Source organism: Symsagittifera roscoffensis, chromosome 2 (assembly GCF_963678635.1).
Source record: "Symsagittifera roscoffensis chromosome 2, txSymRosc1.1, whole genome shotgun sequence".
NCBI classification, from domain to species: domain Eukaryota; kingdom Metazoa; phylum Xenacoelomorpha; order Acoela; family Convolutidae; genus Symsagittifera; species Symsagittifera roscoffensis.
In genome coordinates, this window is record NC_087063.1 from 30140784 (window position 1) to 30212872 (window position 72089).

Below are 72089 nucleotides of genomic sequence, written 5' to 3' on the forward strand. Positions count from 1 at the left end.
TTGAAACCTCGAAGTCCTTGCAATCTGAGGCAATCAACTAATGAAATTGTCCCAACTGCTCTCTCTACTCTACTAAAACACATTAATGATACTTTGTAATGACAGCTCTCTCTAGTCTAAAAAAAGACATTAATGGTACCGTGTAATAACATCCAGTCAAGCCCATTCAAAAAACTATGGCCTTAAAGCTCATAAAATTTCAAGAAAAATTCATGTTTGACATTTTTTTATTAATTCAACCCAATTTTAAAAAACTTGATCTATACGAAAATTTTCTATTCCGCTGAGAAATCTAAAAACTAAAACCCACCAGAAAACTTAAAATTGATCACGTTTTTCGTGACCTTTACACTTTTGCTGTCCGATGAACTGAACTTGAAAAAAAATCAAAGCCAAAACGCAAAAATCTTTATGTTGAACGTGAACAAATTTAAGACGGTTGTTGAAAAAAAAGATAGCCAACAGCAAGTTGGAAAATTGTCAAGGAACGTAAGAGAACAGAAACAAAAATTGCTATTTTTTTTCAAAACCTGATTTTTCGAATTTTGAAGAAAAACGTAGTTTAAGACTCTTATGCAGGTCATGATTTTTTCAGGAAGTTTCAAAATTGTTCACGATCTAGTTCATTTATTGGCGGTTTGACTTTGATTTCTTTTCAAGTTCAGTTCATTTCCATTGTTAAAAGGAAGGCAAACTCCACTATCAACTAGCTAGCGTGTTAAGGTCACAAAAAACGTCATGGACTTCTAATTTCGAATTTCTTTTTCTGTCCATTCAGATGCCCATACATTACTTGCAATGATACCCGTGTCTATAAAAACTAATTGAGTATAATTATTTATTTTTAGTTTCCAAGTGACTATGATGATGAAAATGGTTAATTTACTCTAACAATTCCGTGCAAATGTCTGACAATGTCATTTAAGTTTGAACTTATATTTCGCACCCAATTTTGTATCCTTTCGACCCAATTCCTGGAGACAGTTTGTTCCATTTGAAAGCTGGCTTGAATTCACTCTCATCTCCAATTTGCACTGCAGCGGAGTTTCCTTCAATGGTTTGTTCAAAAATAAGGTCTCTTATACAACCGTTGAAACCTTTCGACGACGGTAGTAAGTTCTTGTACTGGTCCAATGTTTGTGTGTCCGGGATACCTCCGACATTCATCACTTGTCCCGATATCTCTTCAATCGTATTCAAATCTTTTAACTGTACAACTGTGGTTTTCTCTCTGTCATCGTCTACCATTACAATCCACTGCCTGCTTGCCAAGTGCTTCATTACGGCCACTGAGTGCCATTGTTTGTCGTTGATAGGCTCTTCTGAGCTTATTGAGTAGATGTCATCGGGAGATTTGGATCGACGCTCCCGCACAGAAACTTTTCCGTTCACAAGCGAAACTGATACTCCTGACTTCTAAATACGATACAACATTAACATAAAGGCAGATCGAAGTATTAGAAAGCCTGTCAGTTTGCTGCGCTTAATTTAGTTTTCAGGGCTACGATTTAATGGGCTATCGACTTGTTTTTTTTTATTTCTTTTATTTAACTGCCTCATTAGATTACCAATTCAATGACCTTTTATATTATAACTTACACCAGAAATGAACAAATCTCTTCTTATAAAACTCAAATAAATAAGGACTAGCCGGTTGCTGCTTCAGAAAATTTTAATGCTCCGACTAGTTATGAATGCAAAAAAAAGAATCGAAACAATATACTTTTTTTTCTACGTTACATGAAAAACATGCAGATTATAGTACGCGGTTCACAATATTGGACAACCATTTACGTTTTAAGAAAAATCATTTCTCGTTAAAATTACCAGTCTCAGTATTCGAACATACCAAAATTTTGAAAATTTTATCCAGTTTGACAGTGGATCAAATGACCACGAGAGAAGAATTTTGTATGGTATAATCAAATGCTGACAATTTTGGAAGAACCACTTTTCTGACTAGCCCAAAGAGCTTTAAAAAACTCCTTAAATGTTCTATGAGCTTTAATTAATTCATGTTGGTGTATCTGGTTTCACCTTAGCTTGCATATGCGCTTTTCTCAACAACCAAATAAGCTAAGATCGGTTTTTGCAGGCCTTATCTGGTTTAGTACCAAACTGCCGGCCTGAAAAACTTTTGTTAGATTTTGAGCCAGCTGCTCTTCAGCCATTCCAAAAAAAGTCCCTGAAGCGCATTTATCGGATTGTTTTTTTCCCATCTCTTCTGGAGTAAATAAAAACATGAAAGAACTGGATCTCAAAGTTACCTACAAAACAAATCACAACTTAGTGTTGGCCTTAAAAATGCTGACTTTCCTTGTATTTGAAAAAAAGGGAGTCCTATGATATGATCGATAAGAAAATTCAGAAAGTATGCCACAGACACTGATAAGAACTCGAAAAAATTTCTCTACTTTGGCTCTTCCTATATGAAAAGCGGTACCGCGAAGTTTTATTCCCACCCTCCCTTTGGATCCAGCGAGATGCGGCCACGAGTGGGATTGCTATAACAACAAATACTGTCGAAGGATGACATTTTGGCGTCGAATCATATTTCAGCGGAGCCCAACCTGTATATGCAGAAAGTAATAGACAACTAGCAAAAAACGCCTCCGCGCAAAAACTTTTTCGACGCGTCGAGTGGCCATAAAGTCAGAAAGAAGACAAAGTACCGCGTTTTCAATGAAAGACTTCAAAAATTATATTTTCCACGAAGACAAAACTGGTCTGACCTTTTCAGAGCATTATCTAATTTGTGTTGAACCAGTGTAAATTTTGTCTCACTTTATTTGATTCAGTCGTATTTTAAGTCTAATTTTAATCATGCTACTTTTGTCAGATTTTTTTTTTGAAAAGACGTTTTCTTATAGACTCCTGGAAAACGTACTAAACGCAAGAACTTGACTCGTGCACTAGCAAATTAATCTCAGGACAACCTTTGCATTTATAAGCCAACAATTCGAAAAAGCGATCCTGTTTTAAATTTAATCTCGTGAATGATTCTAAAATTGAATGATTTTAGCTTTTTGGCATTAATTAACCTTTTTTTCAATTTCTGTACCGGCTAAAAATGTCTCGAAAATCACGCCATTTTTAGTCAGAACGTTTTATTAATTGAGGGCCTTTGAAGTTCGTTGTAAAAAGATCGAAATTGTCTGGCTTTAAATGGTCAAAACTTTCTCGCTTTATTCTTTGATGCTTACCGAAGTCCCCTTTGAAGTAAGTTTTCTCTTCATTTTGAATTAAAATGGAGTTAGTTAAATTATAGAAATGGCTTTGAAATGTAGTGATTTCAAATTGATAAGGTAACATAAAGTAGGTAGTGAAACTGTTTGGTGTTAAAAAGGTGGGAACTGTTATCTAGCTTGAGCTGAATAGTTTTTAGAAGGCGAATCACGACTAAAATGTTTTAAAATGATACCACACTAGCCGCATGGGATCTTTCTTTGAGGTATGCAAAAATGACTGGAAACATTCAACCCTAATGTTGAAATTTACCTCGTCAGGTGCCATCAAAAACATGAGCAATGCGCTATCTGCTTCTGTCTTGATTTGAAATGCGATCCTGTTTCCAACAGCTGGTGGGTTTACAACTGCAAAGAGTGATTCATCATTGCCATCTAGTTGCATTGTTGTATATACAGGTGTAGCAAGGGGGTACAAGTAAAGACCTGCGTGAACCCATTTTTCGTAGTCTAACCACTCACTGTGTGTTGTTGGCGATGCGAACAAATCGCGGAGCCGAAAGCATCCCATCATAGATTCCAAATTTTCAAACGCGTTACCGTTCTTTAATTTCTGAAGCAACTTAACCTCTCCGTTGACTCCGACGATGAAGAGATCCAAATCAAAACTCTGCAGCGCCTTCACTGTAAACGATTTGTCTTCAATTTTATTGCTGCGCCTGATTTTATTGATTTCTGAGGAGAAGACAATGTTATCATTATTGGTCATAAAATCTAACTTCATTTGTGAAAGGGGCTTTTTGTTGTTACGTTTATCTACTACATTATAAACATTGGAAACACTAGCGTCTGCGGCTTGAACTTCACACGTGTAGTTATCACGGCAAACGACTCGTAGAAAATCTTTACCAATTCCAGCTGCAGAATATTTATCGCGGATTACTGCATAAGCAATCAGTGAACCGTTTTTACTTTGCTCTAGCGTTTCGATTTTTGTCAGTTGAACCCTTTCTTGAGACGACACTCGACCACTGACTGCAAATGATTCGCTTAGAGGTAAGTTCCGCTTCACGTATGCATTAGACTCCCAAGAACATGCAAAACCGAAATCATCATTTCTATAGTAAGGACTCTGCTTTTTCTCAGGGTAACAAGCCGAAACTTGAGAAGCAAGCTCATAGTTCCACAAATTCATTACCACGTTATTCAGAACGAAGAGATGAATGCATCCTTTGAAGTGTACAACGTCGCCAATCAGACTTGCGAAGGTTGTCTCGGTAGTCGGGACTCCACCGAAGAAATAACGAGTCTTATCACTAAGCCGCATAACTAGCTTAGGATACTGTTCCAGTTCGCTGAAAGAAGCACTGGCTAGAAGCGTCCCGTCACTTTGTTCAGATGATATCTTCACGGAGACCAGGAAGACTTTCAGAGTAGTTTCGAATCCACTCCTGGTGGCACGAATCGTGTAGGACTCCGAGGGCTTGAATTCAACGTCTGCGGTAATAATATGTCGTTGACCAGGCGAAGTTGACCAGAAAAACTCCAACTTGCCTTCCTTCAATCTCAGTCCCATATAATCTGATTTGAGGTTTGTGGATGCGGTGGGATTTCCTATGAAGTAAAGCAAGCCATTGGGTTCGGCTACGGAGTCGGCGCCCGAGATGACTAGTCGTATGTCGTGTTGTAGATAGTCAGTTTCGACTATCTTCGGGGTTCGAAGTTTAGCGTAGCTCTTCTGAGTTTGATCAAACTTCATCGCCCACATGCCCTAAAAATTCGGAAGTTTTTTTGTTTGAAGAGGAACTGTCTCTAATTTCTTTCGCAACTGAAAGAACCGTTAAGATACTGAAATCGCAAATCAATTATAAGCCTAGATAGCGCGATTTGGTCAAAAACTAATTTTTATTTTTAATATTGAATGGTTTAAAAATCGAACGAACTAGTTTTTTTAACTTCTTTGCTTGATTTTTTTGTTAAATTCGTTCAAACTGACCATGTTGATGGCGGATCTGATCTCTCTTAGTTTGTCGTCTAGTCGGGCAAATTTCACATCAAGGTTGCTCTTCTCGTCCTGAGCTGCCTTCATCTCTGCTTCATTTCTCAACATGGAGTCCTTCGCCATCTTGGCCAATGATGGTAACCGAGACACTAAAAAATGGTCATTATGCTCTACGCGATATAATTGCAAGTTCGCCAGAAATTCTACCTAAGATAAAACGGAACATTTATGCTTCGTCGACGGCAAATTAAAACTCAAATAACAAGAATTTATGTAATTTCGGTAATATTTTCGATTTTACACGTTTTTGAGCCGAAAACCCCAGGTACATAATTTTTGTTAGATATTGTGAATGTATTGCATGCACTGTAAAATTTTCTTCGTTTTTAATTGTAAAAATGAGCGTATACCTAGATCATCAGCCTCATTCATATCTTCCCGTGTCTCCTTCAAGTCCCTTCTAAGATTGTCCAGCTTATCCAAGGACTCCTTGGCCTCCTCGCGCAGTCTTCCCACATCTCTGGATGTCTCAGCTGCATTATAGATCACTTGATTTGCAAGTGCAGAGATGTTTTGGGCCCACTTCTCGTACTCCTCTGAAAATTATAAAGACTCATTTTTTCAGCAAAAAGCGAAGCGCCTGTTTGCATGTTTTAAAGCACTGAATGCATTGTCTAACTATTTCGTATTAAAATTTTATTTTTTCGCAAGTGTTGGACAATTCTTAAAACTTTTCTCAAAAACAAAAACTTAAATAAGGAAAAACTGGATCGATATTATAATGAGCCGAAAACCCCAGGGTTTTGACTGTCTTTGAGTTTTGAATTTAACAATCAAAGAAAATAGCCGAACATTTTAAGTTAAAGAATGATTTCACTGTAGGAAAAATGATGATCAGAGCAAAAGAAGTCAATGAACGCCAAGTTGAAAAAACATTTGGAAAAAAGTCAATGAAAGCAAAGAACGAGAAAAAAAATTACCAGTTATTCGAAATTTCAACTTTCTAATTTCAAACAAACAATATATCGCCTTAAAACTCTTTGAATTTCACAAGCAATTTATAATTGACATTTTAAAGGAAAATACTAACCCAATTTGAGAGCACTGGATAATTAGGAAATTTTATTCCACTAGGAAAATTAAAATTCTATTCCACTTTCGAAACGGGAAATCGATCAAGTTTTTTTGCGCCATTTCAGCTTTCATAACAGGAGGGTGCATTTTGCCAACCTTCTAGCAAATGAACGTGAATTGAACTCAAAAAGTGCATATTCTACTAAGGGCATTCATATGTAGATTAATAAGTATGAAGGCACTTCTTTTGTTAAGGAGGCATTTTAAGACTTTTCCCAAAAAATCATCACGACCTATATAAGAGTCTGAACTACGTTCATCGATTCCTAAACACGGCAATTAATCTTCGAAATCGAAATTTTGATATGCGGTTGATGAAACTGGTTTTACATCTGAACTTGAAAAACTTGTTTTCAAAGCATTTGTCGACCATTCCTTCGAATATTAACTAGCGACGAGTTTGGAGCAAAAAAAAAGTCTTCATAAGCACAAGTTTGATATCTTGGAATCAACTTAACATCTGGGCCACCTCATTTTATAGAAAGAAAAGTAACTGATACTTTGTGAGTAGCACAAAATTTCCGAAAAGAATTGAAATAATATATGACACAGAGGCGAAGCGGAGCTTCGCAACTGGCGATACATCGCACATATAGTGTTGCAAGCTAACGGGTAGAAAATCAGACGGAAAAAACTTAACGTATACAAACGTATGTCTCGGATGATATTATCATTTTGGGGAAACAATGCTTGGGTAGACATCTGTTGAACAAAAAACATGACCCGAAAAAGCCTATAACACTTTTAAGACTCCGTGTTATTACGTTCTACGAAGCATAAAAACACATGAAAACAAAATTTCGCCCTCTAAACTAGCTGTTACGAGGAAAACTAGCCAATATAACATCGTCAGAATCATTTAACTCCAAGAGCGAAAAAATCATGTGAATGGAAATTAAACAAATCTTCAAACTCATTTACATGCATCTTACAAATGTTAGATAAGGCACTCTAAAACAAAGAAAACTCCATGAGCTTTCAAGCAAAGTCCAACCTTCGGAAAATTGGCAAAAAAATAATAAGCTGACAAATGATAGTTTGACAATTTAAAAAAAGTCTTGTTTTTGAAAATCAAGAACAATTAATTACCGACACTTTTTAAATAAAAATAACCCAATGTGAGAAAACTGGGTCAACTGATTAACTTTCTATACCCGGGAAAAAGTAAAAAAACAAATTTTACTTTCGAAACTGAAAGTCGAACACGTTTTTTGTGACCTTTACACTTTGTAGTTCAACAGTGGAGTTTGCCTTCCTTTTAACAAAACAAGAAACAAACCGTGAAAAATCAAAAGTGTGAATAAATATCAAGACTTTTTTCTAAACAAAAAACACGAAAATCACCAAGACCTATATAAGAGCACTCACTACAATCCTTGCACTGAAATAATCAATTTCCATAGATTTTGTAACTAAAAACTCGAGTGGGACCCGAACTTTAGCATTAGATCAAGCACTTTACCATTGGACGAAATAGGAAGAGCTTGGAAATTATGATGGTGTATTACGATGGTTTATGATGAAGCAAGATCAACTTCTTACAGGCTTGTAAAGTGTTTGTCGGGAGAAACCATGTTCCTGAATACAAGTACACTTGCTCTCACAAGTCAGAAAGGAACAAAAAGACTAAAAGCAAAAAAAATAGCAAAACACGACCCTGGGCAGCACTTTTTTTGCATCTCAAACTGCTCGGCTAAAAAATCGCTTTAGCCTGAAGCTTTTCCATACCTCACATTATCACAACAATTTCACACAGATTCGAAGCTACACTTCGCAAATACAAACGACTAAGAGACAACAAATTGGCTCCTAAAAAGGGACTCGGTCAGAAAAAAAATCTTGGAAAAAGCAAAACTTTCGCAAGGAGCGGGAATCGAACCTCTAGCCTGAAGATTACGAGTCTCACGTACTTGCATCTGCTCTACGCAATCTTGAAACTCTCAAAACACTAGCCATCAATAAGGCGATAGACACTGGTTACTTTGCTGAAAGTGTTGAGCCATTTATCACACCAGTCTGAACTATTTTGTATATGAGCACACACTTGCTTTTAAAGGTAGTCAAAACCTGCCGGAAAACACCCTACGCAATAGGTCCGATAAGTGTTCGGAGCAACATGCTTATGGAAAATACAACATAGCCAACACACAGTTGGAAAAAGCAACAAGGAACGCAGGTAAACTAACACAAAATAATGACTCCTTTTTTGGAAAAATCTTAACTTAAGAATTTCCAAGAAAAAATAGATGGCCTGAAAGCTCTTTGAATTTCTAGAACAATATATGCTTTATTGAAAAAAATTAACCCAATTTGAGAAACTGGACAATAAATTTTCATTTCGTTGGGAAATCTAATAATTAAATTCCGAAATTAGAAGTCAATCTCCTTTTTCGTGACCTTTAAAATTCCGCTGTTCGATAGTAGAGTTTGCCTTTCTTTTAACAAAGAAACTGAACAACGGAACTAAACTTGAAAAGGAATCATAAGTCAAATCGGGGAAAAAATTGAGCCTGAACAAATTTTAAGGTTTTTCCTAAAAAAAAAACAGAAAAAAACCATCGCGAATTTATAAGATTTTGAGGTGCATTCATCGACTCTTAAAAATAACCAAGCAACAGCTGCTAAATAGTTATGAACACAAGGAAACAGAAAAAACTGACTTGTTTTTTGAAAACTTCAATTTGCGAAATTTAATTACAGAGCTAAAGCTTCGCTTCGCAAACACTAGTGAGAACACAACAAAAAGTAGCTTTATAAAGTATAATAAGAAAATGTATAAGACTCGAATTAGCGAAAATTCGGCTTCGTCAGGAGATTCGAACCAGCTAACTTGAGATTAGGAGTCACACACACACACACACACACTAATCACTCAGCCACGGGATTTATTAGTCAATAGCATATAGAAGATTAAACTAGCCACAAAAAAGCAGACAAAAATGCTATGCAATTTCCTATGCTACAGTGAAATTTCCAAATAAGTGAACACTTTTAATGAAGTTTTAATTGCGAGTTAGGTTAGAAAAAAAGAAAGTTCGTAATAACACAGTAAGCTGACGCTAGCATAAAAATATATAAATGCCCTTAAAGCTCTTTGAATTTCACAAACAAATTGTGTTTGAACCTTTATTAATAAAAATTAACCCAATCAGAGAAAACTGGATCAATATGTAAAAATTTTCATTTTCGCTGGTTAATCTGATCATTAAATTCCATTTTGGAAACTAGAAACCGATTACGTTTTCCGTGTCTTTTACATTTTTGCTGTTCGATAGTGGAGTTTGCTTTCCTTTTAACAAAGGAAATAAAGTGAATTTAAAAAAAAAAAAAATCAAACCGCGAAAAATCAAAATTGAGCGAACAAATTTGAACACTTTCAGTAAGAAAATCAAAAAAAATACACGACCTATATAAAAGTTTTAACTACATTTATTACTCTTAATAAAAAAGCTTAACTCTAACGACATTTTGTCACTGTCATAAGCATGCTGATGATTCAGCATTTAGATTGTTACAAAAAAAATTCTGTATCTCGATTACAAGCTATTGTCTCAATTTCGGTTACCTTAATTTGTATACTTTTAAGATAGTTCACATGTTAATTCACTTACTATTCTTGAGTTGCTGCAGCGTGTCTGATATCAAGTTGATAGCAGCCAAAATCCTGTCTTTTTTGAATCCAATTTCTCCCAAATGATTGTTCAGATCATCAAGAGATTTTTTGCCTGAAACATCGAAGAAGTCTGAACTTTTTCTTAAAACTTATTTCAGACTTATTTTCAAACTGAAAGCATGCATATGAACACAGGACTGAGTTATCATGCTTTAGTGAATTACGTAATTTTTCAGCAATAGCATCTCGAAAATTTTCGATAGGTGAAAAATTAAGGAACTTCCAAGTAGTTTCTATCAACAGTTTCATTGTCGTTTTAATTCAGAGGGAAATTTTTTGAGAAATTAGAATTCTGCTTAGCATTCTCTGTTTATACGAGCTCACTATCATTGGTTATGGTTAATGACCTCTCACAAACCGAAGTTTGAGCAACCTTCTATTTGATGGTACGAGACAGGTCTATCAATCATTCAAAAGACACTATTGATCTTCGACACACAACAGTTTTAATTATAGAACAAAAACTATATCCAACCAACTGTCCCAGAAGCAAATCCTTATTTGGATCTTGTGATTTTGCTCATTTAGAATTCCTAGGTTTAAAATATTTTCTGAAACCTCCAATTAAATTGAACCTTTCATAAAAGGCACTGTCTTTAGTTTTACAAATTTAAATTATTACCAGCCGCCAGTTCTTTTCCTATCTACCACTCTCAAAACTAATTGCCGTAATCGGACTCAATTAATTTGAGACTTTCAGGTCCAAACTCTTATAGTAATAAACAACAATCAAAACAGACGCTTTTGTAGTCCACACCCGTCTAGTTGAAACTATTGACAATAACATAGAAAAACGACTTGTAAAGATATCAAATTCAGTCAACTTTCATTCAAACATACGTCACACTTCAATACATTCAACTTCATACCGCCACAAAAACAACTCGAGAGTATAAGACATCGTGTATTAACTACTTTTTAACTAAATTTAAATGATTCAACGTAGTTGAACATCTAAACGATCAACAACAGCTAGTTCCAATATCCTCTTAGCTGCATTTTGACTCAAGTATCTGTAGTATCACCAAGAACCATGTCCAAATTTTTAGCTCTTTCCTCTGCAATTCTGCTTGTTATTTACTTCACCTTACCACTCTTTCTTCATCAAGCCAATAGGCTACTAATTAGCCTAGCAACAGACAACAATCCAGACTACTTAGCAACTACTTGCGAACTAGCCAAAAGCAGAGGCTACGACTGTGAAACTCACTCCATAACAACAGAAGACGGTTACATAATCGACACCCAACGAGTAAGTAACAAAACAGTTACAGCCACACACCAAACCAGCCAAGGAGTAGCTCTACTTATGCATGGATTCGAATGCGATTCAACAATCTGGGTACAAAATTTCCAGAACCAATCGCTGGCTTACATATTAGCGGACGAAAATATCGATGTTTGGCTAGGGAATATCCGCGGAAATTTCTATGGCGAACGTCATGTAAAGTTTAGCAGCGCTTCCGATCCGGATTTCTGGGACTTTTCATTCCAAGAAATGGCCCAGTTTGACCTTCCCGCGACCGTTAACTACATCCTCGAAACAACCGGATACGAAAAAATATACTACGTGGGACATTCTCAAGGAACCCTAATGGCTTTTCTTCAAATGTCCGAAGACGAAACTCTTCAGGATAAAATCGAATTCGCTTTCATGCTCACTCCGGTCTACACACTAACAAGCATGATAACTCCAATTCGATATGCCTTAGACTTAGTGTACCAACTCGGTTTCTACATTGGTCCTTACGTTCCCTCCATGCGATTAGGCCCTGCGCCTCCATTGGATTTTGTAATCTGGTCCTATATGTACCCCTTACCCAGCTATTACGTCACAGAGTTTATCTGGCAAGCGTTTTCCGGGGACAGTGACCACGCTTTACACAGAAACCATTCTCAAATGGTTGCTTACTTTGCGCATGGATTAGCAGGAACATCAGTACACAACGTTCGCCACTTTGCTCAAATTTACAAAGAGCAGAAACTTGCTAAATTCAATTACCAAAATGACAAACTAAACTTGCTACACTATAACTCTACACAGCCACCTGAGTACAACATTGGGAAAATAAACAGAAAAGTCACTAAAGAAAACAGTCATATAGATAGAAACAGAACCAAGTTTGCTTTGTTTTGGGGTGACAGGGATTGGATGGTCACGAAACACGATAGAATGAAGCTTCAGTCAATTTTGGGCGATGTTATTGTCTACAGTAAGATATGTGAAAACTTTTCTCACCTGGATTTCATCTGGGGTTTGCGTGCTAATGAGTGTGCCTACTTCAAAATAAGCGATATGGTTAGATCACACCGCAGACAGAAAATAACCTCACAATCAAAACCGGATATTAGTGCTACTAACTAGCAACTTTTAGTATAAGAAATTTAACCCATTTTTTAGTGTTTAATATTTTATTAAATGATGATTACTATGCAGTATTTTTGTGTCTGATTGTCCATTATATTTTCAAGTATATTACTTCATTTAATTTGATTTTGTCTCTCTGGCTGAGGTAATTAACGAGCTTCAGAACCGCTATTACTAACCTAGATCGGTGAAATTATTTCTGGCTGAAAGATTGAGCGTCCTTTCATTTATTTCTCCAATTCGAGGCTCAACTTCGCCAGTCAACAGTAAAAGTTTGTCCGCGATTTGATTCGCTTCGGAGGTGTTTGTGTGCGCGTATTCGACACTTAGGAATAGTTCGTCCTTGAGCATGAAAAATGTCTCTATGTCCTGAGCCATTGCGCTGACATTTCCAAAGGTTCTGAAATAAATCCCGTAAAAGTACAATATTTACTAATATAACACAGACAAAATAATCAAAATGAAGGCAAACAAAACTTAGTTCCAGTTATTTACAGTCCGGAAAAGTATGAAAAAGAACGAAAAAACAGTCCCAATTAATTATTGTTTTAACAAGCCGGCAGGCCGAGAATTGTCCTTTGTTCAACAAATATAATGAACAAAATAGTGACCGCCGCAGCCGCGCCAACGTGTTGCGAGCTTGCCATCAGAGGCTAGGACTTCATACGAAATTTAGAGCCGGTTATCGCCGCCAAGCGGCGACGCGCGCCCACCGCCGACCTTAAGCCGGACTGTTTTGTAACGGACTGTTTTTTCCCTCCATTACATGATTTTTCGGACTATTCTGTCTTGGACTGTTTTCTATGGGACTGTTTTGTATATGCACCTTCAGTACCAGAAATATTTCAGTGATGTCAGAAATGGGTACTAATAATATATTTTTAAATATAGAAAGCAGCGAACAAAAAAGTCGAAAAAGATATATCGAAAAGACTGCCATAATTTTTTATAAAACATACCAATTTTTGCAAACATAGCCAACTGACAGCCAAAAAAAAAGCAATGGACGCAAAGAAACGGAAAAAAAACTGACTTATTTTTGAAAAATTTTAACTTCCAATTTTTAAAGAAAAAAAATATATGCCCTTAAAGCTCTTTGAATTTCACAAACAATTTATGATTGGTGCTTTTTTGATAGACTTTAATTTAAGACTTTTCCTGGAAAAAAAACACCAAGACCAATGTGAGAGTACTCACTACGATTATTACCACATAAGGCAACTAGCAGCATTGAAATAGCTTTGAAACAGAACTTCAAGGTCTAGGCAGTGGCAAGTGAGCCGAAACCTTTTGTATCGAATAAAGCAAAAAACAAAGAAAAATTGAAAAAACTGAAAGACCAAATCGGAGGTGGTAAATTTACAACCAGTACAAAAAACAAATTCAGAAGATACGCCTTAATTTAATACAAAGGCAGAGCGAAAATTCGAAACTCGCAATTCATCACACAGATAGCAATTCACGGAAGCCACTGAGTGGGAAAAAACTATTCAAAATATGTCGAAAAACATCAACAAACGTATGTCTCGAATGATGTTGAATAGAAAAACAAGTCGAGACACATGTGCACAGAGTCAAATTAGCACTGAGATAAAATTCATCACGCGGTAACCTAGGCAAACAATATTGGTTGACGACTGGTGAGCCGAAAAAGTCATTGAAAAAAGGCACAATAAAAAGTACCGAGAATCCAAATTGTTTTCAATCTTTAAACGATCGCCCTTTTAGCAACTTTAACAGAAATCATTAAAACTAAGACTCTTTAGAACAAAACAAATAAACACACACAGTTGGAAAAGTCAATGAACGCAAGGGAACAGAAAAAAAACTGACTCAAAATTCCTCACACTCAGTTTCTTCGGTTGAAACCTTCATCCCAGATTTGGAAGAGCAGTGTCCAAGAAAAGTCAAAAATTGTAAAAAAAAAAACAAAAAAACAGGCGTAGCCGCTTACGCAGGCGAGATCTCCATAAAATGTTCTCCCGATTAAACCCTCAATTTGTTAAACCCTCAACTTCAGATTTGGCAGTGTAGTTTGTTCAGAAAATTAAAAAATCTGAACCAAAAGTCGAAGCACAGCTTCGCATAACTTGCGATACAATTCACGCACAGCAAGTCAAGCTAGCGCATAAAAAATGAGACGAAAACAACAAAATCACAAAAAATGAAAACTTCAGAAAAACAGTCAAAAAACACAAACCAGCTAAATAAGCTTTTAATTTATACCGAGCGGCTTCTAAGCCGATAACAATTTGGTAGACGCCCATTAAGCGGAAAACAAAAAATAATGCCACGAAAAACTTCCGTCATAAAAAAATTTATAAGCGATTACGTTTTGAAAATCTTACAACAGAAACTACCTGAAAGTTTCCATATTTTTGCCTTCCAAGCGACACAATATAAGGTAACTGAGCCGATAAAACATAAGCCGAAACTATTAAAGCCAAAAAAAAACTTGAACGAAAAAAATCAAAGGAAAACCAACGAAAATATATGTCTGGGTTATAATTTTACACATTAAAGAAGTAAAGCAAAAACACTTGCTTCTTCAATGAAAAATGCTGCCAGCACAAGATAAAGCCCCGATTTGCCAACTAATCCGAAAAAATATAAGCAGACAAACAAAAATCCGACACTTCTATCCCCCCCCCCCCCAAAAAAAATTGTTACATTTTATGCATACTGAAAAAAAAAACAAGTTCCGACCGGGAGTCTAACCCCCAAACCTTAGGGTAAAAAGGCAATTCTATTACCTCTAGACCAAGTGGAAAGGAATCTCTAAGTTACTAGGATTCACTAATAAAGCAACTTTAAAATTTCTTTACTCTGTTACTTACTGTCTTACCAGTAAGAAAAGTTGTTTATGGAAAAAAGTATTTCCCGATTACAAGACACTTAACAAGATACAAGGCCGTATAACATGGAGTAGGGTAAAAAGAGAAAAGCGGAAAGTGCAAGTACCTAGGTGAGTAATTGCTCTGTCCATTGATACTACTTTTTCGTAAATCGATGAAGCATTTTGAGAAAAACTAAGACTACTAAAAGCAAAGTTTTCCAGAACACTAGCCACCTAAAAAGCAGCAACAGTTCGAAAAAAAAATGCTTCGTAGCATTACACTGCGATGTAAATACAAGATTCAAGAGAAACGCTAACAGCAGACCAAACTGCTACAAACTTTCTGATAGATCATATCAGATAATAGAAAGATTACAATTAAGAAAGTGGGAATTGTTTTGAAAAAATAATTCAAATCGGACAATCATCAATAACTAAGACTTTCACGTTTCATATTTTTCAAGACTTCGAGGTTGAAAAAAACTGAAGTATCTCGAAGGCTGAGTGGAGGTACAATACCGCTCAAACTTAAGCAAAAAAAGTTAACAATACAGATTTTTTATGTTCATCATTCATAGACAATCTTACAAAAAATCTATTTCAGTAGTTAATTTTGAGTTGTCGAAGAAAGACAAAAGCGAACGAATTGGACTAAGTATATTAGCAAAAAAAAAGCTTGATTTGCAAGAGTAGTGTCCAAGAAAAGTCAAAAATTGTATAAAAAAAACAAATTAAACTAGCAAAAAAAACTTGATGCAGCCAAAATCCATTTATAAACCATAATCCAGTCGACCAAAAAACCTGTCAAAGGCAAAGAACTGTAGATGATTTGAAAAAAAAAAAACAGTTTTTTAGAAACCTAATTTGTTCTAAAAAAAAACAGTTTTAAGTTTAAACCAGCAGTCTTTTCTTCAGATTCTACAAATCGGCAGAAATTTCAAAAATAAGCTTTACACCAATTTCAAATTTTACCAATTGCAAAAAACTAAGATGAAAAAAATTTAACAAAGACCCTTCAATCCAAAATCTGAATAGTTAAAGTAAAAGAACTTGCCAAAAACAATTATTATGCAAATTATAGTATCCGATTAAAATCTAATAGAAACTATTGTTCACAAAAAGTCTGGTTACCGGATCTATTGCAAGTTTCAATAGAGGAAAAAATTAGCTGTCAAAATCAAGTAAGAAAGAAATGTAAGAATATGCCTTGAAAATTTTTGCTGTGGCGGATAAGAACCTACGACCAGGAAATTTGGAGTCGCACATCATTGCATCTGAGCCACGGGCCCTTGAAAAATTAAACACACCAATCCACAAGGAAGCTACATATGGTAAAAAATTCACAGTGCTATGCAGCAAAAGTCGCACTAAGTTGCAAAAGTTTGTCCGCGATTTGGTTCGCTTCGGAGGTGTTTGTGTGCGCGTATTCGACACTTAGGAATAGTTCGTCCTTGAGCATGAAAAATGTCTCTATGTCCTGAGCCATTGCGCTGACATTTCCAAAGGTTCTGAAATAAATCACGTAAAAGTACAATATTTACTAATATAACACAGACAAAATAATCAAAATGAAGGCAAATAAAACTTAGTTCCAGTTATTTACAGTCCGGAAAAGTATGAAAAAGAACGAAAAAACAGTCCGAAAAACAGTCCCAATTAATTATTGTTTTAACAAGCCGGCAGGCCGAGAATTGTCCTTCGTTCAACAAATATAATGAGCAAAATAGTGACCGCCGCAGTCGCGCCAACGTGTTGCGAGCTTGCCATCAGAGGCTAGGACTTCATACGAAATTTAGAGCCGGTTGTCGCCGCCAAGCGGCGACGCGCGCCCACCGCCGACCTTAAGCCGGACTGTTTTGTAACGGACTGTTTTTTCCCTCCATTACATGATTTTTCGGACTATTCTGTCTTGGACTGTTTTCTATGGGACTGTTTTGTATATGCACCTTCAGTACCAGATATATTTCAGTGATGTCAGAAATGGGTACTAATAATATATTTTTAAATATAGAAAGCAGCGAACAAAAAAGACGAAAAAGATATATCGAAAAGACTGCCATAATTTTTTATAAAACATACCAATTTTGCAAACATAGCCAACTGACAGCCGAAAAAAAAGCAATGGAGAAACAGAAAAAAAACTGACTTATTTTTGAAAAATTTAAACTTTCAAATTTTAAAGAAAAAAAATATATGCCCTTAAAGCTCTTTGAATTTCACAAGCAATTTATGATTGGTGCTTTTTTGATAGACTTTAATTTAAGACTTTTCCTGGAAAAAAAAACACCAAGACCAATGTGAGAGTACTCACTACGATTATTACCACATAAGGCAACTAGCAGCATTGAAATAGCTTTGAAACAGAACTTCAAGGTTTAGGCAGTGGCAAGTGAGCCGAAACCTTTTGTATCGAATAAAGCAAAAAACGAAGAAAAAATGAAAAAACTGAAAGACCAAATCGGAGGTGGTAAATTTACAACCAGTACAAAAAAAATTCAGAAGATACGCGTTAATTTAATACAAAGGCAGAGCGAAAATTCGAAACACTTGCAATTCATCACACAGATAGCAATTAACGGAAGCCACTGAGTGGGAAAAAAACTATTCAAAATATGTCGAAAAACATCAACAAACGTATGTCTCGAATGATGTTGAATAGAAAAACAAGTCGAGACACATGTGCACAGAGTCAAATTAGCACTGAGATAAAATTCATCACGCGGTAAACTAGGCAGACAATATTGGTTGACGACTGGTGAGCCGAAAAAGTCATTGAAAAAAGGCACAATAAAAAGTACCGAGAATCCAAATTGTTTTCAATCTTTAAACGATCGCCCTTTTAGCAACTTTTTCGATTAAATATACGCCGAAATCATTAAAACTAAGACTCTTTAGAACAAAACAAATAAACACACAGAGTTGGAAAAGTCAATGAACGCAAGGGAACAGAAAAAAAACTGACTCAAAATTCCTCACGTTCACTTTCTTCGGTTGAAACCTTCATCCCAGATTTGGAAGAGTAGTGTTCAAGAAAAGCCAAAAATTTAAAAAAAAAAACAGGCGTAGCTGCTTACGCAGGCGAGATCTCCATAAAATGTTCTCCCGTTAAACCCTCAACTTCAGATTTGGCAGTGTAGTTTGTTCAGAAAATTAAAAAATCTGAACCAAAAGTCGAAGCACAGCTTCGCATAACTTGCGATACAATTCACGCACAGCAAGTCAAGCTAGCGCATAAAAAATGAGACGAAAACAACAAAATCACAAAAAATGAAAACTTCAGAAAAACAGTCAAAAAACACAAACCAGCTAAATAAGCTTTTAATTTATACCGAGCGGCTTCTAAGCCGATAACAATTTGGTAGACGCCCATTAAGCGGAAAACAAAAAATAATGCCACGAAAAACTTCCGTCATAAAAAAATTTATAAGCGATTACGTTTTGAAAATCTTACAACAGAAACTACCTGAAAGTTTCCATATTTTTGCCTTCCAAGCGACACAATATAAGGTAACTGAGCCGATAAAACATAAGCCGAAACTATTAAAGCCAAAAAAAAACTTGAACGAAAAAAATCAAAGGAAAACCAAGGAAAATATATGTCTGGGTTATAATTTTACACATTAAAGAAGTAAAGCAAAAACACTTGCTTCTTCAATGAAAAATGCTGCCAGCACAAGATAAAGCCCCGATTTGCCAACTTATCCGAAAAAATATAAGCAGACAAACAAAAATCCGACACTTCTATCCCCCCCCCCCCCCCAAAAAAATTGTTACATTTTATGCATACTGAAAAAAAAAACAAGTTCCGACCGGGAGTCTAACCCCCAAACCTTAGGGTAAAAAGGCAATTCTATTACCTCTAGACCAAGTGGAAAGGAATCTCTAAGTTACTAGGATTCACTAATAAAGCAACTTTAAAATTTCTTTACTCTGTTACTTACTGTCTTACCAGTAAGAAAAGTTGTTTATGGAAAAAAGTATTTCCCGATTACAAGACACTTAACAAGATACAAGGCCGTATAACATGGAGTAGGGTAAAAAGAGAAAAGCGGAAAGTGCAAGTACCTAGGTGAGTAATTGCTCTGTCCATTGATACTACTTTTTCGTAAATCGATGAAGCATTTTGAGAAAAACTAAGACTACTAAAAGCAAAGTTTTCCAGAACACTAGCCACCTAAAAAGCAGCAACAGTTCGAAAAAAAAATGCTTCGTAGCATTACACTGCGATGTAAATACAAGATTCAAGAGAAACGCTAACAGCAGACCAAACTGCTACAAACTTTCTGATAGATCATATCAGATAATAGAAAGATTACAATTAAGAAAGTGGGAATTGTTTTGAAAAAATAATTCAAATCGGACAATCATCAATAACTAAGACTTTCACGTTTCATATTTTTCAAGACTTCGAGGTTGAAAAAAACTGAAGTATCTCGAAGGCTGAGTGGAGGTACAATACCGCTCAAACTTAAGCAAAAAAAGTTAACAATACAGATTTTTTATGTTCATCATTCATAGACAATCTTACAAAAAATCTATTTCAGTAGTTAATTTTGAGTTGTCGAAGAAAGACAAAAGCGAACGAATTGGACTAAGTATATTAGCAAAAAAAAAGCTTGATTTGCAAGAGTAGTGTCCAAGAAAAGTCAAAAATTGTATAAAAAAAACAAATTAAACTAGCAAAAAAAACTTGATGCAGCCAAAATCCATTTATAAACCATAATCCAGTCGACCAAAAAACCTGTCAAAGGCAAAGAACTGTAGATGATTTGAAAAAAAAAAACAGTTTTTTAGAAACCTAATTTGTTCTAAAAAAAAACAGTTTTAAGTTTAAACCAGCAGTCTTTTCTTCAGATTCTACAAATCGGCAGAAATTTCAAAAATAAGCTTTACACCAATTTCAAATTTTACCAATTGCAAAAAACTAAGATGAAAAAAATTTAACAAAGACCCTTCAATCCAAAATCTAAATAGTTAAAGTAAAAGAACTTGCCAAAAACAATTATTATGCAAATTATAGTATCCGATTAAAATCTAATAGAAACTATTGTTCACAAAAAGTCTGGTTACCGGATCTATTGCAAGTTTCAATAGAGGAAAAAATTAGCTGTCAAAATCAAGTAAGAAAGAAATGTAAGAATATGCCTTGAAAATTTTTGCTGTGGCGGATAAGAACCTACGACCAGGAAATTTGGAGTCGCACATCATTGCATCTGAGCCACGGGCCCTTGAAAAATTAAACACACCAATCCACAAGGAAGCTACATATGGTAAAAAATTCACAGTGCTATGCAGCAAAAGTCGCACTAAATATATATATATATATATATATATATACAAACTTTGCAATATTTAGGAATATCATTACCTAAAAACTGAAAAGCAAAAAGTCAAATTATGCATTGCAAAAAAGCGAGATATTTTGACTTTGAAAATTTCTGAAACTTTTATCATTGTAATGATGATTGAATTAGCTTTTTTCGGTTCACTTGATGAATTAGACAAGCATCAATTGTGTAAACTTATTGCTTATAGAATGTCAAAGCACGATATCAAACAACCATTAAGGTTCCTCCTGAAGTGGTACAATATTTTCGACTTGTTGGAAAAAAAGAAAACTCGTACTATTACACTACGCTCGCTAAAGCTCGCTTATCTAATCATTACAGATATACATGCAACAACTTCTAGTCTCGCAAACTCCATTCGAGAGGCATTTTACAAAAATTATGACGGAAAAATCTAACTTCTAAAATGGACATGGAGCGCTTTCGCTCTTCCCATATTAAGCTAGTGAATTTACTCACAAGTTAGCGTTGATATCCCTCAGAATACTATTGATTGTTTTGTTAGCCAGCTCGACCTGTTTAGTCACATTGGCGACATTTATCTTCAGCTGCGCCACCCAGCCCCCAAACTGCGACTTATTTCCCTGCAGTTCAAAAGCAGACTCCTTTCCCAGTATATTCAACTGAGCAATTTCCTTTGTTATGTTCCCTATCACTTCTGCATCGTGTTTAGCTTGATCGATCCTCAGAGCGATTTGCTTGAAAAGTCGCTCCGCGTCAGGGACATCTCGTTCGTATTGTTTATTTTTCGTGGCCAGCACAAAGTTAAGACTTTGGTATGTTCTGGCGGCAGAATCATTCGCTTCCAAGCCAAGTCGCCGAAGTTTAACTAAATCGTTAAGGAGGCTTCCACTTTCCGTCTTAAGAGCATCGCCTTTTTTCTCGATTTCCACAACAGGTCTCAACTGGTTCACAACTTTGTTGTAGACTAAAAAAAATCAAACCAACTTTTCTAAATTGTGATTGATTATTTAACTGCGCATTATGCGCCGGCAGCAAAAAAGACATTTGCATTCGGCTATGAGTAAAGCTGACTTGTTTTTATTTTTTCAGGAAATTTTAAGTTTCCGAAAAAAAAATCTTTTTATTGAACTTTTTATTTTCAAAAAGCTTTAGAACACATGAACTCACTTAGCAATTATATGTTCATCGAAACGTCTGTGGCACAAAGGCAAAAAAACTCAGAAGTACATACTAATATCGACTCGTTTTTGAGTGGCATTTGCTTGCTTCATGACATCATCAAGAGTATCGTTGGCGCCTCCTGTTGAAGCAAGTTTGTTGGACAACTCTAGCGAAAGCTGTCGGATCAGATCAGTCTGTTCCTTCTGTCCTCTTTTCTGCAGGTCAATCAAATCCTTCTTTATCACTTAAACACAATACTCTCAAAATCCACAAAATTGCTTCATCTTTTGAAACAACTTGCGATGCAAAAATATGTCCATGTTGAGGCGTAAATAAAATTGACTATGGGGAAAATAGCGTCCTATAAGCGCTGCCAATTTCATGAATCTTTCGTGATTGACAATTTTAGACACAGAAGCGAAGTTGCACTTCGCATATACAAGCAGCAAAAATAGGCTCGTTATCCTCCTCCCCCCGTCCCCCCCCCCCACCACCACCTCACATAAGCATCAATTTTATGGTGTAACGAGGAGTTTTACAAGGTTAAACATGAGGACCAAATATGTTTATCATGGCCTAATTAGTTCGCATGCCAATTTTTGTAACATTCGTACGATGTGAACAAAATTTCACTTGTAAAAATTTGCAGGTGGGGGAGAAGGAAAAAGAGCCCAAAAATATGACCGATAACGCTTCTGGGAAAAACTGAATGAGTAAAACTTCGAGTCTACAAAACTTCTTAAGTGACGCACGCCAATTATGACGCATCAGCAGTACCAGTCAATTTGAAAAAAAAGAAATCTACCAATTAACATGCTTCAATTTATAGAGCGGACGCATTTTAACTAGTATACCCAGGTTCGAAATCTCTTATTTTGTTGCTGATCTCTTTTCCTACCTCTACGCTACAGATCCATGATGCCTTGTCGCTAAAGTACTATTTGTAGTATAATAGTCTGTGTTAATATCCTTAGCATTGGCTGTACTTAAAAGCTGGATCAAAATAAACACTTCCAAAATGAACATTTTATCGCAACAATTGCATCGCAACAATATTTGCGACTTAGGTTGGAAAAAAGAAAGTTCATACTCTAACACAAGCTATGCTTGTGTAAAAAAAAAACAATTCAATTTGAGCAAACTGGATCAATATATAATTATTTTGAGAGCATAAATAAGTTGCCGTTCTTTGATCAAATGAAATTGAGTTGAAAAGAAATTAAAGTCAAACCGCAAAAAAGCTAGAAAATTTCAAACCCTTTGAGCGAGGAAAATACAACACGTGAAAAAATTCAGCACGCGTTTATAGACATTTAAAAAGCAGACCAACGATAGTCCGACAGATAATTTTATAACCCGAAAATTCTCAATTTTAAAACAACAGGCCAAGACTGGATTCAATCCCTGGACCTTTTTTTTTTTTTTTTATTTGCCCCCGGCCTGCTCAGTGCAGGACCAACCGTGGGGGAGGGGGAGATGTCATCCATTTTGCCGCAGCCGGTCCCACCTTGAGGAGGCGGATGACACTGGGACCCCTCCAGCCTGGACCTTTGTCGTCTAAAGCAAAGACATTACCTTTACGCCAAACGGGCGCACGTGATATACTAATAAAATTAACTCCAGAAGAGTCTTGAAAAGAGTCTGTGAACAAGGTGAAAAAAGAGTAGTGAAAAAGAGTAAAAAAGGCTAACAGGAAGGGGTTTAAGAATTTTCGATCTTACATTCAAATTCAATAGTCAAATTGTACTTCACGAAGTCTTTGCTCTCCTCGGTCAGTTTTAGCAGATTGAATATCGGCTCCAGCAACGACGCTGCCTGTCCATTTCGCCATTGAGCAGTGTTTAAAGTTAAGCTAACTTCTCGAGAGATTTTTTCCAGCTCTTGGGACAAGCCGACGTTATTGTCACCAGCGTTTATACTTTGTTGAGCATCCAATATGATGTTTACACTTTCCTAAATATCATTTCGGTTAAATCACAAAGGTGCTACCTTGACCGCAATCTTCAAAAGTTATACCTCTAATTCCGAGAACGTGATGTAATATTTCTGAAGTGCTCTCGAAATTGAAGCACTCAATGCTGTTTCGTTGAGACTTGACAGTGAGTTTCTGATTGAAACAAGTATGCTTAACTCGGCCAAATCAATCAGACTTTCAACGCACGAACCACAGCCCACACAACCACAAGCCGTTTCTTTCTCCCGTTCACCGCACGCCAAACATTCACCCGTAAAAGAATCGCATGGCCTGCAAATAAATTTAAAATCTACCATCAATAACTTGATAAAAATTTGTGACTTTGTTCTACTTACTTCTGATTCGGGCAATTGCATGACTTGCATCCATTGTCGGAAAAATCCCAGAAATTTGGCAAGCATTGATCGCATTTACGTCCGGTAACACCCGGTTTGCATTTGCAATCTCCAGTTTCAGGATGGCAATCGTTGCACCAAGAGCCTACAGTTGAACAGTCGCATGGCTTGCATCCTTCACAGCTCCGAAAACCGAAATGCCCAGCTTCACATTCTGTACAGTGTTTGCCTTTGACGTTCTTCTTGCAGTAACAATCTCCAGTTTCAGCGTTGCACCCTTCTCGACCACAACTATGGCATTGACAATGTCTGCATGTTTTCAGCTTTGCATCGCCATAAAAATCGTCATCACATATTTCACAATTTCGACCCTTAGTGTGGTGAACACATTGATTGCAAACACCAGTTACGTTGTTACACATAGATCCAAGGTAGTATTTATCATGATTGTCGTTACAATCACAGGGCAGGCAGTAAGTCCCACTGCCAGAAGGACTATAATTATTATCCATGCAAACATTGCACATTTCTCCTTTCACTCCAGGTGGACACGCTGCGTATCCAAGAGAGGAAAAACTAAATACTAGCAAAACTTTGAGCATAATCGCCTAAAAATTTCAAAATATCAAAACAAAATGAAGGTAAATATTATGAAGTTAACTTATATATATAAACGAATTATTTCTGAAGACAAAGGTGAGTTCATGTCTAATTTTGAAACAGAAGAGGCCAAAGTTTCGGAAATACTGGAGTATATTGGCGAGTCAAACATTAACAAACCAAATGTAAAGACTTGGTAAACGTAATTCCTCAGAACGAGGGCCACGTCCCATACTTTTACGCCTATCATCAGATTGGGATGCTCGAAAATGTCTAGCTAAAGCGTATAAACTCAAAAATTTTCAAGATTAAGTCTTCATTTCCAAGTCGCTCAAAGGAGATGAACAAGCTGTGAAACGCAAAAATTCTCAAGAAACGATATGAAATGATAAATCACGACCAAAAACCTCGCAATGAAATAAAAATTCGCGGCCTCACTCTTGAAAGAAAAGGTGAAAAGGTCGAGTTAGACTGACTACAGCTGAAATTATGTCTGCTTAACGTTCACAGCCTGATAAGTGTCAGCCACCGTTTTAAAATCCTCAACTATCTTAGTTTACATTCTCCCGATATCGTCTTTCTCACAGATACCTGGCTCAAACCTGAAATTACCAATCCTGAAATCTTTCCATTAAACTGTCCTTATTCTGTTATTGCTCAGGTTGATCGTTCTCGTGAAGACCACGGAGGGGTTCTCATCGCCCTTAAGAACAGCTTTGTAACAAACTACTCTATTCTTTCTTACAATGCAGACTATTACCTTGGTTTATCAATTTAATCCGGATATCGTAATCTTTCTTCTTGTTTACAACACCCCTGATACATCTCCATGATACAACTCCATGCCAAAGTCTCATTTAACTACCGACCTGTTCATAAAAAGACACCAGCCATCAAACAAAAACTAGATTTTGGCATTTTTGCGTACAAGAGAGCAAACTGGGAAGAAGTGAATGAATTCATTCGTCAACACCCCTTCCAACCATTTTGCTTGAGCAACGTTGAACTGATGCTCGATCATTGGTACGAGTGGTTATATGAAATACTGCAGGACCTGCTACCTATCACTACAAAAAACAGGTCTGAACTAGCTCCTTGGGTGGCAAGCGATTCCTCCAACCTTATCAAGAAATTAAATAAACACCAACTTAAAAATCAGCGAAAACCTACCCCATCGAACGACAGGCAAAATTGAAAATCTGCAAACTGAACTAACACTGTCCTTCAAAATGACCAGCATCTCCACAAAAAAATGCTTTTCGAGAATGGGAAATTTAGCGAAATACAACGATATCTGAAATCGATCCCTAAGTCTCGCATGATCCCTTCAGAGGTCTACCTTGATCAAAAAAATAGCCAATACAGACGCTCAAAAAGCTGAAATGTTTACCATGTATTTTCAATCAGTTTTCACACAAAACGCCAACGTTGGGAAAGCAGAACGACAAGATAACGTTCTTCTGAACAGTATCAATTTCACTATCGATGAAATAGAAGGTGCCCTGAACGAGCTGCACGTAAGAAAGGCAAATGGATCAGACATGATTGGTAAAACTCTTCTGAAAAACCTCTCAAAGTTACTACCAAAATCACTTCACTTACTGTTCAACTTGATTGCAAATAAAGCGATATTTCCAACAAAATGAAAGATCAGCGAAATCGCACCAATTTTCAAAGACGGGGATAAACAAGACGTATCAAATTACAGGCCGAACAGCCTGCTCTCAGCAGTGTCAAAACTGCTTGAGAAACTAATATTTGATAAACTGGCCCCAATTGTCTACCCAACCCTAACACCAGACCAATACGGTTTTAGACCTAAACGATCGACGATAACAAACCTAATAGAGTATCTACACGAGATTTTAGCTGCCTAGATTCGCCAAACTGCAACTACCTGAACACCTTCTACTTGGACTTTCAAAAGGCTTTTGACAAAGTCTCGCACGGAATCCTCATGGAGAAATTATCGAATTCTGGAATTGGAGGAAATTGTTTATCTCTGATACACAGCAACCTCTCGAACCGAAAGCAAACCGTGAGGCTGAATGACACAATTTCCGGAGAGCTGGAAGTCTTCAGCGGCGTTCCCCAGGGCTCTATACTCGGGCCGCTTCTCTTCCTAGTCTTCATAAATGATCTACCAACCTGTGTCATGTCCGCAACATTTGGTTATGCAGATGACTACAAAATTGTTGGAGACAACCCTTTTACTCTCAACATAGATGTTAGGAGACTTTGGAGGTGGTGCGAGGAAAACTGAAACTGTATGTCAATGAACCTGACGAAAAGTAGAGTCCTCTGTCTCAAAGGATCAGCTACGATTGCACTCCCCAGTTACAGCTTCGAAACCACTGAAGTAATGAAAGATCTGGGCATCCTGATAACCGACACGCTCTCGTGGACGCAACACTCAAAAAAGAGGGCTGAAAAAGCCTTAAACGCTTTCTTCGTACTCAAAAGGAATCTCTCAAAGGCGAATTTTACGACCAGAAAAAACGCATATATCTGTTACCTTGTGCCAATTCTGTGCTACGGTTCAGCTATCTGGAAAACATCAAAAACTGACTTAGGAATCAGAGAAAGTGTGCAGCGGAAAGCGATCTCATGCATTTTCATGACACACAATAGCCATATCTCCTATAAAGACAAACTCGTGAAATTTAACAACCTTACTTTTTCTCTATACCAAGAGCTTCATGTTGGACTGCTGTTTGCAAAAATACTAGCTGGAAAAATTGACATCGACTGGAGAAGCCATGTAAGCATCACTGACGTTGGAAACCGATGAGCTCAAATGACACGAAATTTCGTCTGCAAACAAATGCGTCTGAAGAAGTGCGAGTCAGATTTCTGGTTTCGGGCATGTCGTCCCGCTAATCTGTACAACGAATACTTCAAATATGACATAATGTTTGACCCAGAATGCAAAAACAGACTTCAAGGAATGTACACAAAGTTTTTCAAAACTCGCTACAACGAATCAGACACATGCACTTGGCGCATTTTATGCGAATGCAACAACTGTAGAGACCTGAAGAAAATTACACTTATAACTGAGAACTAAACTTTGAACAATGCAAGGACTGGGTTTCATGCGAACCCTTTGATCGTATTCCTAAATCCTTTGTTATTATTTTTGTTATGATTATTATTACTTTTTTTATCTGCTTACAGATTACCTATCAATTCTCTAGTTGAATCGTTTCGTTATTTTAACACTAAATTAGCATCTTTATTATGCTCGCACACAGTCATGGGTGACTTCAACTTGTCCGACATCTTCTGAACATCTTTTCTGGTCGTTCGGTTTACTCTAATTTGTTTCTTTCTACTATCGAGGAACTCGACTTAAACCCCTTCTTTATGAACCAACTCATCGATCCGGTAACACCCTGGACCTGATATTGCTATCCCAAAATGAACTATTAACAGTTTTTTATGACAATAAATTGTATTCAGACAACTTTTCCGTGTTTGCTTTCTCTACAATACCCAAATTAACACTGAGCACCACTTGGGCAAATTTTAAGCTCTCATTTTTTGAAAGCTTTATTCTCTTGTTCAGTTTTCAATGAAAACATCAGACCATGCTTTGTTAATCTTAATTAAACTCAAAACTCGAGTTTTGGCTCATTAAGTATCGAAGATTATGTGCGTCACTGGTATTCCAAAAGTATGGCAGTAGTAATCTTTGCGTGTTGTAAAAGTATCAAAAGGTTGCAACAACTTCCTTATTTTTATTTGTCCCACACAGTTCATCTTCTTAACAAACATCGAACAGCTTCAAGATTTAATAATAACAATCTACGTCTCTCTTCATGCAATGCGATAATGATCAATCAGTTGAACTCGATTAAACATGCTTATTTGAATCGTTATCTCTGAATTCGACTCGTGGCTGTTTTAAATATCTGCGCTCTTTTACTAAAAAACGACTACCCAATAAAATGCTTAGGAAAGACAAAAAATCTACCAATTCTTTGGACATAGCCAATCTTATGAAAGAATACTTTTGTTCTGTGTTCCTACAAAGATGTAATTCTGCTCTAGATGCACATGACAACCCTTTAATTCTGTTCAACATACTTCAACTAAGTGTTGTTCAAGTTGAAACGTCACACGCGTCAGCTTCAATTACATGTTTAACCAATGACAACCTTGCAACTTTTGTTCTTAGCAACTGCAGAAAAATTATCGCGCCACATGTCGTTCAGCTTTTTGTTTATGTCTTAAATACCCAAAATTGGCCTACCTTTCGAAAATGTGCTTATAACACCCATGTTAAAAACAATCAATCCAAAAAATGTTGAAAAATACCGCCCTATCGGCATCTTACCTAAATTACTGCCTACTCTGGAGAGAATTATTTTTATTTAATATCCTCGAGTGAGACCAAACATTTTTTCCGTTCAGCTTGGTTTCATGACGAAACGATTAACCATTACCCAACTTCTTGAATATCTTGACAAAATTTATCCAAATAAAGAGACGAATCTTGAACGTTTTTCAGTATATTTCGATTTTTGCAGTGCTTTTGATCAAGTACCTCATCATATTCTACTAAGCAAACTGGCTAAGTTTGGATTTGATTACACGTTTCTCCAGCTTTTCTCTTCGTATCTGAGTGATCGTACTCGAATTTCAAGGATTGAAAAAACATCTTCCTCGATAGGTTATGTTACTAGTGGAATGCCGCAGGGCAGCGTCTTAGGGCCACTATTGTTTGTTCTCTTCATTAATGACATGCCAATTGGTCTTTTAATTTCGGACTGTTATTTGTTCGCTGATGACAGTAAATTAAATTCCAGCGCAACGCATTTTGACATTCAGTGAGATATAGATCTTTTTAACAACTGGACTATCGAAAATGAAATGACGTTTAAAGCCGATAAATGCAAAGTTATTTGTTTTAATTCTAATGAGTCGGAAACATCGCTCGGTCTTAATGATATCTCCATTCCTTCGGTATCATCTGTCAAAGATCTCGGGGTCACAATTTCTCAAAACTTGAAATGGGACAACCATCATAAATTCGAGCTTATTGCGGTTAATAAATCTTTTCATTTTATCAAACGTTCTATTCCATACAGCGTCTCATTGTGGACCAAGTTTGCATAAGAAGTGTCCATCTCTTCGGCAGTCAAATCTGGTTTCCTTCCTTACTTTACCGGCGTAAACTTGAATTGTTTCAAAAAACGTCCAACATGGTTGATGGGTCTCAGTGACTACACTGAGCAATTGAAGGCGACCAATTACCTGCCAATTTATTTCTCCATTTCATCATACGACTTAGTTTTCCTCAATAGAGTGTTTAATGAAAAATTCGATTTCGACTTTTACAAGTTCATTAATATTACCTTCTCCGCCAAAGATCTTTGTAACACTGCCTACCCTAGACTGACAGCAACCAAGAAATGTCGTCTCTTCCTCACCGAGCAGTTCGTCTTCTATCGCGTGTGCCGATATGTAAACATACTATATTCAAATGATGTTGCAGATATTTTTGCATCTCCTGAAGCGTTCACTCAAAAAATATCTGCAAGCGAGGGTTAACTCATTTGATTTAAAGATCTCCTGTACTATGTTTTTGGCCTGTAATTGCATCAATTGCCGTGCTTTGTACACCATGATTTTATAATTGATACTTGATTACGTGACGAGTAATTTGTTGCTCGCCGTGTCACTATTTTAATGTTATACACCAAATAAATAGCCTTTCAACAATGTGTATGATGCCTTTAAATCTGTTAAAGGGAACTAATTCTTTCAGTAGTAGTAGTAGTAGTAGTAGTAGTAGTAGTAGTAGTAGTAGTAGTAGTAGTTATAATATGAATTTAAATAGACGAGCTCGAGCTAAAGTCTTTGCGCCTGGTGTGAGGGCTATTGGGAAGATCTGCTTTCCTTCATGATTGCCAAGAAAAGAGCTCTTCAACCGGATTCGAGAATCCGCAAGAGTCTTGGAAAGGCAGTAGACATTGATTTTAACAACTTTCAGCATCCTGGAATGTCCTGATTTGAATTTAATCAATATTTAATGAATTTTTCAGAATTTGAGACACTAGGAGTTAAGTGAAAGGGGCTGGTCCATCTCTGATTGATATATTGATTTGCAACAAAAGCAAAAAAAAATGATAATTAAGTAGTAGCCCTGTTTTTAGGAGTGACCTCGTGGTCTGGGGATACTGAGACCCAGCCAAGATCTCACTACTTCTGCATGCAACTAACTTAATTTGCGCGGTTTGGCCGTAAAATGACTTTGTCGAACCGGTGTTAGTGAACCACACATTGAACTTGCTTTGGTAGAGACGGTTAAAAGCATGTGAAGCTGTGTTTAGAAGCTAGCCAAACGTTTTTAGAACCTAGCTTTATTTTCCATCGGTATGTTCTTCCGGGCGAACATTACATGAAGAAGTAGCAAGAAAAGACCTTCGCAGAGCCAGCGAGGGCACAGGCCAAGCGGGTAGCTACGGATAGACCTTAAAAGGACGACAAGCCAGAACCACAGTGACGTTAATTGCATTTTGGAGTTTGCGTTGTTAGCGCCTTGTGAGCTTTTGTTTCGCGTGGCCAGCAGTGCAATGAACATAATGCATTTACCACCGACAATCCTGAGATTCATTTTCAGAAAATTTTTATGGAAAACTGTATTGAATTCTACAAAGTAGTTGAATAAATTTAACAAAAACCAATATCGCCTTCAATTTCTAGGAAAATGCCTATATACCGATATAATACCTAATTTCTTGCGACTTAAGGTACCTGACAATGGGGTGTTTTCGGACCTAGTGGCTCACAGCTTTCACTTTAAACATCTTAGGACAGATTTGGGTAGGGCAAAATAGGATAGCGGTAGGGCAGCGGAAGACTTGTGCAAGGTAAGGGACAAAGTTAGAAGAACAATTGATAAGAAATTATGGCCATCGGTAATTAAGTATGTTCTACGTCAAGCGCCACTCTAAAAAATCGAGAGGTTAGCTGAGAGACAAGACAAACCTCTCGGAAAGATACACAGAAAAACGTTAAAGGTACCAGATGAAAAAAATTTGCCGGGATGGGTGGACGAGTTATTGCCTGTGGGGCCTAAACATCCAACCCGAGACAAATTCAATGAAGTTCATTTTCCAGCAGACTTAATTTTTTTTGTCGGAACTGAAGAAGCATGGCGTACTTGGCGAGACGACTTCACTGGATATGCCAGACTCCATGGGATATGGGAATTGAAACAGCGAGAAAATATCTCCAAAACAACGAACTAATGACGGTACCTTTTGATAACGGTGTTGGGGTTTGCGGATTGAAAAAACACACTTATGAAAAAACTATATTAATTGCTAGAATCAGATCAGTTTGAGAGACACGATGATTTGAATGATTCAGTTGATCAAAAAATTGAAAAAAAATTTTAACAAAGAATTACTAGCCAATAACAAAAGAGATGAGATTTCAGATGGCTCATATGCGAGGTTGAGGTCAACTGGTGGTCAACCTGCACGAATTTATGGACCTGCTAAAGTACATAAAAAGCATACAACACTACAAACTGTCCTCTCTTTCTCTCTTTTCGGTAGTTCTTTTGAGAATCTGAATAAAACACAAGCAATTTTTTTTTGATAAAATCGAGGGTGCAAATATTGAGACAAACAAGAAGCAGCTAGGGACACGATAGAGAAAACTGAATAAGATTCTGAAGAGAGGATCAATATTTTGGATGTGAAAAGCCTGTACACAAATTTTCCACTCAAAGATGCCATTGACATTGCGCTTGACAAATTATACAGTCAGAATGAGCCACCTGACTTGTTAAGAAGTACAATGAAACGCCTTTTGTAATGTCCATTTCAAGTGCAACGAGACATGGTATGTACAGAAGGATGAGTAAGCAATGGGTGCATCCCTAGCTAAAATTCTGGCAAACTTTTGGTTGAAAGACTATGAGAAAATTTTGGCTATGGTTATCCCTCATCAAATTGAGATCCTAGAGGACATGAACGGAAATTGACCGAAATGCATGAGAAGTGTGACAATCAGAACCAAGGCAGTGGAATGTGAGAAAGGTTTGAATTGGTATCATCAAGATTGTGGTGGCATTTCGCATGAGTTTTACAAAAGCATATAAGAAAAACTTTGGTTCTGCAAGTTGTGAGAAGCATGAACGTGAGAGGCGTGAATGTGAGCTGACCATAACAGGTGTGAAAAGTTTCCTATTAAATGTAGACGATATTGTAAGGACTGTTAAAGGCGAACCGAGTGTGTTATTGCAAGCTGCCAACAAATCGCACCCTAAATTACAATTCGTACTTGGAACACCAAATCAGAACGTTGACTTGGCTGTTTTAGACTTTAATATAAATGTAGGTGACAACAAACAAGTTAAATGAAGATGATACGAAACACCACCGGATATTGGCAAGCTTCTAAGCTTTAAAAAAGCGCACCACTGCAGTACAAGAGAAATATAATAAAGGGTTCGGTGCACGGTATTTTTGGGAGTCCATCTACATGGGAATTTTACCATGAAGCAAGGATTATGAATAGACAGCAATGGAATGAAACTCAGTACCCAGAGGAGTGGTCATCCAATTTTGACTCGGAAAAACAAAGCAAATTTCTTGGGGCAAAATTAATACCAACTAAGGCAGAAACTCGGGTAACAAATGACCAGCGAGACGAGAAACCCCCAATTCTCATGCTTCATTAACGAGGATATTGAAGCGAATTGTTTGTAAACAAGGTGCGCAGCATCACCAACGCACAAATTGTGTTTACGACCCGGAAAATGAAAACAGCTTTTCCCTTCCTTAAGTCGTCATTCTCCCGTGATATGAAATCAAAAATGGACTACAAACTGTCTTGCTGTGGACTTAATTCCGCCAGTGTTGGACAAACTATTCGACATTTGGCCACAAAGATTGGGAACACAAGAAAGAGGATTTGCCTGTAGGCACTCGCATACGTCAGTGTGGAGAGGAAGCGACCACAGCACAGTTGAGTTGGGAGATAATAGGTCATCCAAACAACGCAATGAAATTCCTAACATTGGAGGCGCTGCATATTAGGAAACTTAGGCCAGGGACCAACACGCCGGATGAGTTCAGGAGTAGGAAGCTTACATTTAGAACTTAGTTCAAAAAAACTTGGCCCAGAAAATTGAACATGTCATTCAAAAAAAATTGTAAAAGTGATGACCAGCGAGACGAGAAACCCCCAATGCTCATGCTTCAATAACGAGGGAAAATTTTAAAAAACACTCAGTAAGGTTAAAACTCTCAGAAATTTAAGGAAAAGTCTTACGTAATAACGCTTAATTTTGATGGGTGGAAAGTTTTTGTTTAGAACCACTTAATAGTCTTTCATGATGTTGTAACCTCTGTAAATCATTTTTATATTAATTTCAGTTTTAATCTGACGATGGACATAGTTCCCAAAACGTTCGAATTCTTATGTGCCAGTCGGTCATATCTCAAAATTTGGTCTTGTTTTGGGGTTAAGAAGTAATTATTTGAAAAATTCGAATTGACCCTGTCATGCGCAAGTTTTTCGCGACAACTGAAAATACAATATAAATTAGTTCACAAGACTCGAGTTATAATTGCGGGAAAATAGACAGAAAACAGTGGAGTAAAATTGCTATTCGCAATTTTACCAAAATAATTCGATACGAGCATAGTTGACTGGTTCCTGATAAAGGATCGAGAGTTCAAGAAAAGAAGTGTAATTGACTGGACGACAGTGATACTTGACTGGGAAGGTGGACAGCCGAAGCTGCCCAATGCTCTAGGGAAAAAAACTTCCTGAGCAAAACTTAGTTACTGCAAGTTTCTTCTAGAGTTGCTTTATTACTATAATTTACCTAATTCTAGAGTCGCGTCACTATGTGAGTACTTAATTCAAACTTCTTGAGTGTATTTTTGTGGTTATGTTGAATTGGCGAGTTTTAGGTTGATTCATCTGAAATGAATCAAAGTTCCACTGTCCAATAGAAACTAACGGTATACTTAAGCATCCAACCCTGTTTTTGATGGCGTTCGTGTGTTCTAGGTAATTAAAGACCTGACCATGGGGGCTTTCTTATTTCTAGAGTGGGGTGGGGGTATTTTGGTAGTGGCCTTTAAGCTGTAACATGGTTTGTAGTCTCATGTCGCAAGTGAATCGAATTGGCTCCGACTGAATGAGGTACAAAATTATAAGAGATAGTGTCCCTGAACCTTGACCCAATGATTATAGGGCCTATTTTTCATAGCATCTTATTTGTCTTAGGTAGGCGACTACTACAAGATTTTTTTAAAATTTTTTCCTTTATGAAATTATGTTACGGAAGGTAATCAGGAGTTCAAAATCATCAAAGTAGACTATTTTACAGCCAGGAGTTTTTTCATCACATATACCAGTCCAAACCCTAGGAACATTTTAGATATGGAAGTGTAAAGTATAACATGGATAGAAGAAAGAAGTTTTAACCATTAATAATGCCGAGTACGCAACCTGTATTGCGAGGGAGATTCTCGGCTTCAGAAAACGGCCTGCCCTAGATTTCTTGGTACACTTGCTCAAGTTCTGAGAGAGCTTATTTAGAAACATCTTATAGCCGGCGACACTCTGAACTTCAAAAATTCTTGGTTGAAAAACTTTATTTTCTAGTGACAGTCGGTCCTTTCAAGGCTCCTTTAATTTCTTATTTTAATCGCCCTGTTTGATCTTGAATCTTTCTGAAATTCTTCCGATGAGATTAAACGCGATCTTCCCAAAGATGCCATTGTAGAGAATAGTTATTGTTAGAAAATTATCGCAAAAGTGGCTGCATCAAACAAGGAAGTAAAAGAAGTGGAAAATTGATCAATTTGGATTCCGCTTTTAGAAACTTGACCAAAGGAGATAAAGCGAAAAAAGAAAAAATTAGTTTGGTGACTTAAACCTGGATGAGAACAATCGAAACAAAGGTTTTACCTACCAAGATTGAAAAAAGTGAAGAATGTGCCATTTCTGTTTTATGCTGGTCGAGTCATAGAAAATAGTGGTTCTGGCAATTAACGTGCTTATTTGAAGAAATAAACGAATTGGGAAGGGTCTGTTTGGACTGTCATCCTAATTTTTACAAAATGTTCGGAAATAACGACTTGCAACAATTTTATTTCTCGCGACCACTGAAAAGTGCGAAAATCATAAAAACTACTTTTGCTAATAAAGAACACACGACAGACACAGAAAACGGCTGAAACGGAGATTATTAAGATTCAAGGATGAGACGCGCTCCGAGGGATAAAGTATGTACAATACAATCATTACGGGACATATTCCGTGGATCAGGAAGGCTGACGGGAGGAATTGTAACCTTTCCTTTGAGCCATTGGACCACAAAACAGTCGAAATTTGTGCAGCGAAACGAAAGTTTTATTTTGGAAAGCTGACTGAAATTACTGAACACCTGTAAAAATACCAAATTATAACTTCAGTTCATTGTAAGATTTGCAACAATTTTTCTTTACAAGATGCGCCATTATTCGTTACAGAAAAAATTGGTAGAGAAACTGATTCCAAAAAAGTGTTCAGGCAGCTTTATTGGACCTTTCAAAAGCTTTTGAATCTAATTCTCAAAACAATTTAGTGAAAAAGTTACAGTATTTTGGCTTTTCAACTTGTTTTAATAAAAGTTTAATGAAGAAACGCAATCAAAGAGTAATTGTCAAGGGAATTTTTTTTCAAGTTTGATAGAAGTGAGAAGAGGGTTGCCGCAAAGAATAGTACTAGAACCATTGTTGTTCAATTTGTATCGGAAAAATTTCCAAAATTGTCGTTGCGACGATTCTACTTTGGTACCTTATGCAGACGATTGCATGAAGTACTTGTCATCTATTTCATCACGTGCTGCTCTGAGCCAATTAAAACATTTTCTACACGAAATTACTTTCTTTTTTGCTGAAACTTAGTTGAGTCTAAATGCATCGATGTCAGAAATTTAAGTTTTTGTCGAAAAATTTTAAGCAGAACGTGAAATCAAAATGGTTGATCATTAATCAACACTATTTAGAGAAAAAAACTGAATGCAAATAATTATGTTCGACTCTAGATTTTAATCATCACTTCAAACCTGAAGGAAAAATTTTTTGCAAAAAATGGCCCTAAGAATTATTACCGTAGAAAAAATTGGACAACAACTGCCTACAATATCTTGGTTTCACTAATGAATCTTGGCTTCAATGTAGTTTTTTGTCCAGCAATGTTTCGCAACAAATAAATGCTACACCAATGATGTTTTGATTTTATAAAAAAAAATAAATTGGGCCCTAAAATGTACGTTTTTTAAATGCAAAAAAAAGTCGTCCACCGCACTGCGTAAACACAAGTTTTTATCGGAATTGAAAACAGAATTGAAGTTGACCTTAGCATATCTATTTCAAAATCTTACCAATTAGAGCAAAGGTTTCATTAAAGCGTTTAAAAGTCCGACAGCCAATAGGAGAATTAAAAACTCCTCTTAACGAAATATTTTTGATAAAAATTGTTCAACTGCTTTTCTACATTTTTCCTTTTTTACCTCACAACAATATAATACTCATTACCGGTCAAATACGGAATTTTGACAACACTATTTCAGCATTTACAAAAACTGAAAGAGTTCATCACAATTGAATTACACTCTTATCTAGTATGTACGCAAACAAATACAGGTCGTGAGTTCCATTTTCTTCGGAAAACTTTATACATATAGGCAGCAATCTGGTGTTTTTATTCCAGCAAAAAATCATCGCACCTGAATAATGTGTTTGAACGATTTCAAGAAAAATTAACCAAGGCAAAAAATCCTAAAATCTGAACTAATCTTTATTAATCTTCACTACTAATTGAAGTAACTGAAGTGTTCTTTCGTCTTCTTCAAAATATATACATCATTAAATAAGTCTCTGATTTTCTCAGATTTACAAACTTCCGCCCCGACCACCTTCGTTTCCGACTTACACACCGTGCCTGCGCTTATTTGGTAGGGTGTCAACTACAGTTACATCCCACAGAAGTTGTCTACCAAAAACCCTTAGGTCGATTGGTCGCTTTTGATCTGACCTGTGTAAACGTCGTGGCTCCAAAAACAATTGCTTTATCAGGTCACTCAGTTTGCAATTTTCAGATAAGATGGGTCATACCATCAGTTTTTGCTCACATCTTTTCCGCAATCGCATCTAAGTTTTTCACAAATTTTTCAACTCAGGCGGAGTCCAATTGCATTTCTAAGCTGCTGACAGTTTGACAATTTCAATCTTAAATTTTCACACAATATGACATTCAACCATTAAAATTCGAACTTAATCTGGTAAACTTTAGGCCCTTTTACATCAGTAGATTCCAGTTTCAAAGTTAATGGAGAAAATTTGTTATAAAAAAGAGGCTCCGCCCAGTTTTCCGGAGCTACTTCTCATTTTGCTGAACCAAACCAAAATTTTGTTGTTTTGTTAAGGCTAAAAAGCGGGTAAAGTTAGTAGGCGAACGCAAAAAACACCCCAGCTATCTTTTTTGGCTGCTGGAAGAATTGTTTGCAAAAACTGGCTATCATTCTTTATCACAATTGTTACCTCAAAGAAAATAATTCTTACAAATCTATCTTAACTGCCAAAAAAACTCTGCAAAGAGCAAGGGCTTGTACGAAAAAATTATGGAAATTTGGGCTTGTTAAGGCAGTTTGTCAGGATGTAGAAACCGTAATGTGCATCCAGATAATCAGATAATCTTTTTCAATTCAGCTTTTTTTTTCATTTAATTTTTCTTTGTGACAAGTTTCTCCCATCGGCGAGCCGAAGATCACAAATTCCTACTCGGATTTGATTTTAGTTTTTGAACAAGTTTAGTTTTTGAACATCTTTTAAAGTTGACCTATAATTGTATTTGTAATCGTATTTTTGTAGTGCACACTTTTGGTTGGTCCTAGAAAACATGTTTTTTAAGGTCTCGGAGCACTGTCTTATAATCGAAAGCTAACTTCCACCATTTCAAAACCGATCAATTAATTTGGATTCAAGCTTTTTTTAACCAACATAATGCAAGCATAATGAACTTGTAACATTCGCCCAGGCAGTTCAAAACAGCTAATAAAAAATTTGATTTTTTTGAGAAATGGCTAGCAACAAAATTTTATATCTGCTGTTTTTAATTTTCTCAGGTTATAGACCAAACTAAAACAAACGTTTTCAACAATCTCTATACGGATTTGTCGTGGGAGGTTCTAGACCCAGCTGAAAACAACGTCAGGCTGCTGACATGAGGAAGACTTCACATCTGGAAGGAAATACACCAAAAAAAAAACGCGCGAGTAACTCAGGAGCGTGGAATTGACCCTTAAATTTTTATTACGAACTCAAATGATTGTATAAAACAAAAATTAAAAAAAATCAAGTTCGAAAAAAATCTGACATGTACCAAAAAGGAAAAATTACACAAATCCAAGGTAAAAATCTAATTTAAAATATTTAAAGCATTAAAAAGTCTCTCAGAAACATAAGTTAGATGATATAATCCTGATGTAATCAAGTTTGCAAAATTCTGATTGGTTGATTTTTGTTGTTTTTCAGTACCATAATTTTTAGGGTTTTTTTTATTGTTGATCAATCTGTTATATTTTCGAATCTGATTAAGAACAACTGTGCAAACACGTTCTTAACTTACTTTTTTAACTCCTATCTTGAAATCTGAACTTTGTGAAAAACCTCAAGAAGTCCGTGCTAGTTTTTAAAGCATTGTTACCTCAATAAAGAACCAGTACGAATTGTAAAGTGAAACGTACACAATTGTTCTTATTTTATATTTTTTCTCTATTCTATAGTATGTGTTTTTTAATTTGCTGTTTTTACCAAACATGTGTTAGCCTTTTGTGTCTCTCCTTTTCACTGTATTATGTTATAAGGTCAGAGTCAGAATGGTTAAGAATGTAGCAGCTAGTTTGCTGCACCACATGTTGCAGGATCTAGAAACTGAGGAAAGGAAAGTTTATTCAACAAGTGACGACTAATCCTGGACTCTCTCTCTCAATCAGAATATAAGGAAGAGAGAGAAACCTTTCAATTTTTCTAGACAGTGTCCCTGCAGTCAAAAATAAAGTTTTGTGGTGTAGCACGACGTTATAAACCATTCAATTAGGAGCCACAGATCAAGCAACTATCGGCCCAGCGACTATGAAGGTATAATTTCCACCATTCATTTCTAAATAATTGAAAACGAGAAATGAGCCAACCAGAGCACTGGTGAACTGCAGGAGAAATGGCCTGCTCCATGTGAAATAAGCGCTGAGCTGGACGGGCATTTTGATATACCCTGAGCAAGTACTTCCTATCGCAGTAAAGCACGAGCCAGAAATGGTGAAGGGATATCTGCAGCTTCATCTAGATAATGCATTGTATTTCAAGTCACTCAAGCTGATAGTTGAGATCCCGGAAAACCTATCAGGACTGAATGGAAAGACAAGATCAGCAAAAAAACAGAACGTCACAGACAAGGAGGAAGGATTTAGCGAAGGGAAGGAGAGGGAGCAATTGGATGTCACTTCGTCAAATTGTTAGTGTTGTTTTGTTTGTCCACTCCTTTGTGCCTCGTTAGGTTGGTTCCTCGTGGCCTGCAAATTGATGAACTCAACAAATGATAGAAGAGTAGAAGAGTAAATTTTCGCGAAAATTTACGAAATAAGAAGAATAAAAGAACTCACTCAGAGTTAAAGAAACCCACTACAACAAAACCAAATCACTCTCAGAAAAACAAGATAGATAGTTAAAATAATAGTGTGACAGGTCAGTAAAAGATATATAGAGGGATTGATTTGACAGAATTTTCAACTTTTGGACCCGAACATCCCGGTTTGGAATAAATGCAATTATTTCATTATTTGGCTGATATGAGTATTTTTCTATACCAACTTAAAAATCAAAAGAAGCAGGGGAGCTGTTGTGTGGGGTTGAATTGGGAGTTGAAGCCTGTGTAAAGGAAATGACACAAACAACATCTGATAGAAGTGGGAAAAAGCTAGAATATATCTCAAAAACAACGCCGCTTTTTCAGCAGTACGATGCAATAAGGATGATGGGTTTTGTAAAAAGAAAAAATACCAACAGGAAGCCAAAATGCTAGAACGTATACAGTCAGACCAATTTGAAACAATAAACAACACTGATGATTCGATTGTGTTAAAATTTTGGAAAAGTTTTAACAAAGAGCTGTTGACTATGAAAAAAGGCAAAGACATAAATGAAAATTTCTACAACAAATTGAGGTCCACAGGTAGTCAACCGGCTTGTTTGTACAATTTAGCAAACGTACACAAAAAATTCATTCCCTTGCGCTTTGTTCTATCACTGCCTGGATGTTAATATGCGAAATTGACCAAATTTTTGGACAAACTTTTTGATGAAATTGATGGAGTGATATAGAAAAAAGCTCAAAAGAAGCACGCAAAATTATTGAGAAGATTGAATTAGACTCTGATGAGAACATATTTCTTTAGATGTAAAAAGTTTGTACAATCGACATTGAACTCAGAAAACATTATGAGCAAGAGAAACCCCCCGACATTGCAGGCAATACTATGAAGAGACTGCTAAACCTAGCTGTAGATCAAGTGCGATCTATATGCAATGATTTGTAGTATACAATCATACAATCATGTGGTATACTTTAAATGCAATGAAAAATGTTATAAATAGATTTGGATTGGGAGCATCTCTTGCAGTTATACTGGCAACTATGTGGATGAAATAGAACCAACCAGTTTTGAGGAAGGCGAGTCCCATGTTTTGCAAGCCCATGGAAAAAAAAATAGCATTTGTCAAAATAGGATAATCAAAATAGCAATAGCGAGTATAAGAAAACAGCTACGTATAGGCAGAAAGGTGTTGATTGTGCAAACTGTGTAATTTGGCTCCATCAAAAATGTAGAAACTGGATATAAGAATAAAGCTAATACTGTTTGATGTTGCTCGTGAAGCCATGAGTTTGAACGAAAAAACCAACCATCCAAGGAAACAAAATTCTTTCTGCACGCTTCAAATCAATTTCATCTTAATCTAATTTTTACCTTAGAAAAAATTCATGAGAAAGGCAACTTAGCGTTTTTTGACTTTTATGTTAATGTTGAGTTATGTATAAACGTATTTTGTGGATAGGATCAAATCCAACCGATAAAGGGACAATTTTTAATTGTAGCAGTTGCGCTCCATTATATTATCAGAAAAGTTTGAGTGAAGGCAGCTCATCGAATTTCAAGAAGTATTTCATCTTGGAATAAAATTGATGCGGCCATGAAAGTTAATGGATTGACAACGTATTCCCAGTATATTAGACTGATAAGGTTACCTCGCCCATAAAGGTTGTGCAATACCGAGGCAAAGAAAATGAGAAAGTTGCAAATAATTTTGGCAACATAGTCAAGGCACCAATTGTCGAAAACCTGCCTGCCATCTTTAATGTCTTCCTTTTTGAGTGCACTAAAATCAAAATGGTTCACGAGGTTTCTTGTTGTGGATGTTACTCCAAATATGTTGGCCAAACAGAACCACTAGAATTGACGAACACCAGAAAGAAGGTTCAACCGTTGTACAACATCAAAGGCAGTGTGGAATTGATGGCATGAGCGCGAGAAATGTTATAGAACAGCCTCATAACAACGCCAAGCTACTGAATTTAGAAGCACTTCCCATCTGGGAGGAGAAACGATAGAAAAGAAACACTAGCAATGATTTCAAGAGCAGGGAATTGAGCCTTAAAATTAGTTTCGAAATCGGTTAAAACAAAACAAAACGAATGAAGTGTAAAATAAAAAACTGCCATGTTCCGAAATCTGAAATTGAACCAAATCGAAAAATTAATTTTAAATGTAATAAGGTGAAGAAAAAAAATTAATAGAATGCCTCAGAAATTTAGGTTAGATGATATTATTATGATGTAATTTTGGCGCAAATTTCAAGCTTGCAAGCTTTTGATTGTTTGATTTTTATTATTTTGTCGAGCCAAAAGTCCTAACATATTCTTGTGAATGAGGATTTTTTCAAATAAATTTAAGCTTGATGATGCACTATGGAGCAATCACGGTCGTGATTTACATATTTTTCAATCCTTCTAATTTGTTATGTAAATTTTTTGAAACACTACCGTAGCGCTGAACAAGACTTAAATTTTTTTTCTTTTGCTGCTTATACCAAAACAGTTATTGCATTTTTGTCTCTCCTTTTTAATGTACTGTTTATAATGTCAGAGCTAGAATTGTTTTAATTGTAGCAGCGAGTTTGCAACACGACAGTTTGCAGGATCTGAAAACTGAAACAAGAAAGATTGTTCCAACAACCGTCACGACTATTCCCTGACTCTCTCTCAAGCTGAATACAAGCAAAAGGAAATCGAACTTGCAATTTTTACTAGACAAGGGCCCCCTGCAGTCAAAAGAAAACATTGCGGTATAGGACGACCGTCATAAACAATTCACGGAAAGGCTACAGATGAATCAAATATTGGTGCGGCGACCCTACAGACATTTGTACATATCAGAAGACGAGAAGTGCCCAGTTTGATCGGACTTTGAAAAATTTTGTTTCGTTTGTGCCGCTTATGATTTTATTATTAATTAATGACAGTTTTTCACGGTCGGGTCTTTAAGGTATGGTTGTGACTTTTGAATTATCATTGTTTTTTTTGGTAATTATGCTTCTGATTAATTATTTCTGGAAAATTTTCAATTCATTTCTGCATAACTTCACGGTTGTTTGTTTGTTTTTTGTTTCTGCGTTTGAGTTTACATCGCTATTTTTTGATTTTTTTTCTACCCGCTCTTTCTAAATTTGCAAAAATTTTTTTTTCTAATTTTGGTCATTTTTAGTGTTTTTTTTGTAATTTTCTAAAATTTTACTCTCGAATTGTACGAAAGGTGTTTCTTGTTGGATTGGTGAATTCGATTGATCTTTCTTGAATTTGTTCAGCTGTTGGTGATTAACCGTGAGTTTGTTAGACTATTTTCTTCTAGGGGTCACTGCGTGATCTGGAACCAGATGTATTGGATTGAGACAATGAATTCGGTTTTGCACGCTGTAGGCGCTTCTTTTTGGGCTTAAGTACTAACCAATCGATATCCCTAAACTTTCAATTAGGGTAGATGTTTTGTAGTGTTTGGGTTAGAGGATAGTGATTTTATATCAAGAGTCAGGTATATTTCGAAAGCAAGTAGATTTTAGGACAGTTCTTTCAGCTTGCAAAAAAGTTTTCTGTCTCCAAGTTGTTCCTATCATGGCTGGATCAAGAGTTAGGGGTTAAGTGAATCGTCTCCCAGTAAGTTTCCACGTTTACAAAATTTCTTGATAATTTTTTCGCGAATCCAAAATCAATTCTTGGTGATTTTATCAAAAAAGTCTTGGGTAATTTTGAAAAGGTTGGAGTGTGAATTCACTCTAGCGGGTCATAAGACACTTTCTAAATAAAAACTTTACGATTTGTTTTTATTGTTGCTATAGTTAGCTTTTGGAATGCTAGGTTTATTACAGATTCTTTTCCTAAGAGATTTAAGAATTTTTTTCATATTCACTTGTAAAGTATAGGGTTCAAATGATGATCTCTTAACATTCATAGTATACTACTAATACGGCATTGAAGATTATTTCGAAAGCGTCAAAGCGTTTTGAAAGAACTGATTGCCTGCTAATTTCTTACAACGTTTTGCAAATTCTGTCTGCAATTCTTTGTTAGCGCTGCAAATTAATGAACTCCCGTTTTGTTTTGCGCTACTGATGGATCGGAAAACCGGTATTGATTTTGAAGAAGGCATTGATTCCACCTGTGTTTTTGGTTGCAGCCAAAACCTAACATTTGGGAGAGTAGTTCTCAGGAAAAGTAAAAAAAAATTAAAAAAATAGGTCAAAAAATTCAATTGATTTTAACGAGGGGCATAATTTTTTGTGTATTAAAAATTTGCGTATAATCGGAAAAAACGAACCCAAATACGCTAACAACAATCTATTCATTGAATTGAGTTCGGAACTCGAGATATGCCAGAATAGTTTTCGATAAGAGATAACAAAACTAAGAAATGGGCAGAAAAACGAAAAACTGATTTTTCCAGGGCGATCCGTTTCTGTGTACAAAATTTTGCCAGTGGTCTTAGAGCTTTGCACCACTCAATATCACAATTGATTTCACACTATCAAATTTGAGAGGTAAGTTTCCAAAAAAGCCAAAGAGGTTCACATTACAGTCAAAAATCCAAAACTTGATTACTCCAAAGGCCATAAAAATGAATGTAGTCGCTTTTGCAGGGATTTTTTCGAAACCGTTTATTTCATTGAAAAAAAAACTCCGATGTGATACAGGTACAAACCGAGAAAATGAAAAAAAAATCTAAAATTTTTTTCAAGTTTTTCCTCTGAGATTTCCAAAACGAATAAAAAAGAAAGACCCAACAAAAAGATTAAAAAACTTACAACAATCTTCAAATACGCAGAGGAGAAAAATAAGATTGTGTTTTCCTGAAACAAGCCAAAATAAGGTCATTAGGCCGGTAGAAAAAAACCCAAAAGAATTGGGTCGAGGAAGATGTTTTTGCGAAATTAAAAACAAACCAAGAAGAAGTACGAAGTCAAGGCAAGTAAATTTCTATTTTGTAATAAACAATCAAACCCAAAAAACAACATGAAAGAAGATTCTGCGCAGGTTTAAAAAAATATAGTTAAAAAAAAACACATGTTTTGGTCAGATTCGAAAGCAGGATTTTTGCTGTCCCGGAAATATTTGTTACCTGTAGGCTTTTCTAGCCTGAAAGACATTCTAAACCAAGCTTAAAGTGATTCCGTTAAGCAAGTTGATAACCCGAAAAAAAGTCTATACTTCGGTTGGTAATAGCAAGCATAATGAATTTGTAACATTCGCCCGGGCAGTTCAAAACAGATAATAAAAAATTTGATTTTTTTGAGAAATGGCTAGCAACAAAATTTTATATCTGCTGTTTTTAATTTTCTCAAGTTATAGACCAAACTAAAACAAACGTTTTCAACAATCTCTATACGGATTTGTCGTGGGAGGTTCTAGACCCAGCTGAAAAAACGTCACGCTGCTGACATGAGGAAGACTTCACATCTGGAAGGAAATACAACGAAAAAAAAACGCGCGAGTAATTCAGGAGCGTGGAATTGACCCTTAAATTTTTATTACGAACTCAAAATTTCGAAAAAAAATCTGACATCTACCAAAAAGAAAAAATTACACAAATCCAAAGTAAAAATCAAATTTAATGTAATTTAAGCATTAAAAAATCTCTCAGAAACATAAGTTAGATGATATAATCCGGATGTATTCAAGTTTGCAAAATTCTGATTGGTTGATTTTTGTTACTTTTCAGTACCATAAATTTTAGGGTTTATTTTTTTATTGTTGATCAATCTGTTATATTTTCGAATCTGATTAAGAACAACTGTGCAAACACGTTCTTAACTTACTTTTTTAACTCCTATCTTGAAATCTGAACTTTGTGAAAAGCCTCAAGAAGTCCGTGCTAGTTTTTAAAGTAGTGTTACCTCAATAAAGAACCAGTACGAATTGTAAAGTGAAACGTACACAATTGTTCTTATTTTATATTTTTTCTCTATTCCATAGTATGTGTTTTTTAATTTTCTGTTTTTAACAAATATGTGTTAGCCTTTTGTGTCTCTCCTTTTCACTGTATTATGTTATAAGGTCAGAGTCAGAATGGTTAAGAATGTAGCAGCTAGTTTGCTACACCAGATGTTGCAGGATCTAGAAACTGAGGAAAGGAAAGTTTATTCAACAAGTGACGACTAATCCTGGACTCTCTCTCTCTCTCTCAATCAGAATATAAGGAAGAGAGAGAAACCTTTCAATTTTTCTAGACAGTGTCCCTGCAGTCGAAAATAAAGTTTTGTGGTGTGGCACGACGTTATAAACCATTCAATTAGGAGCCACAGATCAAGCAACTATCGGCCCAGCGACTATGAAGTTATAATTTCCACCATTCATTTCTAAATATTTGAAAACGAGAAATGAGCCAACCAGAGCACTGGTGAACTGCAGGAGAAATGGCCTGCTCCATGTGAAATAAGCGCTGAGCTGGACGGGCATTTTGATAAACCCTGAGCAAGTACTTCCTATCGCAGTAAAGCACGAGACAGAAATGGTGAAGGGATATCTGCAGCTTCATCTAGATAATGCATTGTATTTCAAGTCACTCAAGCTGATTGTGGAAATCCCGGAAAACCTATCAGGACTGAATGGAAAGACAAGATCAGCAAAAAAACAGACCGTCACAGACAAGGAGGAAGGATTTAGCGAAGGGAAGGAGAGGGAGCAATTGGATGTTACTTCGTCAAATTGTTGATGTTGTTTTGTTTGTCCACTCCTTTGTGCCTCGTTAGGTTGGTTCCTCGTGGCCTGCAAATTGATGAACTCAACAAATGATAGAAGAGTAGAAGAGTAAATTTTCGCGAAAATTTACGAAATAAGAAGAATAAGAGAACTCACTCACAGTTAAAGAAACCCACTACAACAAAACCAAATCACTCTCAGAAAAACAAGATAGATAGTTAAAATAATAGTGTGACAGGTCAGTAAAAGATATATAGAGGGATTGATTTGAGAGAATTTTCAATTTTTGGACCCGAACATCCCGGTTTGGAATAAATGCAATTATTTCATTATTTGGCTGATATGAGTATTTTTCTATACCAACTTAAAAATCAAAAGAAACAGGGGAGCTGTTGTGTGGGGTTGAATTAGGAGTTGAAGCCTGTGTAAAGGAAATGACACAAACAACATCTGATAGAAGTGGGAAAAAGCTAGAATATATCTCAAAAACAACGCCGCTTTTTCAGCAGTACGATGCAATAAGGATGATGGGTTTTGTAAAAAGAAAAAATACCAACAGGAAGCCAAACTGCTAGAACGTATACAGTGAGACCAATTTGAAACAATAAACAACACTGATGATTCGATTGTGTTAAAATTTTGGAAAAGTTTTAACAAAGAGCTGTTGACTATGAAAAAAGGCAAAGACATAAATGAAAATTTCTACAACAACTTGAGGTCCACAGGTAGTCAACCGGCTTGTTTGTACAATTTAGCAAACGTACACAAAAAATTCATTCCCTTGCGCTTTGTTCTATCACTGCCTGGATGTTAATATGCGAAATTGACCAAATTTTTGGACAAAATTTTTGATGAAATTGATGGAGTGATATAGAAAAAAGCTCGTAAGAAGTACGCAAAATTATTGAGAAGATTGAATTAGACTCCGATGAGAACATATTTTTTTTAGATGTAAAAAGTTTGTACAATCGACATTGAACTCAGAAAACATTATGAGCAAGAGAAACCCCCCGACATTGCACGCAATACTATGAAGAGACTGCTAAACCTAGCTGTAGATCAAGTGCGATCTATATGCAATGATTTGTAGTATACAATCATACAATCATGTGGTATACTTTAAATGCAATGAAAATTGTTAAAATAAATTTGGATTGGGAGCATCTCTTGCAGTTATACTGGCAACTATGTGGATGAAATAGAACCAACCAGTTTTGAGGAAGAGGAGTCCCATGTTTTGCAAGCCCATGGAAGATCAAAATAGCATTTGTCAAAATAGGAAAATCAAAATAGCAATAGCGAATGTAAGAAAACAGCTACGTATGGGCAGAAAGGTGTTGATTGTGCAAACTGTGTAAATTGGCTCCATCAAAAATGTAGAAACTGGATATAAGAATATAGCTAATACTGTTTGATGTTGCTCGTCAAGCCATGAGTTTGAACAAAAAAACCAACCATCCAAGGAAACAAAATTCTTTCTGCACGCTTCAAATCAATTTAATCTTAATCTAATTTTTACCTTAGAAAAAATTCATGAGAAGAAAGGCAATTTAGCGTTTTTTGACCTTTATGTTAATGTTGACTTATGTATAAACGTATTTTGTGGATAGAATCAACTCCAACCGATAAAGGGACAATTCTTAATTGTAGCAGTTGCGCTCCTTTATATTATCAGAAAAGTTTGAGTGAAGGCAGCTCATCGAATTTCAAGAAGTATTTCAACTTGGAATAAAATTGATGCGGCCATGAAAATTAATGGATTGACAACGTATTCCCAGTATATTGGACTGATAAGATTACCTCGCCCATAAAGGTTGTGCAATACCGAGGCAAAGAAAATGAGAAAGTTGCAAACAATTTTGGCAACATAGTCAAGGCACCAATTGTCGAAAACCTGCCTGCCATCTTTAATGTCTTCCTTTTTGAGTGCGCTAAAATCAAAATGGTTCACGAGGTTTCTTGTTGTGGATGTCACTCCAAATATGTTCGCCAAACAGAACCACTAGAATTGACGAACACCAGAAAGAAGGTTCAACCGTTGTACAACATCAAAGGCAGTGTGGAATTGATGGCAAGAGCGCGAGAAATGTTATAGAACAGCCTCATAACAACGCCAAGCTACTGAATTTAGAAGCACTCCACATCTGGGAGGAGAAACGATAGAAAAGAAACACTCGCAATGATTTCAAGAGCAGGGGATTGAGCCTCAAAATTAGTTTCGAAATCGGTTAAAACAAAACAAAACGAATGAAGTGCAAAATAAAAAACTGCCTTGTTCCGAAATCTGAAATTGAATTAAATCGAAAAATTAAATTTAAATGTAATAATGTGAAGAAAAAAATTAATAGAATGCCTCAGAAATTTAGGTTAGATGATATTATTATGATGTAATTTTGGCGCGAATTTCAAGCTTGCAAGCTTTTGATTGTTTGATTTTTATTATTTTGTCGAGCCAAAAGTCCTAACATATTCTTGTAAATGGGGATTTTTTAAAATAAATTTAAGCCTGATGATGCACTATGGAGCAATCACGGTCGTGATTTACATATTTTTCAATCCTTCTATTTTGTTATGTAAATTTTTTGAAACACAACCATAGCGCTGAGCTAGACTTAAATTTGTTTTTCTTTTGCTGCTTATACCAAAACTGTTACTGCCTTTTTGTCTCTCCTTTCTAATGTACTGTTTTTAATGTCAGAGCTAGAATTGTTTTAATTGTAGCAGCGAGTTTGCAACACGACAGTTTGCAGGATCTGAAAACTGAAACAAGAAAGGTTGTTCCAACAACCGTCACGACTATTCCCTGACTCTCTCTCAAGCTGAATACAAGCAAAAGGAAATCGAACTTGCAATTTTTACTAGACAAGGGCCCCCTGCAGTCAAAAGAAAACATTGCGGTATAGAATGACCGTCATAAACATTCACGGAAAGGCTACAGATGAATCAAATATTGGTGCGGCGACCCTACAGACATTTGTACATATCAGAAGACGAGAAGTGCCCAGTGTGATCGGACTTTGAAAAATTTTGTTTCGTTTGTGCCGCTTATGATTTTATTATTACTTAATGACAGTTTTTCATGGTCGGGTTTTTAAGGTATGGTTGTGACTTTTGAATTATCATTGTTTTTTTGGTAATTACGCTTCTGATTAATTATTTCTGGAAATTTTTTTCAATTCATTTCTGTATAACTTCACGGTTGTTTGTTTGTTTTTTGTTTCTGCGTTTGAGTTTGCATCGCTGTTTTTTGATTTTATTTCTACCCGTTCTTTCTAAATTTGCAAAAGTTTTTTTTTCTAATTTTGGTCATTTTTAGTGTCTTTTTTTGTATTTTTCTAAAATTTTACTCTCGAAACGCACGAAAGGTGTCTTTTGTTGGATCGGTGAATTCGATTGATCTTTCTTGAATTTGTTCAGCTGTTGGTTATTAACCGTGAGTTTGTTAGACTATTTTATTCTAGGGGTCACTGCGTGATCTGGAACCAGATGTATTGGATTGAGACAATGAATTCGGTTTTGCAAGCTGTAGGCGCTTCTTTTTGGGCTTAAGTACTAACCAATCGATATCACTAAATTTTCAATTAGGGTAGATGTTTTGTAGTGGTTGGGTTAGAGGATAGTAATTTTATATCAAGAGTCAGGTATATTTCGAAAACAAGTTGATTTTAGGACAGTTCTTTTAGCTTGCAAAAATGTTTTCTGTCTCCAAGTTGTTCCTATCATGGCTGGATCAAGAGTTAGGGGTTAAGTGAATCGTCTCCCAGTATATTCTCACGTTTACAAAATTTCTTGATAATTTTTTTGCGAATCCAAAATCAATTCTTGGTGATTTTATCAAAAAAATGTCTTGGGTAATTTTGAAAAGGTTGGAGTGTGAATTCACTCTAGCGGCTCATGCGACACTTTCTAAAGAAAAACTTTACGAGTTGTTTTTATTGTTGCTATAGTTAGTTTTTGGAATGCTAGGTTTATTACAGGTTCTTTTCCTTAGAGATTTGAGAATTTTTTTCATATTCACTTGTAAAGTATAGGGTTCAAACTGATTTCTCCTTGAGAAACACAATGAAAAATTGCATTAATCTAATAAGAGCAAATGATGATCTCTTAACATTCATAGTATACTACCAATACTATATTATTTCAAGATTATTTCGAAAGCGTCAAAGTATTTTGAAAGAACTGATTGCCTGCTAATTTCTTACAACGTTTCGCAAATTCTGTCTGCAATTCCTTGTTAACGCTGCAAATTAATGAACTCCCGTTTTGTTTTGCGCTACTGATGGATCGGAAAACCGGTAATTAAATTTGTTTTTGACAGGAGGAAGTACTGTTGCAAACTAAGTTCCTTGTAATGATTTTGTAAATAGTATCGTCCAAAATTAAAAGAAAGCTTAAAATTCTGCGTATGTAAGTTATGCTGAGCTAGAGGGAAAAAAATCTCTTCGTTGAAATTGTGATTTTAAAATTTGATCCTTGACTCAGATTAACTAATAGAATAATTTTGGTTTTGGTACACTGTCCATTTGTCTCAACTGTATCATGCTGTTTGCCTTGTTTTTGTTTTCAACGTTTTCTTTTATTTTAGCTGTTGGTAACTAACCGTTAGGTTGTTAGCTTATTTTCTTCTAGAGGTTACTTCGTAATCCGAAACAGGATGGATCGGATTGAGACTGAGAAATTGTTCTTTCAAACTGTAGACGCTTTTTTGGGTTTAAGTACTAACTAATCGAGTTTCCTAAACCTTCAATTAAGGTAGATGTTTTGTGGTTGTAGTTTTAAGGAATAGTGATTTTATACCAGGAGCCAGGTACAATTCGAATACAAATAGATTTTAAGACAGCTGTTTGTGTTTAGCTTTGTTAATAACCAAAGTAGCTTTGATAATAACCAAAGTAGCTTACTATCTCCAAGTTGTTCCTGTCATGGCTTGAACAAGAGGTAGGGGTCGAGTGAATCGTCTCCGAGTAAGTTCGTACGTTTACAAATTTTTCTTGATAATTTTTTCGAGATTCTAAAATTAATTCTTGGTGATTCTATCAAAATAGTCTTGGATAATTTTGAAAAGGTTGGAGTGTGATTTCTCTCTGGCGGGTCATTAGAAACTTTCTAAAGAAAGATTTTATGAGTTCTTTTGAGTGACTGCTAAAGTTAGTTTTTCGAAAGGTACTTTATTACAGGTTCTCTTCCTAAGAGATTTGAGGATTTTTTCATATTCACCTGTAAAGTATGTTGGTTAAAACTGATTTCTCGTTGAGATACACAATGAAAAATTGCATTAATCTATAAAGAGCAAATGATGATCTCTTAAAAACATAGTATTTTACTAAAACGGCATTGAAGATTATTTCGAGAGCGTCAAAGTAGTTTTGAAAGAACTGATTGATTGCTGATTTCTTACAACGTTTTCTGCAAAAATCTGCAAAACGAGGAAACTTTGTCTACCATTCTTTGTTAACGCTGCAAATTAATGAACTGCTGATTTGTTTTGTCGCTATAAATGGATCGGAAAATGGGTATTTTAAATTGTTATTGACAAGAAGTACAGTCGCAAATTAAGTTTTTTGTATTGATTATTTGATTACTATTGTCAAATTTAAAAAAAGCTCAAATTTCTGCATTTAAGAATTATGCTGAGCTAGAGGACAATAAAATCTTTTTATTAAAAATAAGGTTTTAAAACTTCTCGTCTGACATTTTCAGACGTCGAAGCTTAATGAACTTCTAAAAAAATTACATCAATTGCAGCTCGCAATATCTTTTTCGAGATTTGTTGATCGCCACAGATGATTTGACCCTTGACTTAGAATAGCTAATAGAATAATTTCGGATTTGGTACACCGACCATTTGTTGCAAATGTATCATGCTGTTTGCCATTTTTTCCAACATTTACTATTCATTAAGCTGTTGGTTATTAACCGTGAGATTGTTAGCCTATTTTCTTCTAGGGATCACTGCGTAATCCGTAACAGGATGGATCGGGTTGAGACAGTGACTTCGGTCTTGCTAACTGTAAAGGTTTTTTTTTCGGTTTGATTACTAACTATTCAATTTTCTTCAATCTTAATTTAAGGTAGATGTTTTGTGGTTGTAGCCTTAAGGAATAGTGATTTTATATGAAGATTCAGGTATATTTTGAGTACAAGTAAACTTTAAGACAGTTCTTTCAGCTTACAAAGTAACTTACTATCTCTAAATTTTTCCTTCAATGGCTGGAACAAGAGGTAGGGTACAACTGAATTGTCTCTGAGTAAGTTCGTACGTTTACAAACTTATTATTAATTTTTTCGAGATTCCAAGTTTAATTCTTGATGATTCTATCTAAATAGTCTTGGGTATTTTTGAAAAAGTTGAAATTTGAATTCTCTCTAGCGGGTCGTTAGACACTTTCTAAAGAAAGATTTTATGAGTTAATTTTAGTGACTGCTATAGTTAGCTTTTTGAATGCTAGGTTTATTGCAGGTTCTCTTCTTCAGAGATTTGAGGATATTTTCATTTTCACCTGTAAAGTGTATTAGTTCAAACTGATTTCTTGTTGAGAAACACAATGAAAAGTTGCATTAATCAGACAGGCAAAAACGATAAAAAGCAAAAAATAAACTCTTAAAAATCTTAGTATTTTACTAATATGAGATTTTTGACGATTAACTCGTATACGTCAAAGCAGTTCTGAAAAATTCCCTGCTGATTTTATACAACGTTTTGCAATTTTTGCAAACGAGAAAACTTTGTCTGCAATTCCTTGTTAACGCTGCAATTTAATGAACTGCCGATTTGTTTGGTCACTACTGATAAATCGGAAAACGGGAATTTAATGTGTTTTTGACAGGAGGAAGTACTGTTGCAAACTAAGTTTTTTGTAAGGATTTTGTGAAAATAGTATTGTCCAAATTTATAGGAAAGCTTAGATTCCGCATATGTAAGTTATGCTGAGCTAGAGGGAAAAAATCTCTTCGTTGAAATTGTGATTTTAAAAAGTCTCGTCTGACTTCTTCAGACGTCGAAGTGTAATAAGCTTCTAAAATATTTTACCTCAGTTGCAGCTCGTAAAGTTTTTTTCGAGATTTGCTGGTCGCCACAAATGATTTGATCTCTGACTCCGAATAACTACAAGAAAAATTTCGGATTTGGTACACCGTCCATTTGTCACAACTCTATCATGTTGTTTGCCTTGTTTTTGTTTTCAACGTTTTTTTTTCTTTTAGCTGTTGGTAACTAACAGTTAGGTTGTTAGCTTTTTTCTTCTAGAGGTCACTTCGTAATCCGGAACAGGATCGATCGGATTGAGACTGTGAAATCGTTCTTTCAAAATGTAGACGCTTTTTTTGGTTTTAAGTACTAACTAATCGAGTTTCCTAAACCTTAAATTAAGGTAGATGTTTTGTGGTTGTAGTGTTAAGGAATAGTGATTTATTTTATATCAGGAGCCAGGTACAATTCGAATACAAATAGATTTTAAGACAGCTGTTTGTGTTGAGCTTTGTTAATTACCAAAGTAGCTTTGATAATAACCAAAGTAGCTTACTATCTCCAAGTTGTTCCTGTCATGGCTTGAACAAGAGGTAGGGGTCGAGTGAATCGTCTCCGAGTAAGTTCGTACGTTTACAAATTTTTCTTGATAATTTTTTCGAGATTCTAAAATTAATTCTTGGTGATTCTATCAAAATAGTCTTGGATAATTTTGAAAAGGTTGGAGTGTGATTTCTCTCTGGCGGGTCATTAGAAACTTTCTAAAGAAAGATTTTATGAGTTCTTTCGAGTGACTGCTAAAGTTTGTTTTTCGAAAGGTATCTTTATTACAGGTTCTCTTCCTAAGAGATTTGAGGATTTTTTCATATTCACCTGTAAAGTATGTTGGTTAAAACTGATTTCTCGTTGAGATACACAATGAAAAATTGCATTAATCTATAAAGAGCAATTGATGATCTCTTAAAAACATAGTATTTTACTAAAACGGCATTGAAGATTATTTCGAGAGCGTCAAAGTAGTTTTGAAAGAACTGATTGATTGCTGATTTCTTACAACGTTTTCTGCAAAAATCTGCAAAACGAGAAAACTTTGTCTACCATTCTTTGTTAACGCTGCAAATTAATGAACTGCTGATTTGTTTTGTCGCTACTAATGGATCCGAAAATGGGTATTTTAACTTATTATTGACAGGAAGTACAGTCGCAAATTAAGTTTTTGGTATTGATTTTGTGATTACTATTGTCAAATTCGAAAACAAAGCTCAAATTTCTGCATTTAAAAGTTATGCTGAGCTAGAGGACAAAAAATTTTCTTGTTGAAAATTAAAAATTTAAAGTTTCTTCTCTGACACTTTCAGACGTCGAAGCTTAATGAACTTCTAAAAAAATTATATCAGTTGCAGCTCGTAAAATCTTTTTTGAGATTTGTTGGTCGCCACGAATGATTTGATCCTTGACTCAGAATAACTAAAAGCATAAATTTGGATTTTTTACACCGACCATTTGTTACAACTGTATCATGCTGTTTTTTTTTCAAAGTTTTCTATTCCTTAAGCTGTTCGTCATTAATCGTGAGAATGTTAGCCTATTTTCTTCTAGGGGTCACTGCGTAACCCGTAATAGGATGGATCGGATTGAGTCAGTGAGTTTGGTCTTGCAAACTGTAGACGCTTTTGTTTGGGTTAAGTACTAACTAAACGACTTTCTTTAATCTTAAATTAGGGTAGATAATTTGTGGTTTTAGGATAATAGAATAGTGATTTTATATCATGAGTCAGGCATATTTTAACATCAGTATGTTTTAAGGCAGTTTTTTCAGCTTACAAAGTAGTTTACTATATCTATGTTGTTCCTGCCATGGCTTGAACAAGAGGTAGGGGTTGAGTGAATCGTCTCCGCGTAAGTTCTCACATTTACAAAATTTCTTGATAATTTTTTCGAGAATCCAAAATCAATTCTTGGTGATTCTATCAAAATAGTCTTGAGTAATTTTGAAAAGGCTGGAGTGTGAATTCTCTCTAGCGGGTCATTAGTAACTTTCTAAAGAAAGATTTTGTGAGTTCATTTTAGTGACTGCTATAGTTAGTGTTTTGAATGCTAGTTTTATTACTGGTTCTCTTCCTAATAGATCAGGATTTTTTCTGGTTCACCTGTGAAGTATATTGGTTCAAACTGATTTTCTGTTGAGAAACACAATGAAAAGTTGTATTAATCAGAAAAAACAATAAAGAGCAAATGATAATCTCTTAAAAATCTTAGTATATTACTAATTGGGGATTTTTTGAAGATTAGTTCGTATACGTCTAAGAAAAATTGAAAGAACTGATTGATTGCTGATTTCTTACAACGTTTTGCGAAATCTGCAAAACGAGGAAACTTTGTCTGCAATTCTTTGTTAACGCTGCAAATTAATGAACTGCCAATTTGTTTTGTCGCTATAAATGGATCGGAAAATGGGTATTTTAAATTGTTATTGACAGGAAGTACAGTCGCAAATTAAGTTTTTTGTATTGATTATGTGATTACTATTGTCAAATTTAAAAAAAAAGCTCAAATTTCTGCATTTAAGAATTATGCTGAGCTAGAGGACAATAAAATCTCTTCATTAAAATTAAGGTTTTAAAACTTCTCGTCTGACAGTTTCAGACGTCGAAACTTAATGAACTTCTAAAAAAATTACATCAATTGCAGCTCGCAATATCTTTTTCGAGATTTGTTGATCGCCACAGATGATTTGACCCTTGACTTAGAATAGCTAATAGAATAATTTCGGATTTGGTACACAGACCATTTGTTGCAAATGTATCATGCTGTTTGCCATTTTTTCCAACATTTACTATTCCTTAAGCTGTTGGTTATTAACCGTGAGATTGTTAGCCTATTTTCTTCTAGGGATCACTGCGTAATCCGTAACAGGATGGATCGGGTTGAGACAGTGACTTCGGTCTTGCTAACTGTAAAGGTTTTTTTTCGGTTTGATTACTAACTATTCAATTTTCTTAAATCTTAAATTAAGGTAGATGTTTTGTGGTTGTAGCCTTAAGGAATAGTGATTTTATATCAAGATTCAGGTATATTTTGAGTACAAGTAAACTTTAAGACAGTTCTTTCAGCTTACAAAGTAGCTTACTATCTCTAAATTTTTCCTTTAATGGCTGGAACAAGAGGTAGGGTACAAGTGAATTGTCTCCGAGTAAGTTCGTACGTTTACAAAACTTATTATTAATTTTTTCGAGATTCCAAGATTAATTCTTGATGATTCTATCTAAATAGTCTTGGGTATTTTTGAAAAAGTTGAAATTTGAATTCTTTCTAGCGGGTCGTTATACACTTTCTAAAGAAAGATTTTATGAGTTAATTTTAGTGACTGCTATAGTTAGTTTTTTGAATGCTAGGTTTATTGCAGGTTCTCTTCTTCAGAGATATGAGGATATTTTCATTTTCACCTGTAAAGTGTATTAGTTCAAACTGATTTCTTGTTGAGAAACACAATGAAAAGTTGCATTAATCAGACAGGCAAAAACGATAAAAAGCAAAAAATAAACTCTTAAAAATCTTAGTATTTTACTAATATGAGATTTTTGACGCTTAACTCGTATACGTCAAAGAAGTTCTGAAAAATTCCCTGCTGATTTTTTACAACGTTTTGCAATTTTTGCAAACGAGGAAACTTTGTCTGCAATTCCTTGTTAACGCTGCAATTTAATGAACTGCCGATTTGTTTGGTCACTACTGATAAATCGGAAAACGGGAATTTAATGTGTTTTTGACAGGAGGAAGTACTGTTGCAAACTAAGTTTTTTGTAATGATTTTGTAAATAGTATTGTCCAAATTTATAGGAAAGCTTAGATTCCGCATATGTAAGTTATGCTGAGCTAGAGGGAAAAAATCTCTTCGTTGAAATTGTGATTTTAAAAAGTCTCGTCTGACTTCTTCAGACGTCGAAGTGTAATAAGCTTCTAAAATATTTTACCTCAGTTGCAGCTCGTAAAGTTTTTTTCGAGATTTGCTGGTCGCCACAAATGATTTGATCTCTGACTCCGAATAACTACAAGAAAAATTTCGGATTTGGTACACCGTCCATTTGTCACAACTCTATCATGCTGTTTGCCTTGTTTTTGTTTTCAACGTTTTCTTTTCTTTTAGCTGTTGGTAACTAACAGTTAGGTTGTTAGCTTTTTTCTTCTAGAGGTCACTTCGTAATCCGGAACAGGATCGATCGGATTGAGACTGTGAAATCGTTCTTTCAAACTGTAGACGCTTTTTTGGGTTTAAGTACTAACTAATCGAGTTTCCTAAACCTTAAATTAAGGTAGATGTTTTGTGGTTGTAGTGTTAAGGAATAGTGATTTTATATCAAGAGTCAGGTATATTTCGAATACAAATAGATTTTCAGACAGTTATCTCAGCCTACAAAGCAGCTTACTATCTCTTAGTTGTTCCTGTCATGGCTGGAACAAGAGGTAGGGGTCAAGTGAGTCGTCTCCGAGTAAATCGTACGTTTACAAAATTCATTATGATTTTTTTTCGAGATTTCAAGATTAATTCTTGATGATTCGATCTAATTACTCTTGGGTTTTTTGGAGAAGGTTGGAGTGTGAGTTCTCTCTAGCGGGCAAGAGACACTTTCTGAAGAAATAATTTACGAGTTGTTTTTAGTGACTGCTATAGTTAGTTTTTTGAATGCTAGGTTTATTACAGGTTCTCTTCCTAAGAGATTTGGGGATTTTTTCATATTCAACCGTAAAGTATATTGGTTCAAACTGATTTCTTGTTGAGAAACACAATAAAAAGTTGTATTAATCAGACAGAAAAAAAACTTAAAGAGCAAATGATAAACTCTTAAAAATCTTAGTATATTAAAAATATGAGGTTTTTTGACAATTAATTCGTATACGTCAAAGAAGTTCTGAAAGAACTGATTCCCTGCTGATTTTCTACAACGTTTTGCATTTTTTGAAAAAAGGAGAAAACTTTGTCTGCAATTCCTTGTTAAAGCTGCAAATTAATGAACTCCGGATTTGTTTCACGCTACTGATGGATCGGAAAACGGGTACTTTAATTTGTTTTTGACAGGAGGAAGTACTGTTGCAAACTAAGTTCTTTGTATTGAATTTGTAAATAGTATTGTCCAAATTTAAAAGAAAGCTTAAAATTCTGCATATGTAAGTTATGCTGAGCTAGAGGGAAAAAAATCTCTTCGTTGAAATTGTGATTTTAAAATTTGATGCTTGACTCAGAATAACTAATAGAATAATTTAGGTTTTGGTACCCTGTCCATTTGTCACAACTGTATCATGCTGTTTGCCTTGTTTTTGTTTTCAACATTTTCTTTTCTGTTAGCTGTTGAAAAATAACCGTGAGGTTGTTAGCTTACTTTCTTCTAGAGGTCACTTCGTAATCCGGAACAGGATCGATCGGATTGAGACTGTGAAATCGTTCTTTCAAACTGTAGACGCTTTTTTTGGGTTTAAGTACTAACTAATCGAGTTTCCTAAACCTTAAATTAAGGTAGATGTTTTGTGGTTGTAGTGTTAAGGAATAGTGATTTTATATCAAGAGTCAGGTATATTTCGAATACAAATGGATTTTAAGACAGCTGTTTGTGTTGAGCTTTGTTAATAACCAAAGTAGCTTTGATAATAACCAAATAAGCTTACTATCTCCAAGTTGTTCCTGTCATGGCTTGAACAAGAGGTAGGGGTCGAGTGAATCGTCTCCGAGTAAGTTCGTACGTTTACAAAATTTCTTGATAATTTTTTCGAGAATCCAAAATCAATTCTTGGTGATTCTATCAAAATAGTCTTGAGTAGTTTTGAAAAGGTTGGAGTGTGAATTCACTCTAGCGGGTCATAAGAAATTTTCTTAAGAAAAATTTTACGAGTTGTTTTTATTGTTGTTTTAGTTAGTTTTTGGAATGCTAGGTTTATTACAGGTTCTTTTCCTTAGAGATTTGAGGATTTTTCATATTCACTTTTAAAGTATAGGGTTCAAACTGATTTCTCGTTGAGAAACACAATGAAAAGCTGCATTATTCTAAAAAGAGCAAATGATGATCTCCTAAAAATCATAGTTTATTACTAATACGGCATTGAAGATTAATTCGAAAGCGTCAAAGTAGTTTTGAAAGAACTGATTGCCTGCTGATTTCTTACATTGTTTTGCCATTTCTGTCTGCAATTTTTTGTTAACGCTGCAATTTAATTAACTGCCGATTTGTTTTGTCGCTACTAATGGATCGAAAACGGGTATGTTAATGTGTTATTTGCAGGAGGAAGAACTGTCGCAAACTAAGTTCTTTGTATTGATTTTGTGAATAGTATTGTCCAAATTAAAAAAGAAAGCTTAAAATTCTGCTTTTGTAAGTTATGCTGAGCTAGTGGAAGAAATTTTTTCTCTGCGTAGAAACTGAGATTTTAAAATTTCTCGTTTGACATTTTCAGACGTCAAAGCGTAATAAGCTTCTTAAGTAATTTACCTCAGTTGCAGCTCGTAAAATCTGTTTCGAGATTTGTTGGTCGGACAAGATGATTTGATTCTTGGCTGAGAATAATTAGTAGAACAAGACTGCTCGTATCAGAGCGAAGCCGTGATTGTTTTGACTGCCTTTTAAGGTTTATGAAGCAGTAATAACATGAGTATCAATAACATGATAAATGTAATAAGTTGGGGGCTGTCAGAGTACTCTCAGGGATTGCGAATCGTGCACCCAAATATGAGTGCTCAGTTTTTTGTAGTTTTTCGGGATAAGGCACTGTATTTGACTATTGTGAGTACTCTCAGAAGTTGCAAATCTTGCGTTCAAATGCGACTGTTCAATTGCTTTTAGTTTTCGAGATGTGACGTTTTATTGTCATTTTAAAAATGTTCAATGAACTGATATAAAAAATCACAAAATTGCATGGTTTTTCAAAATTTGAATTATAAAAAAACTTGACTAATTTTACAAAATTTGAAATTGCCAACACTGTGTAATACTTGGGTTATGTCAGAGTACACTCAAAGGATGCAAATAATATTTCCAATATATGCCGTTTTTATGAGTTGTCATAACTTCGAAGAACCTGAGGTGCGTTACATGCTAGTTTGAGTTAAATTCCTAAGAAGTTTTCAAGTGTTGCATAATTGTTTCCAAACTTTCGTACAAGACTGCTTAATTTACCGCAAAGCCCTGAACTTTCCGATTGCCTTTTAATGTTTATGAAGCAGTAATAACAAATTTGAAATTTTTTATGAAAATCATACCCCACACGCCATATAAAGTTCAAAAGGATAGACTTCGCTCCTTGTAACAAATCAATTATGGCAAATAATCTTCTTTCAACAGATTTGGAATGATTTCTGAGACGGATTAATTCTCCGCTTACGCGTTAATAGCGCGAAATATATCGCGCGTTAATTGTTCCAAATTGGCCAAAATGATTATTTTTGAAGCACTGTAATTTTACGAAAAAAGATCACAGGTGACATATTTTTTCAAATTTGAGCTCAAGACAACAATACCTTTCGAATGATAAAAAAATTCCGTCAAAAATTTCTATTTGATATGGTTTATGCCATCCCTGAAACGAATGGTTTGCTTTTTTTTTCAAAACTATAGCACTTTTGAGTTGTGTCAATCTAGCAAACTAACTATTGGGAGGGAGCAGTTGCTTAAAACAGCATGCGGAGTATTTTTTTTGATGAAATAATGAGGCAAAAAGTTTAAAAATGCCATCAGCATGCCTAGTTTTTTATTGCTCAAGAATGGCGAATACAATAATTCCGTTGCAATCCGACGGCACAGAGTAGTCATGAGCTAAGAATCCCTTTTAGGGTGTTTTGAAAATTGATGAGAATTCCAAAGTTCCAGACGGTCTTTGGCACAAATTTGAGAACTCTTTCAAGTTGGGATTGTTCTTGCAGCTGCAGTAAAATTAGACATGTTTGCTGTCCACCCTTCAAAAACGATACTCGTTACAATTTAACAAAAAAATTAACAAGCGCTCGTTCTAACTTCCATGGCCATGACACTTAAATATTTTTGGAAAATGGGTTTTTCTTCAAACAGATATTGCAAATGGTTAGGAATCTTTTTGAAATTTCCTGACACAAATCATTTTTGCGAGCAAAGTCCACTATTTTAGCTGCTATGTTTGTTTGACGGTCATAAATTTTCACCGTTTTTGAGCAAAATTTGCATAAAAATCAAATAGAAAAAGGCAAAAAAAACATCTAATTAACTTTATCCCCAAATAAACTTTCTAAACACCTTTGACAAAAAAACCTTTCGAATGATAAAATTTTTTTGCCAAAAATGGCTAATAAAAAAGTCGAAATTGGTCTGAAGAAAAAAACCCACCCCGAGCACAAATAGCAAATATGCCGTTACTTTCGTTTCAAAAGTCGGAACAATAATTTCGGATTTGATACACCGACAATTTGTCACAACTGTCTCATGCTGTTTAGCATATCTTTATTTTCGGCCAGACAATTTCGTGAAAATTCTTATTTTAACATCGATCTGTGTTTTTCTCCTACTTTTTAGGTCTCAGAGTATTCTGTTTATATACTGCTTTAAAAACTCTTCAGTGGGAGAACAATTTGAATGTTCCGACTTTCCATACGAAAACAACGGAATATTTGTACTCGGGGTGGGTTTTTTTTGTGCAGACAAACTTCGACTTTTTAACTAGCTATTTGTGACAAAATTTTTTGATATCAATCGAAAGAAACTGTTTTCTTGAGCTTAAATTTGAAAAAATATTTTCCCTGTGATCATTTTTAGTAAAGTTAAGGGGATTTAGAGATTGCCATTCTGGCCAATTTGGGACACTTAACGCACGATATATTTCGCGCTAATAACGCGTAAGCGGAGCTTTAATCCGTCTTAGAAATCGTTCCAAGTTGAGGGGATGATTTTCATTAAAAAATACAATTACATTTTTTTTATTTTTTATTTTTTATTACTGCTCCATAAACCTTAAAAAGCAGTCGAAACATTCAGGGCTTCGCCTTGATACGAGCAGTCTTGATCTGTTTGGTAGAAAAATGTTCAGTGCAAAAATGATTGCCTTTTTAATAATAAAACAAATGTGTTTGGTAACAAAACAAAAGGGCCCAAATAAAATCCCAGATTTGATCTTTTTGAATTCAAACCTAATTTTGTGTCATGAAGTGATTATCTATGCAATTCTACAAAAAATTAAAAACTCAAAAAAAGCTCTTTAAAAAATACAAAAAACAGTATCAAAAAATTTGAAGAAAACAAAGTTCAAACTCAAACTATCCTCATTTATTTCCTGTGAACACTTTTCGATATAACTTTTCTTCGCATTAAACCAGCACAGCACAAGGTGCACCAAACGTGTAAACGTCTTTGTTTTCTTTATATGTTTCTTTTCTGATGACATTTGTTATAGAAAAAAAATTTATTCAACTTAAAACTCTGAAAATACTTTAGAATTTGGTGGACCAATTAATCAACCGCAACTGACCCATGTTCCGATTGTGTTTAATTTACATTTCAACTGTATTTGTCTTTCTCGTTTTTGTGATGACTGATGCAAATTGAGTGAGAAAAAATCAACCGAAGTATAAAATTTAAACAGAGTATGCAGGTCAGCCAAAAAGTTTGGCTAAGGTTAAAACATTTCAGCCGAAATGTACGTACTTTGATATTAATTCGTCTGAATTTTGCAAGTGTTTTTACTTCCAAAAACTCCCCATAATCGCTAAAACATTTTGAAATATTGGTTATCAAATATATGTCGTGGGAAATTTAAGGGTTCAAGATAGACCCTCATTTATGTTTCTTTTCACTTGAAAATAATGAGAAAATAAAATGCTTATAGTTTCAGTGTTTTCATGAAGTAAAGTTATAAGTCAATTTCTGTCTAAAAAAATTAAGAACGTGTATAGTTTATTTTATGTGAAGAGAAAACTATGTGATGGCCTAATTTTGATCCTAAATTAGACCTTTTTTTGAAGACGATACAAATGCTGTGTCTTGAATTGATTACCTGTGAAAGTTCTCAGAAGTGAAATTTCTCAGGAACTTGTGTTTAAAAAAATACGATACAACACTATCAATAAAGTTGTAGAAAACGAAGTTTAAGCTCAAACTAATTTCAGTTTGTTTTCAATCAACACAATTTTTCAAACATTTTTTGTTCGCATTCAATCAGCACGAGCTGGTCAAAGCTTTGAATTGTCTTTGTTTTCTTCCTATGTTTGAATTAAATTTTCGAATTTGTGATTCGTCTGTGCTTACAACCCTATAATTGAACAACTCTTTTTAACGGGCAGGCAGATGCAAATTGAGTGTGAAAAAGTCAATGGTGTATAGAACGGCCGAGGATTAAACAGAGTTTATGAACCAGACAAAACTCTCGTCTAAGTGTACGTAATCTATGATATATTTAAATGCGGGTTTCACTATCTCGCCATAGTTAAGCTTTTTCAACGTAATATTTCTGCATGTTTAAGCTATATCATATATTGCAATGGTTAAGATTTTGTTTTCGATTTTCCAGTTCAAATTCAATGTTTATTTTATCAAGTTTGAAATTAGCAACCCAATATTTGGATGCTGTTAGGGTCTCCCCAGGTGTTGCGATTGTGGCCCCATATATGAGTTGCCAGATCTTTTTAGTTTACGACAATTTTCCAGATTTTTCAAAAGGTTAAAAAAAAGTAACTTAGAAAAAAATTTCACAAAATATGAAATTCTGAACCCTGTACTTGGGTGCTGTCAGGGTACTCTCAGGGGTTGCGAATCTTGCCTCCAAATCTCATTTCTCAAATCTTTGTATTTTTCGAGATATGACGTTTTTTATGATTTTTTCAAAAATTTTCAAAAAAAAAAAGATTTTAAAAATTTAGAAAACTTTGTGACGTTCTCAATCCTGTTATTGGAAACTGCGAGGGTACTCTCAGGACTCGTGACTCCTGCCTCTGAATATGACTGCTCAAATCCTTGTAGTTTTGGAGATATGACGGTTTTCAGGATTTTTTTTCTTAAGTCTTTCAAAGAATATAGATATAGAAAAATTCACAAAATTTGAAGTTCTCATCTCTATAGTGAGGCTCTGCCAGGCTACTACCGGGACTTGCAATTTTTTCCTCCAAATGTGACTGCTCAAATCCTTGTACTTTTCAAGATATGACGTTTTTTGTGGTTTTTTCGAAAAAAATTTCAGAAAACTTGTACTTAATTTTTTTTCAAAATTAGAAATTCCTATTTATGTAATGGGGCTGTCAGAGTACTCTCTGGAATTGCGTATCTCGCCTCCAAATATGACTGCTCCAATCCTTGTTGTTTTTGTGATATGAGATTTTTATGATTTCTTTTTAATTTTTCAGAAAACTTGGATTTAAAAAAATTCAAAGGATTTGAAATTCTCAAATTTGTAGTTGGGTACTGTGAGGGTACTCTCAGGAGTGTCATGTTGCAGTGTTGCTTCCAAATTTGACTGCTCTAATGCTTTTTGTTTCCGAGATGTGACGTTTTTAGTGTTTTTCTTAATTGTTCAAAGAACTTAGATTTAAAAATTTTCTTATGATCCCATCTGATGTTTTATCAAGACACTCCCAGGGGTTGTGAGTTTTTCCTTTAAGTATGACTCCTTATATCCTTGTAGTTTTTGAGATATAAAATTTTTATATGATTTTTTCAAAAAAAAATTTCAGAAAACCTAAATTTTTTCAAAATTTGCGGAATTCCTAGTCCTGAAGTTGGGGGCTGTCAGAGTACTCTCAGGGATTGCGAATCGTGCACCCAAATATGAGTGCTCAGTTTTTTGTAGTTTTTCGGGATAAGGCACTGTATTTGACTATTGTGAGTACTCTCAGAAGTTGCAAATCTTGCGTTCAAATGCGACTGTTCAATTGCTTTTAGTTTTCGAGATGTGACGTTTTATTGTCATTTTAAAAATGTTCAATGAACTGATATAAAAAATCACAAAATTGCATGGTTTTTCAAAATTTGAATTATAAAAAAACTTGACTAATTTTACAAAATTTGAAATTGCCAACACTGTGTAATACTTGGGTTATGTCAGAGTACACTCAAAGGATGCAAATAATATTTCCAATATATGCCGTTTTTATGAGTTGTCATAACTTCGAAGAACCTGAGGTGCGTTACATGCTAGTTTGAGTTAAATTCCTAAGAAGTTTGCAAGTGTTGCATAATTGTTTCCAAACTTTCGTACAAGACTGCTTAATTTACTGCTTAAGCCCTGAACTTTCCGATTGCCTTTTAATGTTTATGAAGCAGTAATAACAAATTTGAAATTTTTTATGAAAATCATACCCCACACGCCATATAAAGTTCAAAAGGATAGACTTCGCTCCTTGTAACAAATCAATTATGGCAAATAATCTTCTTTCAACAGATTTGGAATGATTTCTGAGACGGATTAATTCTCCGCTTACGCGTTAATAGCGCGAAATATATCGCGCATTAATTGTCGCAAATTAGCCACAATGGTAATCTTTAAATCCCCGTAATGTTACAAAAAAGGTTCACAGGTGAAATATAATTTCGAATTTGAGCTCAGGACAACAATACCTTTCGAATGATAAAAAAATTTCCGTCAAAATTGGCTAGTTAAAAAAGTCGAAATTTGTCTGAAGAAAAAAAACCCACCCGAGCACAAATATTCCGTTACTTTCGTTTCGAAACTCGGAACAAAAACAAAATATCGCTAAGTATATAATGGCTGGTTCCCTAAAAATATATGAAAAATTTTCTAAATGTTAGCCATATTTTGAAATCATTCAAAATTTTTATAATTAGTTCAATGCTGAACTGGAATAATTATTACAATGCTGAAATTACAATGGTGAACTAGAGATTATAATTTTGTACTCGGTGGCATGGAAAAATACTTTTCATCATAAACAAACTGCTCAGTTAGATAATTCATCAAACCCCTTTTTTATTTGTTCTAGATCTTTGCATCACTAAACGTTTTGCTCTAAAACATCCATCGCTCTAGACGAAAATGATGCGAAGTATGGCGAGCAAGCTTCCTATCCCATAATTCTGAAGATTCCTTTTATTAACTATATGAATTGGTTACCAACCCAATGCTTTATAAAAGTTGTGAGCTCGAAAATCAAATCATGAAAATTGCTCAATTTTTGATTTTTAAGCCATCCAAAATTTAATTACAAGCTCAAAATATTTTGCAAATTACAGGTCGCTCCTCAGTTTTGCTAAGTTGGGCATGTTTAAAAATGGCAAAAGCGACATAGGTTTTTTATTGGGTACTACGTCAACTGGCAAAAAGAAATTGCAAAAATGGCAACCGTAAACTTCTCCAAAAGGCAACTTGGATAAAATTTGAATGAAATTTACATAATTTTTTAATCTCAGTGTGAAACAAAAGCTGTAAAACATTCATTTTTTTTCTAGTCTCTTAATCTCAATGAGAAATAAAAACTATGTCAGGCGTCAGAAATATTTCTATATAAAAGGGTCTTTCATGTGAAAGTTATTCGAAAGAGCTTCCAGCTGCAACATTAGATCATGATTTTGGTAGTTTTTAAGAGTTTCTGATACTTTTCAATTCAATCGTCTTATTTTGGGCATTAATGTGGCTTGTATCTGGATTTGAACCAAATCTGGTAGTTTTTGGTTCAGTTTTTGTTCCTTCCTTATTTGCTGAGTGAATTTTATAAAGTGGAGTGAGTATGACTCATTTCTATTTGATATGGTTTATGCCATCCCTTAAACGAATGGTTTTTTTTTCAAAACTATAGCATTTTTGAGCTGAGTCCATGTAGCAAATTATTGGGAGGCAGCAGTTGCTTAAAACAGCATGCGGAGTATTTATTTGATGAAATAATGAGGCAAACAATTTAAAAATGCCATCAGCATACCTAGTTATGTATTGCTCAAGAATGACAAATTTTGCTTCAATGGTGAATACAATAATTCCGTTGCAATCCGACGGCACAGAGTCATGAGCTAAGAGTCCCCTTTAGGGTGTTTTGAAAATTGATGAGAATTGCAATGTTCCACACGGTCTTTGGCACAAATTTGAGAACTCTTTCAAATTGGATTGTTCTTGAAGCTGCAGTAATATTAGACAGGTTTGCTGTCCACTCTTCAAAAACGATACTCGTTACAATTTAACAAAAAAATTAACAAGCGCTCGTTCTAACTTCCATGGCCATGACACTTAAATATTTTTGGAAAATGGGTTTTTCTTCAAACAGATATTGCAAATGGTTAGGAGTATTTTTGAAATTTCCTGACACAAATCATTTTTGCGAGCAAAGTCCACTATTTTAGCTGCTATGTTTGTTTAGCGGTCTTGCTTTTTCAACATTTTGAGCCAATTTTGCATAAAATTCAAATAGAAAATTGCGAAAACTTACGTCCAAAGAACTTTACTTTATCCCCAAATAATTTTATAATTTTTCTAAACACCTGTGATTTGCAAGTTCTTTAAGAGCATCTGTAAATTTTTATCTCGCTTTCTTTTTTAAATTGAAATTCCTTAATTTTTTTTCAAAACAAATGTCAAGATTCGTTTTCCGTCCTGATTTTAACTGAATTTCGCCGTTATTCAGACGAGTAAGAAAATATTCAAAATCAACAAGACGACTCGTAATCAATGTTTTGTAATCAATGTTTGTAATCAAATTTTTATAGTCAATGTTTTGAGTTCTTTTTTAGATGTTAAAAGAATGAAAACACTCATATCTCTCCTCAAACAAAAAACAATTTGAGTGAATAATAAAAACAACGGTTATTTGGAGGTAAATGACAAGTCTTATTTCATAAACGATTAAAGGACAACCTTAAAACTTTATTGCAGGATATCGCGTTTTGCAAGTTGTTTAATTTTGGATTAGTTTTTTTTCGAGGTGCGTTTTTTTAAGAGTTTTCCTGTTTTGGTTTGTTCTGTTATCTACCTCTATTGATAATAGCCACCATCTGTTATCTCTACCGCCATTAGTACTTTGCTGAAGCAAAAAAAAATGAATTCCATTTTCCGACATCGAAAATCTAGTATATGTCTTTTTTGAATATAATGAAACTGCTGTAAACTGATAACATGACCAAATAATTACAACTGCTGTACGAAAACTATTTCACACAGATGGATCCCAAACTACTCCTGCGAACAGAATTAGTTTAGTTTTAGTGTTGATGATGGATACCAGAAACGGCGAGTCAACAATTACACGAGTACGTAAAGATTCGATTTTCATTGATGACATACGAATTTCCGTTGAATATGTAGCCGCTGCGGCTTCTGTGCCCTCTTCAGAAACCTCCAAATAGGATTTTTGCCTCGCTTTGCTGATAAAAGTTGGTTCTTTACTAGCCCCAAAGAAGTTTGCGCTCGGATCAAACGCCTGTTTGATTCCAAGGTCTTTTAGAAGTGGCATGATATCGATAGACGTTTCGACTTTGAATTTAGGAATCCATAGGTCTGTATAAACCTCAGAGGACCGGTGGTAAATTTGAAAGATTTCATCAGAAACTGGTTCCAAATAATCCGCAGGGTTTCCGCGGTCAGCTGGAAGAATAATAGACATCATCCAATCATCAGCCTGATATTTCAGAAAAGCGGCCGTGAACTTCTTCTGATTGCGAGCTTGCGCGAAAGCTAACTTCGTATCGACACGCCTGTTCATGAAAGTCACATTTTTTTCGCCGGCCAATCGACTGAAAAACAGACCTCGCTCAGAACGCGATTTGGCGAAACATTCTTTCCAAGAGCCATTCATGTAAATTGCATTTACAATAATCATCACAGTAAGTTGTTCATCAGTATCCTTTATCAGGTCTGTTATTTTCCCGTTTGTTTCGTCTGATATCCAATCGTTTACAATTTTTTCTCCTGCTTCGGTTCCAAATCCTACATTTTCAACAGTTGCACTATACTTTCGCATCAGCTTGTTTTGAAATTTTTTCAAGATGCGAATTCTTTTGTTCAAGAAAACACCGTTACTCAAAGAAAGCTCAAATTTTGACTGACTTTCTCCTTGAATGAAAGTCACGAGGCGCTTGGCTTCCTTGCATACATCGTTGGAGTCTTCGAACTGAAGAGCTCTCAAAATTTCGCTTTTTGTGGTGTTTTGAGCACCTTCACTTACCATGCACATAGCTACGAATACACTTGCTGGTGAAATCATCATGTTGCTTCCACTGTTTTCTTCTTGTAACCGAAAAAATAACGAAAACAGAATATTCGTGAAGTTAGCCAAGGCTGTGAAATGTTGCATTTTGCTTCAAAAAAGACTAACTCTTTTCAGAAAAACCAAAATTTTGGTTTTCGTGCAAACAAGATACCGAGTTTATTTACACAGACACTTGCTTTAACGCATATTTATTTAAGGTTATCTCTATTGATTTTATGGCTTACAAGTCTGCCAGAAACTAATTAATCGACGACTTTATCAAAATGTTAACAACAAAAAACAAAATTAAGGTTGCAACGTCGCTGTTTTGAAAGAACAAAAGCAAACCGACAATATTTTGATGTTTCACTCATCAATTTGAAACCGTTTTGGATTTCAAAATGAAGCAATTTTGTTCGTATCAAGGCGAAGCCTTGAGCGCTTCGACTACACTTTGCAAATTTCCAAAAAAAAGGAGTAGTTTGAAAATTTTATGTCAGATTTTTTTGAACATCTTCCATCCACACATTATGTATGTAGGCAGGGGCGGATCTAGGATTCTCTCGAGGGGGGGGGGGCGGAAAAACTGCTCCCTGAAAGTTAGTATATATTGGCGCCGAAGACTCCCTTAGAAAAATTTTAATGTCCGCCTCTAAAAATGGATACCTCAAAAAAGTACAAAGGGGGACCCTTTGGGTCCGTAAGTGGTCGAATCACTGAGGGGGGGGGGTTTAGTGGCAGACGTCCGCTTTCCCCCTCCCCTAAATCCGCCCCTGTGTGTACGTAAAAATTGATGCAATGGCATTTGCAGGAATTTATTTACGGGACTGGTTTCCCGAAAAAAAGGTCATACATTTTTAATTGTTCGACCAACTTTTCCGTGCTCTCCCAAAACTCTGAAGAGGCCTTATTTTGTCAAAATTTTCTCTGCCGGATCCGAAAGTTTTGGCGATGGATCAAAACTTAAGTAAATCAAACACTGAGAATGAACTTTGTAAATGCTTGTTTTCAAAGGTACAAAAAACTGAGGGCCGTCAATATATACTAATTTTGAGGGGGGACTCTAAAACCTTCCAAAAATGCCTAAAAACGTTTTGTCCATTCCTTCAAAAATTCACCTATTAAAAGAAGGGCGCAGAAATCAAAGTAGGTTATTTATAAGGTTATGAGAGAGCTTGGAAAGTGTGATTCGTCGATTGTAAAAAAAGCGGTATGTATTTAGACAACAAATACTTGTATTCATTCCTATTCATACTCATCAGTAAGCAGACAATTACCATATTAACCAATCAGAATCGAGAAAGCAAATTTTCGAAATAAATAATCATTAAATGTTCATTTCTTCCTTGTCTCGATTCTGATTGGTTAATACAGTATTTGTCTACTTACTGACGAGTCTGAATACGCGGTTTTCTAAATACTCCTACGTAACTGGAGTGTTGTATTTTCCATCTAGTACCGTTCCTCTAAGACAAAACAGCTTGCCTCAATACAAATTATCTTGCCACTTACGTGTTAGTTGGACTAGTTTATAGCGCGTTAGTTGTTTTGGGTTTTTTCTCTTTTACGGACGATTTGTTTGTTTTTGTTATTTAAAAACTGAATAAAAATGCTCGAATATGATAGCTTAAGTTCAATTCAATTCAGTTTTTTTTTTAAATTTTACTAACAACAGAGGCTCATTTTGCAATTTGACTTTTTCGGGCCGTATCACAGAAAAGACTCGTTGTTTCATGTTGATCAGTTTGGCTCAACTAAAATTTTTTTGAATTTAAGTTCAAGGCGTCACTACTTTTCAGATAATTTATATAAGTCTATTAAAAAATGAAAATTACTTCGAAATTTATCTTGAGAATAACTTCATCGAGCACAACAACTTGAAACTTGAAAAAAAAAGAAGAAGAAGTGATACAAATATTCATTGGCCAGCCAAGATTGCGGAGAAGTTGGATAGCTTGTTTGAAGGGACAAGTGGAATCCCACATACGCGAAGGACCGAATGCGCGAAAATAAAAAATCAGCTAATCATATTTCAGAAATCTGAAATTTGGAAAGAAAATAAACTTTTCGAGGGACTGAATATTGATAT

The 72089-nt window shown here is 35.3% G+C and overlaps 4 protein-coding genes across 4 annotated transcripts; 1 reads left to right on the top strand and 3 right to left on the bottom strand.

Annotated features, from left to right (window-relative positions):
* Positions 1-847: 847 nt before the first annotated feature.
* On the bottom strand, positions 848-12756 carry LOC134838861 (laminin subunit alpha-1-like). Its single transcript, XM_063854153.1, has 6 exons — positions 12542-12756; positions 9933-10046; positions 5598-5783; positions 5182-5336; positions 3499-4956; positions 848-1416 (listed from the first exon to the last, which is right to left on the bottom strand). Exons 1-6 carry the CDS (start codon positions 12738-12740, stop codon positions 934-936), a joined length of 2595 nt encoding a protein of 864 aa, XP_063710223.1. The 5' UTR covers positions 12741-12756; the 3' UTR covers positions 848-933.
* LOC134838862 (lysosomal acid lipase/cholesteryl ester hydrolase-like) lies at positions 10060-12525 on the top strand. The gene has a single exon (XM_063854154.1). The coding sequence runs from the start codon at positions 11028-11030 to the stop codon at positions 12357-12359; it is 1332 nt and encodes a 443-aa protein (XP_063710224.1). The 5' UTR covers positions 10060-11027; the 3' UTR covers positions 12360-12525.
* A 3790-nt stretch (positions 12757-16546) lies between the features above and the next one.
* LOC134839793 (laminin subunit beta-1-like) lies at positions 16547-24586 on the bottom strand. Its single transcript, XM_063855415.1, has 6 exons — positions 23982-24586; positions 23688-23916; positions 23393-23624; positions 21742-21915; positions 21006-21474; positions 16547-16706 (listed from the first exon to the last, which is right to left on the bottom strand). Exons 1-6 carry the CDS (start codon positions 24581-24583, stop codon positions 16547-16549), a joined length of 1866 nt encoding a protein of 621 aa, XP_063711485.1. The 5' UTR covers positions 24584-24586.
* Positions 24587-68965: 44379 nt separating this feature from the next.
* Positions 68966-70044, bottom strand: LOC134839794 (serpin B8-like). Its single transcript, XM_063855416.1, has one exon. The coding sequence runs from the start codon at positions 70016-70018 to the stop codon at positions 68966-68968; it is 1053 nt and encodes a 350-aa protein (XP_063711486.1). The 5' UTR covers positions 70019-70044.
* Positions 70045-72089: the final 2045 nt, after the last annotated feature.

Coding starts and splice junctions, on each gene's coding strand:
- LOC134838862 (XM_063854154.1), top strand. CDS start 11,028: ATGTCCAAATTTTTAGCTCTTTCCTCTGCAATTCTGCTTGTTATTTAC.
- LOC134838861 (XM_063854153.1), bottom strand. CDS start 12,740: ATGGCTCAGGACATAGAGACATTTTTCATGCTCAAGGACGAACTATTC. Junction 5,337..5,597: donor GAATGAGGCTGATGATCTAG/GTATACGCTCAT, acceptor ACCATTTTTTAG/TGTCTCGGTTACCATCATTG. Junction 1,417..3,498: donor TTTTGATGGCACCTGACGAG/GTAAATTTCAAC, acceptor TATCGTATTTAG/AAGTCAGGAGTATCAGTTTC.
- LOC134839793 (XM_063855415.1), bottom strand. CDS start 24,583: ATGCTCAAAGTTTTGCTAGTATTTAGTTTTTCCTCTCTTGGATACGCA. Junction 23,625..23,687: donor TCACGTTCTCGGAATTAGAG/GTATAACTTTTG, acceptor AATGATATTTAG/GAAAGTGTAAACATCATATT. Junction 21,475..21,741: donor TCAAAAACGAGTCGATATTA/GTATGTACTTCT, acceptor GATTTTTTTTAG/TCTACAACAAAGTTGTGAAC.
- LOC134839794 (XM_063855416.1), bottom strand. CDS start 70,018: ATGATGATTTCACCAGCAAGTGTATTCGTAGCTATGTGCATGGTAAGT.